This window comes from Manis pentadactyla, chromosome 10, assembly GCF_030020395.1.
Source record: "Manis pentadactyla isolate mManPen7 chromosome 10, mManPen7.hap1, whole genome shotgun sequence".
Taxonomy (NCBI): Eukaryota; Metazoa; Chordata; class Mammalia; order Pholidota; family Manidae; genus Manis; species Manis pentadactyla.
Window position 1 is genome coordinate 106,120,005 of NC_080028.1, and position 60,948 is coordinate 106,180,952.

At 50.2% G+C, this 60,948-nt stretch overlaps 1 protein-coding gene across 1 annotated transcript; it reads left to right on the forward strand.

Annotated features, from left to right (window-relative positions):
• Positions 1 to 33,760: 33,760 nt before the first annotated feature.
• On the forward strand, positions 33,761 to 58,426 carry LOC118922502 (mitotic spindle assembly checkpoint protein MAD1-like). The gene is made up of 4 exons (XM_057488012.1): positions 33,761 to 33,991; positions 35,730 to 35,937; positions 48,194 to 48,384; positions 56,170 to 58,426. Exons 1-4 carry the CDS (start codon positions 33,761 to 33,763, stop codon positions 56,257 to 56,259), a joined length of 720 nt encoding a protein of 239 aa, XP_057343995.1. The 3' UTR covers positions 56,260 to 58,426.
• Positions 58,427 to 60,948: the final 2,522 nt, after the last annotated feature.

Sequence of the window (60,948 nt, forward strand, 5' to 3'; positions counted from 1 at the left end):
GACATGATTAAGAGTGTAAGATAAGCCACAACTGTGGGAAAATATTTATGAATCACATATCTGAAAAAGGACTTAATTCATACTGTAAAAAGTGTAAGATAAATTCTAACCAAAATAAGCAGGCAACAAGAGGCAACAAAGGGCCAGGCAGTTTATTTGAGTGCAATTCCCAGGCAAGGTTCACCAGTCTGCAGGCTGGGGAAGTCGCGCATAACCAGATAGGCAGGGAGTTTTTATAAGCACAGGGAGGGGAGGGGGAAGTGAGCCACGCCAGGGGTATGTGGGGAATTTTTATTGGCTCAGGGTCAGGTGATGGATAGCCAGAGGTCTCCACCTTCCAGATGGAGGGGGTCTGCATCCAGGGTTTGTCGGCACATCATGGGACTGGAATCCAGGAAGAGCTGTTCATTCCTTCCTTATATGGTACAGAGCTATTTGGTGTTGTCTTTATTCTGATTGCACTGTCTTCGCTTTCCTCCCTCCGGTGCCTCCAGCCTTACATTCCAGCCTTTTGGTCATAATGGGCGACAACTTGATCTGGCTACTTCTGGCTGACAAGGGACATTATGGCGGGGGGGTTGTTGAGGCTGGTATTAGGCCAAAGGAGAGGTTTTAGTGGGAAGAGGTGCATAACGATGGAGCAAACATCTGATTAGTGGCCACCTGGGTCATCTCAGTTAGCTTCTGTTGGGGGAACTTGAAGACACAAGGGGCAATTAAGAGTAAACCACAAACCGTTATTAAGGGGCCCAGTAGAGGCATTAGCCAGATCATCATGGGGGACTGAAGCCACCCATATGGGCTGCCTTCAGGTACTTATGTTTTGTGGAGGTCTTTCTGTAGTTCTTGTAATTTTTAAATGCTTTGTTCTATGGTCCCAGATTCATTGATATAGTAACAACATTCTTCTTGTAGGAAAATACAGGTTCTGCCCTTTTCTGCAGTAAGCAGATCTAAAGCCTGTCTATTTTGAAGGGTGACTTGGGCAAGGGAGGTAAGCTGCTGCTGGAGGGAAATAAGAGAGGTTGAGGTTTCTCCCAGGGTCAGGCTCACTCTATCATCTAATTCTGCCAGTTGACTTGAGAGACCTTGAAAGCTGATTAGGCTATAGCCTAATGCTCCTGCTCCTGTGGCGGCTGCAGCTACTGTGGTGACCAGACTTACTCCTACTAGTATGGGTAGGAAGACAGCCCTCTTGATGTATACTGTGCCCTGTGGCTGGGCTTGGTAACTATCGTATAGCTTTCCCTGTACACCTTTCTCCCAGTGTTCATCCCATGGGTCACTAATGGTAATGTATAGCCTATCTTGTATTCTGGTGAACATGTTGATGGAGTCTCCTCTTGTTGTATCTCCTACTTCATGAACCCTGCATGTGTCTAATTCAGGATGACATCCCCCATACATGTTAGACTGGAAAGTACATGTATGAGAGGTTTGGTCATACGGAAAGCACAACACTGGGTTTGAGAAAGTGTTTAAGATGTCTGTGTGTACCAGTATTTGAACGGGTGCCTGACAACCCACACATGGGCAACTTTGGGGCCTACTTCTCGGGCTTCAGTTCTGTGAGGAAGAGCTAGTTGGAGCTTAAACTTCCATGCAGAGTAGCTCTGCCTGGAGACCACCGGGCTATTCTTCTGGCTGGTTGTACTTGACATGACTAACGCACAGCTTAAGAGGACCGACCTCATGAGACACCTAATCATCGTGTCCGGGCTCCCATTTGAGCCTGGAAAGGTGATACCAGGAAGAATGCTCATGTAGTTGACTGCTGAGGGCATAGTGAGGATTACCACATAAGGCCCTGTCCAGCAGGGTTGGAGGGATTTTGGCTGGAGTTCTCTTGGAAGTACCTCATTCCCTGGTTGAAGGATCACTGCATCTCCTGGGTTGTTGGATGATGTAGGTTGGGGTAGGAGCTGGTCTGCATGTTCCCTGAGAAGATGTCTCAACAGTGAAAAATAAGGAAGGCCAAAGAAGGAGAGGTAGCAGGCAGGCCTGTGCTCAGTAAGAAGGGCCTGCCATACATTAGCTCAAATGCGCTTAGTCCAGCCGGTCCCCAGGGGGCAGCACGCAGCCAAGCGAGAGCGATGGGGAGAAGATCGGGCCACGAGAGCTTTACCTCCAGAGACAGCTTAGTTAGTTGGTCCTTTAGGAGACCGTTAGCCCTTTCAACCTTCCCTGACGATTGGGGTTGATAGGGTATATGGAGGTTCCAGATGATATTGAGAGCCTCGGCTGTTAACTGAGTGACCTGGGAGATGAAGGCAGGTCCATTATCAGATTGGAGTGAAGTGGGGAGTCTGAAACAAGGAACAATGTGTCCCACCAGCACCTCTCAGTAGTGATGCAGTCTCTCAGTAGGTGGGGATGGCCTCGATCCACCTCACTACCCACAGCTTGGCCCTGGGCTCGGTGAGAGTGATTGGGGTGTTGGAGTCCAGATTCTTCAATCTTCGAGGATGCCCAGCAGGTCTGAAGGGTAGTCTTTTGAGGGCGTCTGCCCTCTGTGGGGCTCTGCCACCAGAGGAGGACCACCATCTAGTGGACAGTCTACTTTCCAATGACCTCGCTTACCACAGCTGGGGCACGGTTTGATCGGTCTGCATGGTCGGTTGGGGCACTTCTGTGCCCAGTGCCCTTGTTTGCTGCACCAAAAGCAAGGGCCCAGAGGTTCGAGTCGATCTTCAGAGACACCCTGACGATCCCCACAAGCTGGTAACAGAGCAGCTGTTATGGCGCGAGTCTGTTCCGCCATTCGGGCAGCTGACCTATTCTTGCTCTCATTCTCTCGGGCATAAAAAACCTTAAATGCCATATCTACCAGGTCTCCTAGAGGGCTCTGGGAACCATCCTCAGCCTTTTTAAGCTTGCACCTGATGTCGGGAGCTGATTGAGTTATAAAATGCATGGCAAGGAGAGAGGAACCCAATGCTGAGGCCGGGTCAATTTTAGTAAAAGCCCCTAGGGTTTTCTTGAGGTGCTTGAGGAATTCTGACAGGTTTTCATCAGGTCTCTGGGTAATTTCTCTAAGCTTATCATAAATGATGGCCTTTTGGGTGGTTGAGTTCATACCTGCTAACAAGTAGTGAACCATGCGATCCCGGCATGCCTCACCCTTGGAAGAACTATAATCCCACAGGAGTTCCTGTAGAGGAACAGCCTCCCAGCCCATAGGTTCCCATTCATCTGTGGTGTGGGCCTCATTGGCACAGTGCTGTGCCGCCGCCGTGACACGGTCATATTTTTCCGGGGTTAGAGTGGATTGGAGGACTACATGTACATCATGCCAGATGAGCTTGTAAGCCTGAGTTTAAACTGTTTAGCAAACATTATGGAGTTGGAGGAAAACGACCCCAATCGCTGTTTCACTTGGGACAAGTCTACCAGGGAAAAGGGAACATGAACCTGCACTACCCCTTCAGCCCCCGCCACCTTCCTCAGAGGATCCATCACATGAGCCTGAAATGACTGTGACTTAGAGAGGGTTATGGGAGGGCTAGACCATTTCGGTGCCAGCTGCAGTGAGTAGGATTGTGGCAGGTTTGAAGGAGGGGACAGAGGAGGTGACACTGGCAATGGGGGATACAACCTGGGAATCGATGCGGAACTTGAAGGCGGTGACCAGGATATGGGAGAGTTTTATCCATTTTTTCTGAAGTGGAGTTGGCACCTGTGGAGCAAGATGGCAGCGTGACCTGAAGAGAAGGGGAACAAGATGGTGGAGAGACCAGAAGAGAAGGGGAACAAGATGGTGGAGAGAGAGAGAGAGGAGGAGAGGTGAGGACATGAACATTGAAGAAGGGAGCTGGCCCCCACGGTGGGCCTGGAGGAGCAGGAATGGGGGTAGCCAAGATCCTCTGCCAAGTCCATCAGAGAAGAGCCTCCCAGTAATAGGAGGGGTAGAGATCAGTGGTCCTGGGCAGAGGCCTGGGCTAACAAACCTTGGGAAGGAGAACACTTAACACATAGATCTGGGTGGGTGCACAAAGTCCAAAAGGCCTTTACATATGGGATTTCACTCCACTTTCTGCTCCAGTGGCAATAATTAGTCAAGTTGGTGAGGAGGTCAAAATCGGAAGTTCCCTCAGAGGGCCAGCGAAATTGTCCAAGGTATACTGAGGCCAGGCCTGAGAGCAAAGGAAGACCAGCTTCCATTTGCGAACTTCCAGGGACAAATATAGAGTAGCCAAATTAGAAATGAGACACCTCAACGGGGTCTGAGCCTCTGCTTTTGAGGGCTGGTTCCCCATGTCTGCGTCACCTCCCCAACTAATCCTGCTGAGAGGAGCCCCCAGCGTCCCAAGTGCGCCAAGTCAGGGAAGACGTCCTGGGAGCCTGGGTGAGGGATGTCTCCCACACTGCAGGGCCAGGGGCAGGCCCGATGCCCCCAGAGGGTCAGCTGGATGCCCAAGGGATCGGATGCCCCAACCTGGACGTGTCTATGATTTCTAATGGACCAGGTGAAAAAGGGCTAGGAAGGGAAACAGACCAGGGGAAACTGAGGGACTCACTGGAAAATAGTCCATGCAGCATAGAGCAGGCTGAGGTCCCGAGTCGGGGAAAGAGGAGGCAGGGCCACCAGTGGCCGGTTGGGGCTGCACGCTCATGCTCCTTCCCGGGTTTTGGCACCAAATGTAAGATAAATTCTAACCAAAATAAGCAGGCGATGAGAGGCAACAAAGGGCTAGGCAGTTTATTTGAGTGCAATTCCAGGGTGAGGTTCACCAGTCTGCAGGGACGTAGGCTGGGGAAGTCACGCATAACCAGATAAGTGGGAACTTTTTATAAGCACAGGGAGGGGAGGGGGATGTGGGCCATGCCAGGGGTATGTGGGGAATTTTTATTGGCTCAGGGTCAGGTGATGGACAGCCAGAGTTCTCCTCTATCTGGATGGAGGGGGTCTGCATCCGGTGTTTGTCAGCACGTCATGGGACTGAAATCCAAGAGCTGTTTGTTCCTTCCTTAGATGGCACAGAGTTATTTGGTGCTGTCTTTGTTCCGTTTGCACTGTCTTCACTTTCCTCCCTCTGGTGCCTCCAGCCTTACAAAAAGAACACTAAAAACTCAAAAACCAAACACATAACCCAATTAAAAAAGAGGCATATGACTTAAACAGACACTTCACCAAGGAAGATATACAGATGGCAACTAAACGCACCAAAAGCTGTTCAACATCATTAGCTACTATGCACACAAAAGTTAAAATCACAAAGAGACACCACTACACACCTACTAGAATGTGTAAAAGAATAAAGATTGAGCATGCCAAGGAGACTGACCGATTTAAATACTCCCATATTGCTGGTGGGAACATAAAATCATATGACTGCTTTGGAAAACTGTTCCATGGTTTCTTTAAAAGTTAAATATACACTTTCCACATGACCCAGCCATTCTACTCCTATGTGTTTCCACAACTGAAACGAAAGTATATGTCATTACAGAGATTTTTGCATAAATGTTCATAGGTGCTTTATATGTTACGTGCCTTAAAATTGAAATGACAAAATATCTCCCAGTAGGGGAATAGTAAGCAAATGCCCCACAATGGAGTATTTCTCAGAAATGAAAGGAATGAAATATAGATACACATAATAACATGAATGAATCTCAAAAAATTATGCTATGTGAAATAAGCTAGGTGAAAAATGAGTACCCTCTGCCTAATCCCATTCATATAAAATGCTACAAGATGCAAACTAATCTCTAAGGACAGAGAACAGATGAGGAGTTGGTTGGGATACAGCAGTGTGGATGGGCAGGAAGGCGGGATTTAAAATGGGATACAAGGGAACTTTGGGGAATGATGAACATGTTTATTATTGTCATTGTGATTCTTTGGGGAGTATACATATGTCAAAACTTAACAGATTTTGCACTTTAAATATGCACAGCTTATTGTATGTCAATCATATCAGTAATGCTGTTAAAAATTAAAAAGCAAAAAATAATTTGAGACATTTGTCTATATGTAACCATGAACTATATGCCAGCAATCCACATTGACCCTTGGAAAGACACTATAATTTTAAAATACATATATAACCTAGTTGAAAGAATAAGATATAAATAGACATAAAATAAAATAAAAATTATGTGCACTAAAGTCTCATTAAATTGGTGGCAAGTGATTGACATAAAATAATCTTATGTCTCATAATATTATACCAATTTTTACAGGTGAAATCACATTTTTATCTACAAATCTCATTTCTACCAATTATTCTCACAAATATTTGTATACAATAGATAGAATTGGTTGATAACTAGTAAATAAAGAACATTGTCAGGCATTGGTTTAAAATTACCAAAATATTCATACAGCCAATGTTATTAATGCTGAATAATTGGTAAAAACAAATTAATACTATGTCATAAATAAGATTATGTTTACATATATAAAAGCATGTTCTTTTATTTTTTTTATTTTTTATTTTTTATTTTTTTAGATAATTATTTTTTATTGAAGGGTAGTTGACACACAGTATTACATTAGTTTCAGGTGTACAACACAGTGATTCAACATTTATATACATGATAATTCTAGGTACCAGCTATCACCATACCAAGTTGTTACAATATTTTGACTATATTCCTTATGCTATACATTACATCCCGGTTACTTATTTATTTTACAATTGGAAGTGTGTGTGTGTATATATATATATATATTTATATATGTATATATATATAAATATATATATATATATTTTTTGTGAGGGCATCTCTCATATTTATTGATCAAATGGTTGTTAACAACAATAAAATTCTGTATAGGGGGGTCAATGCTCAATGCACAATCATTAATCCACCCCAAGCCTAATTTTCATCAGTCTCCAATCTTCTGAAGCATAACGAACAAGTTCTTACATGAAGTACAAATTCTTACATAGTGAATAAGTTACAAGCATGTTCTTTTATTGAGGTGAAATACACATAACATAACATTTACCATTTTAACCATACTGAAGTGTAAATTCAGTGGCATTTAGCACATTAATTTGGCTGTGCAACCATAAAAGCAGATGTTTTTATACAATTATAAGACACAGCTGCAAATTTTTATGCTTTGGTGATTAATATTTATGATATAGCTAGTGTATTTGGGGAAATAAAAATATGAAGGATAAAGTCTATAATGTAAGCAGTAGCCTTAAGTAATTTATAAACTTTCCCTTTTGCTTATATGATTAAAATTGTCAAATGATAATAAATAATTCATATGATAAAGAATTACAATCTCCCAAATGTCTTACTAAATGGGAAAGTTAAAAAAATTTGAACTATGTAATTTAACTGACACAGTTGTCCTCCTGACTCATGTCAAATGAGGCTGTAACATCCTCCTATCTCCAAGGACACGATCCCCAAGGAAGCTGTGTTACTTGTGTTCCTGCCAACTTCATACTCAGAAAATTAATGAATGACTCCAGATTCTAGGTCACCATGTACCATTAGTTTTTTTCACTTAGTGGCATTTTCTGCAAATTAAAAGAAAAGTCACATTTGACTGATGATTTAAAATTCATCTCTTCCACCAGTGGGGAGAGTTTCTCAGCCTGTAGTGTAATTTATTTTCTTTTCAGTGATGGAGACAGAAAGAAAGTATTTGGAGGCTTATAACAGCACTAAGCCCATCATAGGCATGTCTGTCCAGTTTGTCGGACATAGTAAACAAATGGATCTCTAGGCCTACCCAGACATGTCAGTGAATGTGAAGACACAGTACTTTTATAAAACTATTATTTTTTACATTGCAGTGTCAAATTGCTTGGTTTAAACAACCAACAGAAGCTCTGATTTACTACCAGAACAATAAGTATAATAAAGTTTGTCTCATTGATTGTAAGGTCTAGGTTATATTTTCCTCACAAAAGAAAACAATTTCAGTTATAGTTTATTCGTTTTAATGTATTTTAGATATAATTATGGAATGTCATTTTTTAAATGAACCTCCTTTGTGCATATAAATGTCATTACCTGGGAGGTTTTTATGTATAAGATATGAAACAAATGCATATCTAACTTAATGTAAGAAATAATCAGTAATTTTGGATAGATATTCAGTCTCATTTAAAAATAAACTGTCTTTAGCCAGAGGAATTGATAATGGATTTCATTGTCAGCCTGAGGGTTTGTGCTTCCACCTGGGAACCATGGGGTCCTTGGACCAGGGCAGGGAATGCCAACACCTCCTGTTCCCCACTTTTGTTCCACACACAGAACTTGGAGAGGGTTTTACATCTCTGCCCCTTCCCTCCAAAACCTACAAGGCTGATGCTGCAGAGTAATCTGGAACTTTGAATCATAAAATAATAAACTGGATGTTAACTTTCAAGGAAAAAAAATGTCTCTGGATATATAGAAGTATATCAGCATGCCTTTGCATTCTTCTTCCCACCCCAAAAATGAATAACATAATGACTCAAGTGACATCTCTTTACAGATTCTTGTGTTCATCATGAACATTTTTTGAAAGATAGAATAAATAGAAATCAGTTAATTACACTTTAGTGTCAATCTATTATATTATAAAATAAGTTGTAATATTCATAGAGAGAGGCATAATTTGAGATTGAATAATGCTCAAATTCATTATCAAATGCTAGTGTGAAGTGTTGAGAAATATTTCATGGTGATGTACAATTACCTGAGAGGTTAGGAGAAAAGATGGAAAGAACATAAGTGAGAAGCAAAAAAGCATTTAATGTAATTGCACACATATATAAATGACCTTGGTGTATCTCAGTTTGATATTAATACTTGACAGTTCCTGAATGACTGACAAAATTTCTTAAGAGGATTCTAACTTTTGAGTAAGCTGTGATCCTCAGTTAGTGATTTTTCTCTATATTAGGAATAATGTGAACTAAATAGTCACAATCAATTCTGCCCTAACCTCAGTAGGAAGAGAACACATTAAGTTAAACAATAAGTGAATCCAGAACATGGCGGCGTGAGTAGGACAGTGGGAATTTCCTCCCAAAAACATATATACTTTTAAAAATACAACAAACACAACTAGCCCTAAAAGAGAGACCAGAAGACGCAGGACAGTGGCCAGACTGCAGCTACACCAGTGAGAACCCAGCGCCTGGTGAAAGGGGTAAGATACAAGCCCCGGCCCGGCGGGACCCGAGCGCCCCTCCCCCCAGCTCCCGGCGGGAGAACAATAGGCAGAGCGGGAGGGAGACGGAGCCCAGGACTGCCGAACACCCAGGCCCAGCCATCCGGGCCAGAGCACAGACACAGTACGTGCCCAGGGGGCCCTGGATACTGGGGGAACAGGGAGTAAGACCTCTGAGCGGGTGCCGAAGCTGATGCCCCTGTGACAAAGAAAAGCGGGGGCTTTTTGAAAGTCTTAAAGGGACAGGGACTTAACAGCTTGACGGAAACAACCCAGGTCACAGTACAGCAGCTGGAAATTACAGGGAAAACCGGGTGCACTAACCCCCTGGGCAACAGCTCTGAGACCCATCACGGAGGCAAACAGTCAAGCAGCCCCCCCATCCATTACCCCACCGGGCGCTGCGAAAGCAGAGAAGCAGCCTGAGCCAAACTCCGCCCACAGAAAGGGAAATTTCTCCCTCCCGGCCAGGCAAGACACAAAGACCCACTCTACACGCAATTACCCAACACAAGCCACTAGGGGTCACAGTTGTCCCAGTAAAGAAAGGCCAGTAGCAAGTGAAAATGTTGGCCCTCCCAGCTGACAGTCAGTAGCACCTGTCAACATGAAAAGGCAAAAAAATATGATCCAGACAAGTCTAACCCAGACAGCTTCAGCATCTGCTACATCTTCCCCTGAGAAGGAATCTGGGGAGATAGATTTAGCCAGTCTTCCTGAAAAAGAATTCAAAACAAAAGTCATAACCATGCTGGTGGACTTGCAGAGAAATATGCAAGAACTAAGGAAGGAGAATTCAGAAATAAAACAAGCTCTGGAAGGACTTCAAAACAGAATGGACGAGATGCAAGAGACCATTAATGGACTAGAAAACAGAGAACAGGAATGCAGAGAAGCTGATGCAGAGAGAGATAAAAGGATCTCCAGGAATGAAAGAATTTTAAGAGAGCTGAGCAACCAATTGAAAAGGAACAATATAAGAATCATAGGTATTCCAGAAGAAGTAGAGAGAGAAAAGGGGATAGAAAATGTCTTTGAAGAAATAATTGCTGAAAATTTCCCCAAACTAGGGGAAGAAATGGCCTCTCAGACCACAGAGGTACACAGAACTCCCATGACAAGGGATCCAAGGAGGGCAACACCAAGACACATAATAATTAAAATGGCAAAGATCAAAGACAAAGACAAAGTATTACAGGCAGCCAGAGAGAAAAAAAAAGGTTACCTACAAAGGAAAACCCATCAGGCTATCATCAGACTTCTCAACAGAAACCCTACAGGCCAGAAGAGAATGGCATGATATACTTAATGCAATGAAACAGAAGGGCCTCGAACCAAGACTACTGTATCCAGCACGAATATCATTTAAATATGAAGGAGGGATTAAACAATTCCCAGACAAGCAAAAGTTGAGGGAATTTGCCTCCCACAAACCACCTCTACAGGGCATCATACAGGGACTGCTCTAGATGGGAGCACTCCTAAAAAGAGCACACAACAAAACACCCAACATATGAAGAAGGGAGGAGGAGGAATAAGAAGGGAGAGAAATAAAGAATCATCAGACTGTGTTTATAATAGCTCAACAAGCGACTTAAGTTAGACAGTAAGATAGTAAAGAAGCTAACCCTAAACCTTTGGTAACTACAAACTTAAAGCCTGCAATGGCAATAAATTCATACCTTTCAATAATCACCCTAAATGTAAATGCACTGAATGCACCAATCAAAAGACACAGAGTAATAGAATGGATAAAAAAGCAAGATCCATCCATATGCTGCTTACAAGAGACTCACCTCAAACCCAAAGACGTGCACAGACTTAAAGTCAAGGGATGGAAAAAGATATTTCAAGCAAACAACAGAGAGAAGAAAGCAGGTGTTGCAATTCTGGTATCAGACAAAACAGATTTCAAAATAAAGAAAGTAACAAAAGACAAAGAAGGACATTACATAATGATAAAGGGCGCAGCCCATCAAGAGGATATAACCATTATAAATATATATGCACCCAATACAGGAGCACCAACATACCTGAAACAAATGTTAATAGAACTAAAGGAGGAAATAGAATGCAATGCATTCATTCTAGGAGACTTCAACACACCACTCACTCCAAAGGACAGATCCACCAGAAAGAAAATAAGTAAGGACACAGAGGCACTGAACAACACACTAGAACAGATGGACCTAATAGACATCTACAGAACTCTACATCCAAAAGCAACAGGATACACATTCTTCTCAAGTGCACATGGAACATTCTCCAGAATAGACCACATACTAGGACACAAAAGGAGCCTCAGTAAATTCCAAAAGATTGAAACCCTACCAACCAACTTTTCAGACCACAAAGGCATTAAACCAGAAATAAACTGTTCAAAGAAAGCAAAAAGGCTCACAAACACATGGAGGCTAAACAACACGCTACTAAATAATCAATGGATCAATGACCAAATCAAAATGGAGATCCAGCAATATATGGAAACAAATGACAACAACAACACTAAGCCCCAACTTCTGTGGGACACAGCAAAAGCAGTCTTAAGAGGAAAGTACATAGCAATCCAAGCATATTTAAAAAAGGAAGAGCAATCCCAAATGAACGGTCTAATGTCACAACTATCGAAATTGGAAAAAGAAGAACAAATGAGGCCTAAGGTCAGCAGAAGGAGGGACATAATAAAGATCAGAGAAGAAATAAATAAAATTGAGAAGAATAAAACAATAGCAAAAATCAATGAAACCAAGAGCTGGTTCTTCGAGAAAATAAACAAAATAGATAAGCCTCTAGCCAGACTTATTAAGAGGAAAAGAGAGTCAACACAAATCAACAGTATCAGAAATGAGAAAGGAAAAATCACGATGGACCCCGCAGAAATACAAAGAATTATTAGAGACTACTATGAAAACCTATATGCTAACAAGCTGAGAAACCTAGGAGAAATGGACAACTTCCTAGAAAAATACAACCTTCCAAGACTGACCCAAAAAGAAACGGAAAATTTAAACAGACCAATTACCAGCAACGAAATTGATGCGGTAATCAAGAAACTACCAAAGAACAAAACCCCCGGGCCAGATGGATTTACCTCGGAATTTTATCAGACATACAGGGAAGACATAATACCCATTCTCCTTAAAGTTTTCCAAGAAATAGAAGAGATGGGGATACTCCCAAACTCATTCTATGAAACTAACATCACCCTAATACCAAAACCAGGCAAAGACACCACCAAAAAAGAAAACTACAGACCAATATCCCTGATGAACGTAGACGCAAAAATACTCAACAAAATTTTTGCAAACCGAATTCAAAAATACATCAAAACCATCGTACACCATGACCAAGTGGGATTCATCCCAGGCATGCAAGAATGGCACAACATTCGAAAGTCCATCAATATCATCCACCACATCAACAAAAAGAAAGACAAAAACCACATGATCATCTCCATAGATGCTGAAAAAGCATTTGACAAAGTTCAACATCCATTCATGATAAAAACTCTCAGCAAAATGGGAATAGAGGGCAAGTACCTCAACATAATAAAGGCCATCTATGAAAAACCCACAGCCAACATTATATTGAATAGCGAGAAGCTGAAAGCATTTCCGCTGAGATCGGGAACTAGACAGGGATGCCCAATCTCCCCACTGTTATTTAACATAGTACTGGAGGTCCTAGCCACGGCAATCAGACAAAACAAAAAAATACAAGGAATCCAGATTGGCAAAGAAGAAGTCAAACTGTCACTATTTGCAGATGACATGATACTGTACATAAAAAACTCCAAAGACTCCACCCCAGAACTACTAGAACTGATATTGGAATACAGCAAAGGTGCAGGATACAAAATCAACACACAGAAATCTGTGGCTTTCCTATATACCAACAATGAACCAACAGAAAGAGAAATCAGGAAAACAACTCCATTCACAATTGCATCAAAAAAAATAAAATACCTAGGAATAAACTTAACCAAAGAAGTGAAAGACTTATATTCTGAAAACTACAAGTCACTCTTAAAAGAAATTAAAGGGGACACTAACAGATGGAAACACATCCCATGCTCATGGCTAGGAAGAATTAATATCGTCAAAATGGCCATCCTGCCCAAAGCAATATACAGATTTGATGCAATCCCTATGAAACTACCAGCAACATTCTTCAATGAACTGGAACAAATAATTCAAAAATTCATATAGAAGCACCAAAGACCCCGAATAGCCAAAGCAATCCTGAGAAAGAAGAATAAAGTAGGGGGGATCTCACTGCCCAATTTCAAGCTCTACTACAAAGCCATAGTAATCAAGACAATTTGGTACTGGCACAAGAACAGAGCCACAGACCAGTGGAACAGACTAGACAATCCAGACATTAACCCAGACATATATGGTCAATTAATATTTGACAAAGGTCCATGAATATACAATGGCGAAATGACAGTCTCTTCAACAGATGGTGCTGGCAAAACTGGACAGCTACATGTAGGAGAATGAAACTGGACCATTGTCTAACCCCATATACAAAAGTAAACTCAAAATGGATCAAAGACCTGAATGTAAGTCATGAAACCATTAAACTCTTGGAAGAAAACATAGGCACAAACCTCTTAGACATAAACATGAGTGACCTCTTCTTGAACATATCTCCCCGGGCAAGGAAAACAACAGCAAAAATGAACAAGTGGGACTATATTAAGCTGAAAAGCTTCTGTACAGCAAAAGACACCATCAATAGAACAAAAAGGAACCCTACAGTATGGGAGAATATCTTTGAAAATGACACATCTGATAAAGGCTTGACGTCCAGAATATATAAAGAGCTCACACGCCTCAACAAATAAAAAAACAAATAACCCAATTAAAAAATGGGCAAAGGAACTGAACAGACGGTTCTCCAAAAAAGAAATACAGATGGCCAACAGACACGTGAAAAGATGCTCCACATCGCTAATTATCAGAGAAATGCAAATTAAAACTACAATGAGGTATCACCTCACACCAGTAAGGATGGCTGCCATCCAAAAGACAAACAACAACAAATGTTGGCGAGGCTGTGGAGAAAGGGGAACCCTCCTACACTGCTGGTGGGAATGTAAACTAGTTCAACCATTGTGGAAAGCAGTATGGAGGTACATCAAAATGCTCAAAACAGACTTACCATTTGACCCAGGAATTGCACTCCTAGGAATTTACCCTAAGAATGCAGCAATCAAGTATGAGAAAGACCAATGTACCCCTATGTTTATCGCAGCACTATTTACAATAGCCAAGAATTGGAAGCAACCTAAATGTCCATCGATAGATGAATGGATAAAGAAGATGTGGTACATATACACAATGGAATACTACTCAGCCATAAGAAAAGGGCAAATCCAACCATTTGCAACAACATGGATGGAGCTGGAGGGTATTATGCTCAGTGAAACAAGCCAAGCAGAGAAAGAGAAATACCAAATGATTTCATTCATCTGTGGAATATAAGAACAAAGGAAAAACTGAAGGAACAAAACAGCAGAGGAATCACAGAACCCAAGAATGGACTAACAGGTACCAAAGGGAAAGGGACTGGGGAGGATGGTTGGGTGGGGAGGGATAAAGGGGGGCAGAAAAAGAGGGATATTAAGATTAGCATCCATAGCGGGGTGGGAGAAAGGGGAGGGCTGTACAACACAGAGAAGACAAGTAGTGATTCTACAACAGTTTGCTACGCTGATGGACAGTGACTGTAAAGGAGTATATAGGGGGGACCTGGTATAGGGGAGAGCCTAGTAAACAAGGTATTCATCATGTAAGTGTAGATTAATGATTAAAAAAAAAAAGCAGTTCCTATGTGGTGACCTCTAATGAGTTCTACACAATGACATAAATGGCATATAAAAGTGTAGGCAAAGGGTCTGTTTGTGTTTATACAGAGGATCAAAGCCCTATTTGGCTACCCCGAAAATGAACTAAGATACGATATGAAAAAGAACTTCCAACATCAGCACTCTCGGGAAGACTTATGACAGAAGATGATCAGCAAAAAACCCCAACAAAGATCCACGCACTGCTACAGCTGTAGATGCACTCATCCCACCAGTTCCTGGACTTGCCATGGGAATGATGAAGGAGATATCTAAGCTGGCCTGTGCATACAGTAAAACAAAAATTTGACTGGATCTATACTGTTGGAACTCAACCAAGAATTAGGAGAAGTGCAAATTGTAGCACTCCAAAATCTTACAACCACAGACTATTTATCGTTAAAAGAACATATGGGATATGAACAGTCCCCAGGAATGGGTGTTCTAGTTTATCTGAATTCTCTCAGACTGTTCAAGTTCAGTTGGACAATATCCACCATATCATAGATAAGTTTTCACAAATGCCTAAGGTGCCTAACTGGTTTTCTTGGTTTCACTGGAGATGGCTGGTAATTACAGGTATGCTTTGGTTAGGTAACTATACTCCTATTATGTTAATGTGTGTGCACAATTTAATTAGTAGTTTAAAACCTATCCATGCTGAAGTTACTCTACAAGAAGATATGTCAAAGAAATAATCAATCTTCCCAGGTTTTCTTCTGCCTGCTACTTCTACAGCTTTTCTTCTTCCTACCTAATCACAACCTTTAAATAGAACTCGTGCCACATGTCGAATTTACCGAGTATCATAATTCTTCCAAGTGGTAAAGACACCTCAAGACAAATGCTGGGCATAGAAGCCACAGGGCATAAATATGCAAAGAAGTAAAAAGCTAACCTTTTCAAACAATAAGGCTTCTCTCTCACTTACCAACTTAACATTTCCCTGTATGGCCATGGAAGATGACTGGTTAGCCAGAGACGGGTAAGATTCCTCAAGGGAGGAACAACCTAAGACAGGCACAGTCGCAGGGGGCCATCTGGTGAGAAAATGGGGAGCAGCAGAGGCGAGGCTTAGAACCTCCCCCCTCATGTTCTGAGAGAAATCTTCTGCAAACATGGATGTTTATTGCCCTCGTCTAGCTCGGATTAACACATAGTCTACAGGCACACACCTGATCATCTACATTTGCTCTCTTACAACACTAAACTCTGTTTTCTACCTTTATCTCATATCTACCTACCACTTCAGCATTTTATTAAAAATAATAATAATAGAGAAATGTGGTATCCACATATAAATCAAGTTTAAAAATCAAATGAATATCCATATTTGAACTGACTGTGTATAGTTCATAATGCATGAACAAAACCGAAAGCTTCTGTGATGACTGCCCTTGCACTGTTCACCATGTAACTTATTCACTATGTAAGAATTTGTACTCCATGTAAGAATTTGTTCGTTATGCATCAGAAGATTGGAGACTAACGAAAATTAGGCTTGGGGTGGATTAATGATTGTGCATTGAGTATTGACCCCCTATACAGAAATTTGTTGTGGTTAACAACTATTTGATCAATAAATATGAGAGATGCCCTCACAAAATATATATATATATAAACACACTTCCAATTGTAAAATAAATAAGTAACCGGGATGTAATGTATAGCATAAGGAATATAGTCAAAATATTGTAACAACTTGGTATGGTGATACCTGGTACCTAGAATTATCATGTATATAAATGTTGAATCACTGTGTTGTACACCTGAAACTAATGTAATGCAATACTGTTGTCAACTACCCTTCAATAAAAATAAAAATAAAAAAAACAACAATAAGTGAATCCACTCATAAAACAAGTAAACTAAGTACAAAGGGGAAATATGTTCTATTAACTGATATCAGGGCCTCAAAATTTGAAATACTGATTTTGTATATTAGAAACATTTGAGGAGGTGGAGCCAAGATGGCGGCGTGAGTAGAGCAGCAGAAATCTCCTCCCAAGACCACATATATCTATGAACATATAACAAAGACAACTCGTCCTAGAATAGAGACCAGAGGACAGAGGAAAACATCCAGACCACATCCACACCTGTGAGAACCCAGTGCCTCGTGAAGGGGGTAAGATACAAGCTCCGGCACCAGGGGACCCAAGCGCCCCTCCCCCCAGCTCCCGGCAGGAGGAGAGGAGTCGGAGCAGGAGGGAGACGGAGCCCAGGACTGCTGAATACCCAGCCCCAGCCATCCGGACCAGAGTGCAGACACAGTGCATGTCCGGGGCCCTGGATACTAGGGAAACAGGGCAGCAAGAATGGTGAGCGGGTGCCTGACGCCGGCACCGGAGAACAAACAAAAGCGAGCGGCCATTTTTTTTGTTTTTCTGTTTTGTTTAGGCGAGCACTTTTTGGAAGTCTTAAAGGGATAGAGACCCCAATACTAGGGAAACAGGGCAGCAAGACCAGTGAGCAGATGCCTGAGGCTGGCGCCGGAGAATAAAGAAAAAGGAGCAGCCATTTTTTATTTATTTATTTTTATTTTTATTTATTTATTTATTTTTTGTGGTTGTTGTTTTGTTTTGGTGGGTGCTTTTTGGAAGTCTTAAAGGGGCAGGGCGGGACACTTAGTCCAGAGGTAGGGAATCCAGGGATCACTGGGCACCCTAATCCCCTGGGCTGCAGGGAGCACGGAGGCCCCGTATGGAGATAAATAGCCTCCAGGCCGCTCCCCTTCCAACGTGACTCCACCACTTTGGAGCAGCAGCCTGAGGCAGGCCACACCTGGGCAGGAAGCAGAAGCCCTGTCTGCGCGCAACTGCGCAGCACAAGCCACTAGAGGTCGCTGTTATCCCAGGAGAGGAGGGCCACAAACCAACAAGAAGGGAAGTTCTTCCAGCCATCACTCATCCCAGCTCTGCAAACTATACCTATCACCATGAAAAGGCAAAACTACAGGCAGACAAAGATCACAGAGACACCACCAGAGAAGCAGACAGACCTAACCAGTCTTCCTGACAAAGAATTCAAAATAAAAATCATAAACATGCTGACAGAGATGCAGAGAAATATGCGAGAGATATGGGATGAAGTCCGGAGGGAGATCACAGATGCCAGAAAGGAGATTACAGAAATGAAACAAACTCTGGAAGGGTTTATAAGCAGAATGGATAAGATGCAAGAGGCCATTGATGGAATTGAAACCAGAGAACAGGAACGCATAGAAGCTGACATACAAAGAGATAAAAGGATCTCCAGGAATGAAACAATATTAAGAGAACGGTGTGACCAATCCAAAAGGGACAATATCTGTATTATAGGGGTCCCAGAAGAAGAAGAGAGAGGAAAAGGGATGGAAAGTATCTTGGAAGAAATAATTGCTGAAAACTTCCCCAAAATGGGGGAGGAAATAATCGAACAGACCATGGAAATACACAGAACCCCCAACAGAAAGGATCCAAGGAGGAAAACACCAAGACACATAATAATTAAAATGGCAAAGATCAAGGACAAGGAAAGAGTTTTAAAGGCAGCTAGAGAGAAAAAGGTCACCTGTAAAGGAAAACCCATCAGGCTAACATCAGACTTCTCGACAGAAACCCTACAGGCCAGAAGAGAATGGCATGATATATTTAATGCAATGAAACAGAAGAGCCTTGAACCAAGGATACTGTATCCAGCAGGACTATCATTTAAATATGATGGTGGGATTAAACAATTCCCAGACAAACAAAAGCTGAGGGAATTTGCTTCACAAAAACCACCTCTAGAGGACATCTTACAGGGACTGCTCTAGATGGGAGCACTCCTAGAAAGAGCACAGAACAAAACACCCAACATATGAAGAATGGAGGAGGAGGAATAAGAAGGGAGAGAAGAAAAGTATCTCCAGAGAGTGTATATAATAGCTCAATAAGTGAGCTAAGTTAGGCAGTAAGATACTAAAGAGGCTAACCTTGAACCTTTGGTAACCACGAATTTAAAGCCTGCAATGGCAATAAGTACATATCTTTCAATAGTCACCCTAAATGTAAATGGACTGAATGCACTAATCAAAAGACACAGAGTAATAGAATGGATAAAAAAGCAAGACCCATCTATATGCTGCTTACAAGAAACTCACCTCAAACCCAAAGACATGTACAGACTAAAAGTCAAGGGATGGAAAAACATATTTCAGGCAAACAACAGCGAGAAGAAAGCAGGGGTTGCAGTACTGATATCAGACAAAATAGACTTCAAAACAAAGAAAGTAACAAGAGATAAAGAAGGACACTACATAATGATAAAGGGCTCAGTCCAACAAGAGGATATAACCATTCTAAATATATATGCACCCAACACAGGAGCACCAGCATATGTGAAACAAATACTAACAGAACTAAAGGGGGAAATAGACTGCAATGCATTCATTCTAGACTTCAACACACCACTCACCCCAAAGGATAGATCCACCAGGCAGAAAATAAGTAAGGACACGGAAGCACTGAACAACACAGTAGAGCAGATGGACCTAATAGACATCTATAGAACTCTACATCCAAAAGCAACAGGATATGCATTCTTCTCAAGTGCACATTGAACATTCTCCAGAATAGACCACATACTAGCTCACAAAAAGAGCCTCAGCAAAATCCAAAACATTGAAATTCTACCAACCAACTTTTCAGACCACAAAGGTATAAAACTAGAAATAAATTCTACAAAGAAAACAAAAAGTCTTACAAACACATGGAGGCTTAACAACATGCTCCTAAATAATCAATGGATCAACGAACAAATTAAAATAGAGATCAAGGAATATATAGAAACAAATGACAACAATAACACAAAGCCCCAACTTCTGTGGGACGCAGTGAAAGCAGTCTTAAGAGGAAAGTATATAGCGATCCAGGCACACTTGAAGACACAAGAACAATCCCAAATGAACAGTCTAACATCACAATTATCGAAATTGGAAAAAGAAGAACAAATGAGGCCTAAAGTCAGCAGAAGGAGGGACATAATAAAGATCAGAGAAGAAATAAACAAAATTGAGAAGAATAAAACAATAGCATAAATCAATGAAACCAAGAGCTGGTTCTTCGAGAAATTAAACAAAATAGATAAGCTTCTAGCCAAACTTATTAAGAGAAAAAGAGAATCAACACAAATCAACAGAATCACAAATGAGAACGGAAAAATCACGACAGACTCCACAGACATACAAAGAATTATTAAAGACTACTATGAAAACCTATATGCCAACAAGCTGGAAAACCTAGAAGAAATGGACAACTTCCTAGAAAAATACAACCTTCCAAGACTGACCAAGGAAGAAACACAAAAGTTAAGCAAACCAATTACGAGCAAAGAAATTGAAACGGTAATCAAAAAACTACCCAAGAACAAAACACCCAGGCTGGACGGATTTACCTTGAAATTTTATCAGACACACAGAGAAGACATAATACCCATTCTCCTTAAAGTTTTCCAAAAAATAGAAGAGGAGGGAATACTCCCAAACTCATTCTATGAAGCCAATATCACTCTAATACCAAAACCAGGCAAAGACCCCGCCAAAAAAGAAAATTACAGACCAATATTCCTGATGAACATAGATGCAAAAATACTTAATAAAATATTAGCAAACTGAATACAAAAGTATATCAAAAGGATCATACACCATCACCAAGTGGGATTCATCTCAGGGATGCAAGGATGGTACAACATTCGAAAATCCATCAACATCATCCACCACATTAACAAAAAGAAAGACAAAAACCACATGATCATCTCCATAGATGCTGAAAAAGCATTTGACAAAATTCAACATCCATTCATGATAAAAACTCTCAGCAAAATGAGAATAGAGGGCAAGTACCTCAACATAATAAAGGCCATCTATGAAAAACCCACAGCCAACATTATATTGAACAGCAAGAAGCTGAAAGCATTTCCTCTGAGATCGGCGACTAGACAGGGATGCCCACTCTCTCCACTGTTATTTAACATAGTACTGGAGGTCCTAGCCACGGCAATCAGACAAAACAAAGAAATACAAGGAATCCAGATTGGTAAAGAAGAAGTTAAACTGTCACTATTTGCAGATGACATGATATTGTACATAAAAAACTCCAAAGACTCCACCCCAAAACTACTAGAACTGATATCGGAATACAGCAAAGTTGCAGGATACAAAATCAACACACAGAAATCTGTGGCTTTCCTATATACCAACAATGAACCAACAGAAAGAGAAATCAGGAAAACAACTCCATTCACAATTGCATCAAAAAAAATAAAATACCTAGGAATAAACTTAACCAAAGAAGTGAAAGACTTATATTCTGAAAACTACAAGTCACTCTTAAAAGAAATTAAAGGGGACACTAACAGATGGAAACACATCCCATGCTCATGGCTAGGAAGAATTAATATCGTCAAAATGGCCATCCTGCCCAAAGCAATATACAGATTTGATGCAATCCCTATCAAGTTACCAGCAACATTCTTCAACGAACTGGAACAAATGATTAAAAAATTCATACGGAAACACCAAAGACCCCGAATAGCCAAAGCAATCCTGAGAAAGAAGAATAAAGTAGGGGGGATCTCACTGCCCAATTTCAAGCTCTACTACAAAGCCATAGTAATCAAGACAATTTGGTACTGGCACAAGAACAGAGCCACAGACCAGTGGAACAGACTAGACAATCCAGACATTAACCCAGACATATATGGTCAATTAATATTTGACAAAGGTCCATGAATATACAATGGCGAAATGACAGTCTCTTCAACAGATGGTGCTGGCAAAACTGGACAGCTACATGTAGGAGAATGAAACTGGACCATTGTCTAACCCCATATACAAAAGTAAACTCAAAATGGATCAAAGACCTGAATGTAAGTCATGAAACCATTAAACTCTTGGAAGAAAACATAGGCACAAACCTCTTAGACATAAACATGAGTGACCTCTTCTTGAACATATCTCCCCGGGCAAGGAAAACAACAGCAAAAATGAACAAGTGGGACTATATCAAGATGAAAAGCTTCTGTACAGCAAAAGACACCATCAATAGAACAAAAAGGAACCCTACAGTATGGGAGAATATATTCATAAATGACAGATCCGATAAAGGCTTGACATCCAAAATATATAAAGAGCTCACATGCCTCAACAAACAAAAATCAAATAATCCAATTAAAAAATGGGCAGAGGAGCTGAACAGTTTTCCAAAGAAGAAATTCAGATGGCCAACAGACACATGAAAAGATGCTCCACATCGCTAGTTATCAGAGAAATGCAAATTAAAACCACAATGAGGTATCACCTCATACCAGTAAGGATGGCTACCGTTCAAAAGACGAACAACAACAAATGTTGGTGAAGTTGTGGAGAAAGGGGAACCCTCCTACACTGCTGGTGGGAATGTAAACTAGTTCAACCATTGTGGAAAGCAGTATGGAGGTTCATCAAAATGCTCAAAATAGACTTACCATTTGACCCAGGAGTTCCACTTCTAGTAATTTACCCTAAGAACGCAGCAATCAAGACCAATACACCCCTATGTTTATCGCAGCACTGTTTACAATAGCCAAGAATTGTAAACAACCTAAATGTCCATTGGTAGATGAATGGATAAAGAAGATGTGGTACATATACACAATGGAATATTATTCATTTATAAGAAGAGGGCAAATCCTACAATTTGCAGCAACATGGATGGAGCTGGAGGGTATTATGCTCAGTGAAATAAGCCAAGTGGAGAAAGACAAATACCAAATGATTTCACTCATCTGTGGAGTATAAGAACAAAGGAAAAACTGAAGGAACAAAACAGCAGAGGAATCACAGAACCCAAGAATGGACTAACAGTTACCAAAGGGAAAGAGACTGGGGAGAATGGGAGGGTAGGGAGGGATAAGGGTGGGGAAGAAGAAAGGGGGTATTATGATTAGCATGTATAATGTGGGGGGTGGGGGAAAGGGGAGGGCTGTGCAACACAGAGAAGACAAGTAGTGATTCTACAACATCTTACTATGCTGACAGACAGTGACTGTAATGAGGTTTGTGGGGCGGACTTGGGGTAGGGGAGAGCCTAAAAAAAAAAAAAAAGAATCAAGCACACGTGACCTAAAAGGAGACCAACAAAATCCTTTGGCACAGACTCAATATTTGCTTTAGAATCTGTGCAACGAACCCAAATCATGTTGGCAGAGTTTTTTGAAATGACCCAAAATGTCAAGAAAAGAAATGAAATCAAGGGTAAAATTTTGTGATTTTCTTTCTGAACAGGAATAATTCTTGAGAGCCAATAGACATTTTAACTGCCACAAAATGACACCTCCTCAGCAATCTACTTAGTTACATGGTAAAATTCTAGTACCAGATAAACATAAAATGTAAATATACATAATATTATAAATATAATGACTAGAAGTGTTTGAATACATTAAATTTTAGAACAGTTGAAATATTCCATAATCTATTAGAAAATCTGTATTGTCTATCACATACAGATTGGAGAGAAGTCAGAAGTCAGTGATGAGAAATGACACAGTAACAACATTCATTCTGCTGGGACTGACAGATGACCCTGAGCTTCAGGTTCTGATTTTTATCTATTTCTCCCTACACACTGAGTGTAACTGGAAACCTAGCCATCATCACAATCACTTTTTTGTGGATTCACACCTTAAAACACCCATGTAAATTTTTCTTTAAAAATTTATCTTAGAGATCTCATCCACATCTGCCATTATTCCCAGATATTTGTATAGTATTACAACAGATAACAAGGTAATTACCTATAATACTGTGTCATCCAAGAGTTTTTTTACCAACCTCTTCTAAAGTAATAGAATTTTTTCTGCTAGTGGACATGTCCTATGATAGCTATGTGACTGCCTGCAAACACCTGTATTATGTGACCGTCATGAGCAGCAGTCTGCAGGATTCTCACCATCTGTTCTTGGATGGCTGGTTTATGTATAATAATCCCACCCCTTAGCCTGGATTTAAATCTAAAATTTTGTGACTCCAACATGATTGAGCATTTTGGCTGTGATGCACTTCCCTTAGTGAAAATCTCATGTTCAGATACCTGGTTCATGGAACAGTTATCGTCTGTGCTGTGCTGGCCCTAAATATGACTCTTACTTGGGTAGTTCTCTCATGTGCTTGTATCAAGGCTACTTCAAGACTCCCTTCGGTTCAACAAAGAAAAAGGGACTTTCAGCCTGTTCTTCCCACACATTTGTGGTTTCTGTCAATATGGCAAATGCATTTCATCTACATGAATCCTGCAGCAAAGGAAGAAGTGATCACTAATAAAGTGGTTTCACTGCTCATTTTTTAAATTTCACCTATTTGAGCCCTTTATTTATACCTTGAGAAACAACTACGTTAAGAAAGCCTTCAAGGATCAGTCAAAAGAATTGCCTTGCTCTCAACTAAGTTAAATGAACATAGTATTTTTCACACATCTCAAACCCATGGAGAAATGGCCACAGAGACTTTTGAAGTTTATAATCTTACATTGTTTAAAATACTTGAGTTATATTAATTTGACCAACACCTCTTCAGTTTAAGTTCATTGAATTTATAATCTTGTCTGTTTTTAAATTATAAATCTTGCTTTTTAATTATAAATACTTGAGTTATATTAATTTGTTCAACACTTTTTTCTTTTTTTATTGAACTGTCATTGAACTACAATATTATATTTTCAAATGTGTAACAGTGGTTCAACAATTACCTATATTATTAAATCCTCTATAGTTACAATCTGTCAACATAGAAAGACATTACAGAATCACTGACTATATTCTCCATGCTGTACTACTGTCCCCATGACCAACTTGTACTGTGTTTGTGAATTATTGTGCCCCTTTATACACATCCCCCCCCACTAATTATCTCCCTCTTGGAAACCACTAGTCACTTCTCAGTGTCTATGGGTCTAACTCTGTTTTGCTCCATTTTTATACTCCACAAATAAGTGAAATCATATGGTATTTGTCTTTCTCCACCTGGCTTATTTCACTGTGCATAATACCCTCTAGATTCATCCATGTTATTGCAAATGGCAGGATTGCTTTTCTTTTTATGGCTGAATAATATTCCATTGTGTATATGTCCCACCTCTTCCTCATCCATTCATCTATTGATGGACATTTAGTTTTCTTCCATATCTTGGCTATTGCAAATACTGTGGCTATAAATATAGGGGTGCATATATCTTTTGAATCAGGGATTTTGTTTTCTTTGGGTAAATTCCTAGAAGTGGAATTACTTGATTGAACAATATTTCTACTTTTAGTGTTCTGAGGAACTTCCATGCAGCTATCCACAGCAGTTGCACCAATTTACATCCCCACCAAGTGAGTATAGCAGGGTTCCCATATCTCTGCATCCTCACCAACATTTGTTATTTCTTGTCTTTTGAATAGTGGCCATTCTTGCTGGTGTGAGGTGATATCCAATTGTGGTTTTTATTTGCATTTCCCTGATGATTAGTGATATGGAGCATCTTTATGTGGCTGTTGGCCACCCATATTTCTTCTTTGGAGAAGTATCTGTTCAGGTCCTCAATCCATTTTTCAGTTGGGTTATTTGCTCTTTGTATGTTGAGGCATATGAGTTCTTTATCTATTTTGGATGTTATACCCTTATCAGATAAGTTGATTATGAATATATTCTCCCATACTGTAGGTTGCCTTTGTGCTCTACTGATGGTGTCCTTTGCTGTACAGAAGCTTTTTAAATCTGATGTAGTCCCACTTGTTGACTTTTGACTTTGTTTCCCTTGCACAAGGAAGGAAAAAAAATTCCTTGTTGTGAAAAAAATTGCTCCTATTTATGTTCAAGAGATTTTTGAGTATGTTTTCTTCTAAGAGATTTGTGGTTTTATGTCTTACATTCAAGTCAATGATCCATTTCCTGTTTACATTTCTGTATGGAGTTAGACAATAATCCAGTTTCATTCTCTTACATGTAGCTGTTCAGTTTTTCCAACACCAGATGTTAAAGAGGCTGTCATTTCCACATTGTATATCCATGGCTCCTCTATCATATATTAATTGGCCATATGTGTGTGGGTTTATATCTGGGCTCTCTATTCTGTTCTATTGATCTGTGGATCTTTTCTGTACCAGTATAAAATTGTTTTGATTACTGTGGCTTTGTAGTAGAGCTTGAAGTTGGGGAGTGTAATCCAAGCAGCTTTGTTCTTCTTTCTCAGGATAGCTTTGACTATTTGGGGTCTTTATGGTTCTATATGAATTTTAGAACTGTTCTAGCTAATTGAAAAGTGCTGTTGGTATTTTGATAGGGATTGCATTGAATCTTTAAATTGCTTTGGGCAGGATGGCTATTTTGACAATATTAATTCTTCTTATCCATGAGCACAGGCTAGATTTCCTTTTATTGGTGTCTTCTTTAATTTCTCTCATGAGTGTCTTATAGTTTTCAGAGTATAGGTCTTTCACCTCCTTTGATAGGTTTATTCCTAGGTATTTTATCCATTTTGATGCAATTGTTGATTGAGTTGTTTCCTTGATTTCTCTTTCTGCCAGTATGTTGTTAGTATATAAGAATGCAACAGATATCTGTGTATTGATTTTGTACTCTGCAACTTTGCTGAATTCAGTTATTAGTTCTAATAGTTTTCTGGTGGATTCTTTAGGGTTTTCTATGTCATCTGCAGGTCATCTGAAAATAGTGACAGTTTAAATTATTATTTACCAATCTGGATGCCTTTTATTTCTTTCTGTTTTCTGATTACTGTGGCTAGGGCTTCCAGTACTATGTTGAGTAAAAGTGGTGAGAGTGGACATTTTTGTCTTGCTCCCAATCTTAGAGGAAAAGCTTTCAGCTTTTCCCTATTAAATATGAGGTTAGGTTTGTCATATGTGGTATTTATTATGTTGACGTATGTACCCTGTGTAACAATTTTGTTGAGAATTTTTATCATGAATGTATGTTGAATTTTGTCAAATGCTTTTCAGAAACTATTGAGATGATCGTGTGGTTTTTATCCTTTTTCTTGATGTGGTGTATGATTGATGAATATTGTACCATCTTTGCATCCCTGGAAAAAATCCCACTTGGTCATGATGAATGATCCTTTTGGTGTATTTTTGAATTTGGTTTTCTAATATTTTGTTCAGGATTTTTGCATCTATTTTCATCAGGGGTATTGGTCTGTAAGTTTCTTTTTTATGAATTTCTTTGGTTTTGGTATTAGAATGATCCTGGTCACATAGAATGAGTTTGGAAGTATTCTCTCCTCTTCTACTTTTTGGAATACTTAAGGAAGGATGGGTATTAGCTCTTCTTTAAATGTTTGGTAGAATGCAGCTATGAAACCATCTGGTACTTTGCTCTTATTTTTGGGGAGTTTTTTGATTACCAACTCAATTTCATTGCTGGTAATTGGTCTGTTCAGATTTTCTGTTTCTTCCTGATCAATTTTGGAAGGTTGTAGTTTTCTAGAAAGTGGTCCATTTCTTCTGGGTTGTTCTATTTATTGGCATATGATTTTTCATAGTATTCTTAATAATTCTTTGTATTTATGTGGTATCCATGATTATTCCTTATTTGTTTCTGATTTTGTTATGTCATAATTTGTTATGTGTGTATGCTCTTTTTTTCCTGATGAGTCTGGCTATGGGTTTATCTATTTGGTGTATTTTCTCAAAGAACAAGCTCCTGGTTTCATTGATTTTTTTCTGTTGTCTTATTCTTTATTTCATTTATTTCTGCTCTGATCTTTATTATGTCCCTCCTTCTACTGTAGATATCTGTTAAGTCCATGTGATCTAATACATTGTTCAGTGCTTCTGTTTCCTTATTTATTTTCTGTCTGGTTGATCTGTCTATTGATGTGAGTTGTTTGTTAAAAGTTTCCTAAAATGGATGTGTTACAATCTGTTTTTATCTTAAATTCTGTTAGTATTTGTTTTACATATGTAGGTGCTCCTATGTTAGGTGCTTAAATATTTATAATGGTTATGTCCTCTGGTTGGACTAACCCCTTTATCATTATGTAATGTCCTTTTTGTCTCTTGTGACTTTCTTTGTTTTGAAGTCAATTTTGTCTGATGTAAGTACTGCTAATCCTGCATTTTTTTCCCTATTATTTGCATGGACTATCTTTTTCTATCCCTTTGTCCTGATGGTGCATAGGGATGCCAGCCACGGGACAGTCTGCCATGCTCACCTTTGTGCCTGGTGCCCACACAGCACCACATGGCTTGTGAATAAACACATGCTGGCTCTCCGGTCCAGGCTAGTGGAGACAGTCACACCCAGGGTCATGTGAGACAGGCCCTCCTGGGGGCTCCCAGTGGGCCCCACCCCGCCCTCAGGCTCTGTCCTCCCTGCAGAGCACCCCTGGAGCTGCAAGATTCTTTGACCAGAAGGGCCCAGTTCCCCACAGGAGGTACTCAGGCCCCCCGCTCACCTGCTGGTTTGAGGAGCAGCCCCTCTGCCCAGCCCCCCACTGCTGCAGGGGGCTGGGCCCTTCAGGGCTGATACGTAGTGTGCACTCAGAGTGGCCATCCAAAGCTCTTTCTCAGAGGCAGCTGGCCTACACCTGTTTGTTTTGCAGGGTGCCTTGGACACAGGGAACACCTGAGTGCCCAGCTTCCCCATGAGGCATCTCTCTTGGGGACGAATGGAAATGGACAGGTGGGGGTGCTGCAGGCGCATGGCGCAAGGGCAAATGAGGCTTGCAGAGCACCTGTTCCCTCTTAGCCAAAGGCCTGTGGTTTGAGGACTGACCCCAGGGGCCTGCAGCTGGGACCCATGAACGCTGGCCTCCCTGCCTCCAGCCCTGGGCCTCTCTGCCCATCTGCCCTCTCAGTGGCCAGCCCTGGGCTGCTGCCTGGCCCTCCTGTCCTCAGGTTCTTGGTCTCTGAATGATGAGGTGGGCCAGCTGCCCATGGTGCCAGAGATTGGGGGGTATCTGCTCTGTGTGTCCCCTGCTCCCCACACTCTGCACCTGTGGCCAGCACACTGTCCCTTGGAGACCAGGCCTGCTTCATGCCCAAGGCTTTAGCTCAGGGAGTGAGTGTCCCAGTGGGCTCACTAGGCGCCCAGCAAGAACCACACCTAGCCTGAGAGGCTGCAGGATGTGAGGACAGTCCCTGGGGACCTGCCCAAGGTCACGAGCCCTTGAACAGCAGGGGCGCTGGTCCTGGGCCTGTGCGTTGGCAGACCTACAGGCTGGGGGTGTGGCAGGCAGCAGACGCAGGGCTGGGCAGGGCCCGTGGAGCTGTGGGCCCATGCCTAGTGGGTCTGGCTCCTGCCCTGTCCCTCAGACGCAGCAGGGGCCTCCAGAGCTCCCCCACTCTTCTCCTGAGCTGTGCTCCCTTCAGCTGGGAGATATTGATTTAGTTTTGAGGCCAGGTGAGTTATAAATATGCATGAGGATCAGCAGCTATTTAACTGTGCTTTTTAATTCTCACATCCCTGCCTCTTCACAGCAGGGCTCTCAGCATGCGTGGCAGGCGCCCTCCTTCCCTGGCCACGGGGTAGCCATTTCCTTTGCCTGGGGTGGGCACAGTCACTCTGGATAGCAGGTCCATCCGCAGGCCAGGCAGGGGGCTCTAGGGGGCCTGTCCTCTGTCCACGTCTACCAGTATTAAGCCCAGAGGTCTTTAAAGATCACATCCTCACCTTCTTATGCAGATGGGTCCAGCAAGGACAGGAGATTCAGGGCCACCAGAAGTTAGGGGTAAAACTTAAACACCAACAGGGTGAAGCAGGTAGCACCGCTGTCTTCTCAAAGGGACTTAGGGCACTGGCACAGTAGGCTGCAATCAGAGGGAAATGGCCATTTGTCTGAGCTGGCACAGCATTGGGCAGCAGACAGAAGTCCATACCATGGGGAGGAGGCGGGGAGCCCAGGGCTCTGGGAGGCAGGCAGGCAAGCAAGTATTTACACAGGCCCGTGGCCCTCCAGGGCCCAGCTCTGCCCTGGGTCTGCTAGTGGTTTCAGGTGAGCCACTTGCCGTCTTTGGATTTCAGGTTCTCGTGCCTCCACAGAAACATGTGCTCAATTCTCCTTGAGCACCTGGGTCCCCTGATACTCTGTGCCTGCCCCGCAGGACCCCAGCACCACTCAGAGCAGGTGCAGGGAGAGCCAGACAGAAGGCAGCCCCTCAGTGACCGTCTGCTGTCCACTCCCTGATTATGACCTCCACACCCCAGGCAAGCAAAATATTTCTGTTCAGTCAATAACTGCACCAGCACATCAGAGGAAGGCCAGAACTTTTCCTTTTGAGATTCTTGTCAGTGTCTCACAGTTTTCTCATCTATGAATCAAACAAGGTGACACATTTTTAGCAGAAGATTATAGCCATTTTCCCCCTTTCTTCCTCAAGCTGTCATCTAGCAGCAGATCGGCAAAGTCCCATCTCTCCCATCTGCTTGCCTTCAATGACAACAGCACCTTGGACATACTCCTCTGTGGTGGCATGAACCCCCCTGCACCCCACAGGCACCCCTCCCTGTGGCCAGGACACCAGGTGCCCAGGTACACTGCCTTTGGGGAGGCCGGCCCCAGAGAGTGGGACAGCGGCAGCTCCTGTCTCACATCATGACCAGCTGGGCGCTGATTTCCAAACCATGGAAGTGAATCCTGGCTCAGTAAACTTTACTGTCCATGTGCCGGCAAACGTGTGACTTTCATATGGTCCTGCCTTACCTTCAGGTAGGGGGGCAGGTGACAAACAGAAACACAGCCTGATGTGTGCTAAGGTGGCAGGTGCTACATGTAGAAACAGGTCAGGACGAGGGGCCCCAGGACACCCAGGAGCACCAGGGCCAATAGGTGTGTGTGCGTGCATGTACGTGTGCATGCATGCATATGTGTGCACGGTGTATTTCTGGTACACGTTACGTATGTGTGTCTGTGTATATCTGTACACATATGAGTCTCTGCATGTGTACAAGTGTGTGCATTTCTGCACATGCACCTGCGTATCTGCCCTCATCGCTGAGCATCAGTGGTAAAGGCAGGCATTGCTCCCTCTCATGTGGACGGTCCTTTGAGTCTGAGCTCATCTGCATCGCAGCTGCTGGGCAGGGAGCAGCTTTGGGGTCTGTAGCTGAGACCTGGGCCCAGCCACTCCCCAGCCGTGTGCCCCCACAAGCCACCTGTCTTCAGGAGCGTAAGGTTCCTCGTCCTGAAGAGGGCTGCTTGCTCTCTGCTGGGGTCTGGAAACCAGAGCAGGAGGCGCCTGGGAAGTGCTTTGTGGTGTGAAGGGTTGGCATGTTCTTAGAAGTTGCTGCTTGCTTTTTGAATTTCTGTTGGAGTGTCTATGTTGCCTTGTCAGACTTAGACTTTTGATTGCGAGATCTATGTAGAACCCCTTTCAAGGGGGAGGGCCTGGCTGGTGCGCCAGTGGCTGCACATGCAACTGTAGCCACCTCGTTGGCCTGGAGGAGTGGCTGGCTCTGCCGCGTGGTGCTGCCCACAGGAAGCTGCTGTGACCCTTAAGAACCCAGGTCCCTATGGCCTTTTTAGCAGGTGGTGTGATTCAAAGAAATCAGCTCAGTTCAGCAACTCTTTTTTAAGGACCTACTGTGTGCCAGACCTTTGCTGGGCTCTAGAAGTGGAGATGGTCAGCCTGGTTGGAGGCCAGCAGCGGCACAGTGACCCCCAGCGCCCAAGCTGTGTGAGGGGTGGCAGAGGACCCTCCCTGAGCTGACCGCACCCTCCCTCACAGGCCCAGCACGCCTTGGGGCCCCTCTGGACAGCAGGTCCCCATTATCTCCTCCAGAGAAGTGGGGCATCACAGGAAGGCTGCCAGCATTGCCATGGTGATCTTCACAGACCCTGTTGGGCGAAGGGGCTGGCAGACATGGGGTACCACCCCCAGTGAGCAACCCAGGAAGCCCCCGTGTTAGAGCCCCTGTGGAGTGACCGGAAGCTGTGCATGACTTTGAGTATTTGCTTTAGAACTGCTGTTACGTCTCGGGGGGCCGCATTCAAGACCTAGGTGAGGAGGGTCAGCCCTGGAATGGGAGCAGGCCACGCGGCCAGTGGCAGTGGGCAGTGGAATGACTCGGGGTGTGAGGGCTGCAGGCGGGGCAGGCCCAGGTGTGCTGAGGCCGATCACACAGCACAGCAGCCGCTGAGGGCTCGAGTGGCCCTGCCTTGGGAGCGTCCCCATGGAGAGGCTGGAGGACGGATGTGTGTCCTCTGTCTATGGCTGTCCTGTCCTCAGTGACCAAGAGGCACGCCTGCCCCCATCTGCTGGCCTGACTTGGTGGAAAAACCCGCCTGAACTAACTTCACAAGGAGGAGTGCAATCAGCGATTCTGTGATGGGGAGGGTGAGGCAGAACAGCCCCTGGCATGAGGGGACCCAAGGACTCATTCAGCACATGCTGACAACTTTTTAGTGAGTAGCAGTGTACGGCCAGGAAAGAGCAGGCATGAGGGGTGGGTTCCCTGTGCCGGCAGACAGGCCATGCACCAGAACAGCACGAGCGCCGTGCCTCTGCCCGGACCCCCAGCACGGTCCCACCCGCCTGTGTGAGACTTGCCGCTAGATCCGCACCGCGTGCACGCCCCGTGCCTGACCTTGTCGTCAGTGTTGTGTCTGTGACATTCATCCCTTCTGCTTGTGCTCCTGGCCTCCAGCCTCACGCGCCATCTTCCTGAGTCCACACACCCTGCTCGTTGGGCTCTGGATCGGCTTCCTGTTGGCCGCCTGGGACCGTGGTGTTTGGTGAGCGTGTCACGTGGCTCTGAGCTGCTGGCCGCGGGATGGCACTGGCGCTCCAGTTCAGTGGCCGTCGGGTTCATGTTCTCCCCAGTGTGGGGGCCCCTCGTGCCTGCATTTTCCATCTGCTCACTGCTGACCGGGCCTCGGAGGAGCGCAGGGCATCTCACTGGGGTTTGCGTTACACCCTCTGGTGCCTGACTGGAGCTCCTTTCTGTGGGTTACCACCTCTTCAGCTGTCTCCTTTTATGTGGCATGTGTTCACAGTTTTTGCCCATTTATAGAGTTGTCTGGCTTTTTCTGATTTTTCTGTGTTCTCTGTGTATTCCAGACGTAAGCCTTCTGGTGGATTTATGCATTCGGACACTTCCCACTCTGTTGGCTGCCTTTTCACTGTTGATGGACAGGAGGCCTTTGTTTCTGTAAGTTCTGTTTGATACTTTTTCTCACATTTGAATTGGGTAGGGAGTCATCGTCTACGCATGAAGATGTTCTCTTAGGTTTTCTTGGGAAACTCTGTGGTTTACCTTTTACATGTGGCTCTGCCGTCCCTCAGGAACCATGTGTGCTGTGCAGCCAAGGCCACCTGCGCCCGTAACAGGAAGGCTGCTTTCCCACAGGGCAGTCATTAGCGCACTGTCTGAATTGCTGAAGATCTGTACTATGCTGGGGTGTCCACTGGGGCTGCCCTCAGCCTCGTTCCTCTCCTGCATGTGCCAAGGCAGGTCTGCAGCCTGGGTCTGTGTGTGTGCTTTGGGCCGTCCAGCACACTCCTGTGAAACACCACGGTGATGCAAGCCCTCTTCCACATCTCTGAGTGGTTGGCCTTGTTCCCTGCCAGGCAGGTGGGCTCCTTGCTGGCCAGGAGGAGACGAGACGGCACAGACAGTTCAGGGCTTCGTCGGGCCAGCCAGCAACTTCAGAGGGGAGGCAGCTCTTTCCCAGCCACTGAATATAAAATTTCAGGAGAAACTACGATTGGCCTCGCTCAGGTCTCATGGCCACCCTCACACAGATTCCTGAGGCCGGGCGGGAGGGGATGTGTTGGCGATGAGTGGGCCTGTGTCCGCTCGGGTGGGCTGCAGCGCTGCTCCTCCAAGGGTGAGCTATGACCGACCAGGAGACGGGCCTCCCATGGGTGCTGCAGTGGAGCAGAGGTGTCCCGGGAGGGGGAGCCAGGCAGAGGCCCAGGCAGCAGGCACGCCTGTGTTCCTGCTGTGCTGGGGAAAGCAAGACACAGCCATGTGGCAGCTGCGTCCTTGCCGAAACCTGCGCGTGGCTGTGAGCAGCTTCCTTCCTCATCACCCCAGACTAGAAGCAACCAACGTGCCCTTCAGCAGTGGGTGGATCAGCAAGGTGCATCTGTGCCATGGGGTAGCGGTCAGTGCTGAGGAGGGATGAAAACCACAGAGGGATCTGAAATGCACGTTGCTGAGTGAAGGGGCCAGTTCACCCTGTGTGACTGCAGCTCTGTGCATCCAGGAAAGACAGTGGCAGAGACTGTAGATGAGTGACCGCTGGGCTTAGGCTGGGGGGACAGACTGGGCACGCCAGCATGAACGTGTGTGTGGCTTAGGGCTGGTCATGCCATTATGCGTGTGTGGGTTCATGCACATGCATGTGCTTCCTGGCTCTGCCAGCTGCAGGGGGCCTAGAGGCAGCCCCATGCCACCAGCTAGCATTGGGAGCACACTGCACCCTGATCTTGGGCTCTGACATCACTGTCCAGGGAAAGGAACCAGGGCTCCTTGCAGAAGTGCTGGCTCTAAAGCTGCAGCAAGAAATACAGGAAGAGCTGGGGCAGCTTGTAGTGCCAGGCAGTGAGCAGTGCTCAGAATCCAGCATGGCAGGGGCAAGTCCAGGGGCCACAGGGCCAAGTGCAAGAGCTCCCCATGGCCAAAGCAACAAGATAAAGGGCACCAGGGTAAAACCGGAGCTGAAAACAGATCCCACAGGCCCACAAAGTGTAAATAAATGACCTCCTGAGTGGGGAAGATGAATCCCCACACACGGAAATTTCAAATAGCAGACACAGTGCTCTTAGGGCATGACCCCACCCTCTCAGGAGTAGGCTGTGCATGGTGACTTCCTTCCAAGGAGGACGTCATGGATGAGGAGGGGGCACATCCCACAGGGGAGACCCCCAATCACAGCTCAGCCAGGGGGCAAGGTCGCCTTGAGGTGATGGGAGGACAGGGGGCTTCCCCTCACAAACCCCGAGCCCAGGTCATCCTGAGACATATCCAGGCCCACGCCACCTGGTGGAGGGACATCCTGCAAACACCTGAGCTGCGCTCACACCATCAAGGTCCTCGAAACAGAGGAAGCCCAAGAGCTATCACAGCCCAGGGCTCGAGGAGAGAGGCGGCCCAAGGTCTGGTGGGGCCTAGAACAGAAGGCAGGTGGGGACACTGATGAGATGGATTAGCAAAGTTTCACGTGGGTTCCCGGATGGTGGCCAGTGGCTGGTGTGGAGCCTTAACTGTGGGGAAGGGGGCTGCACGGTGTCCAGGAACTCTGAAGGCATCACATTTTTCCTGCAAGTTTTCGTTTATGTTAGTGTAGTGTACCCATATGTCCTGCCCTGAAAGGCCTTGAGACAGAAGGGTCCGCGGGAGGCCTGGCAAGGGCTGTGTCTCAGGCTGGCACCTGATCATTAGAATATTTGCCAGTAGGAGGTTTAGGAAGTGAGGCATTTTGAGAGATGTGTGTGGGCTTCTAAGAAGACAAGAGGGGTACTTGTACATGCAGAGAGCCACAGGGCCCCAGAGGCACGCTGGCAGGTATCTGTTTCCTCCTCCATCTCCTCAAGGTAAGTGAAGTGGTGCAGCTTCACCTTATTGATGAGGCCCCAGGGCCCAGGGAGGTGGCGCGAGCCACTCAGCCAGCAGGGAAGGCCAGCGCACTCCCTGGCCAGTCCGCCACGAGCGTCTCCTGGGCTCACCCTGTTTGGGCACCAAGGGTTCCTCTGCCGTCCTGGTCCCAGCGGCCATGCTGACCCCCTGCTGTGCTCCTGCAGGGCGACTATCACCAGAGCAGAACCAAGGTGCTGCACCTGAGCATGAACCCAGCCAGCACGGCAAGGCAGCGCCTCCGTGAGGACTGCGTGCAGCTGCAGGAGGAGTGCAGGGGGCTGTGCGGGCTCGTGCATGCCCTGGAGAGCGGCCACCCCACCCTGGCCGACCTGGAGGTCGCCGTGGGGCTGCCGTCATCTGAGGAGGTGGCAGGTAGACCCTCCCTGGCCTGGGTGGCCGCGGGGTGATGAGTGTCTGTGTGTGAGTCTGTCCATTCTGTACACCCTGTGTGGGCAGCAGGCCCCGTGAGGGCCAGGTGCTGGACTGGGGTCTGTGCAGAAGGCCTGCCCCAGGGACTCAGGAAGGAGCTCAGGCCGCAGTGGAGAAAAAGTGGCTGAGGTCCTTTCAGACCCATAAAAACAAGCTGATCTCGTCAGTTCATGTGTGCCCATCAGTCATGAGTAAGTCCCACCTCCCTTTTCGTGGGACTGAGTACATTTCACAGGCAGCAGGCCCTCTGTGGTGTGGCCAGCACAGCATGAGAGCTAGGCCCCAGGACACTGCCTTCCTGACGTGCCTCACCCCCAACTGTGGCTTTGTGTGTCAGGGCCCTGGCCTTGAGCGCAGTGGCTGCTGGAGTCTGCTCACTCCAGGCTGCAGAGAGCGTACGACTGCCAGTCTGGCCCTGGGAGCGTCCACTCCACACGTGGCCTGGGGTGCTGTCCGTCAATGCTGCTTTCTGGGGTCACCACCCACTGGGCAGCTGCAGGTCAGAGGGGCCCTGGCCATGCCCAGAACACAGTGCTGACACCCTAGCCCCCAGGTCTGGCGATACCCCCAGGCCCTGCCCCTGGCGAGGTCATCAGGGATGTCTGCAGGGGGGTCGCTGCTGTTTCTCCACGTCTGCCTCATGCATGCCCTGGTTGGTTTTCCTCAGACAAAGCCCTGTCCTCCATGTTAGTCATCTGGTCTCTGTGGTGGCAGTGTACATGCTGGTCTGTGCCGGAAGGGCCAGCCCGTCTTTCTCATCTGCCACAGGCCAGTCTCACACCCATTTTATCAATCTTTCAGAGCCCCAGCTTTTCATTGTTTTTTTTTCTCCAGGATTATTCTGTTTTGTTGTCATTTCAGCATCTAGAGGCACATAGAGGCAGCTGTGCTCCTTGGCTTGGAGACCTGCCTCATCCTCCGCTGACCTACCCCCTCCCCTGACTGGGACCCTGGCGATCATGTAGGGCCCACCTGCGTTATCTCAGCTGCCTGACATTTGCAAAGTCCTTTTGCCAAATGAGGAAATAGTTCTGAGTTCTGGCCTGTCTTGGTTGCCCCTCCATCCACTGGAATACTGATTTCCTCTCTGACCGACAGACAGTCAGGACTGGACGAGTAGGATCAGGCAGAGCCCGTGTTCATGGGCATAGCAGGACTCCCAGCCCTGGATGGAGGTGGGTGGGCCAGGGCACAGGGGCCAGCCTGAGGGGGAGGCAGGCACCAGGGGAGCCCTGAAAGCCCCGACAGTTACGGGAGGGACACCCTGACCTCTTCTCTCCTGCCCTGCTCTCACCCTGTACGTACCCTGCTCTCACCCTGCCATGCCCTGGCCCCTTCCTGCCCTGCCATGGTGTCTGCAGGGCTGGGGGGTGACGTGTTGTAGGTCACAGTAGGCTGCTGGATTGCGCAGCTCAGCGAAGGCTGGCAGGAGAAGGGCTTCCCGGGGCAGACTGGGGGCAGGACAGGGCCGCCACACCGGTGGCCTTGTCCTCTGAACCCCAATGATGGGGCCACGCCGTGCTCATCATTGCTCGTCCAGGGGAGTCACACTCTGCTCCACATGGCAGAATTCAGCCGAGCCGGGTTCCAGGCCTGGCTCTGCCACCTTGTCCTGTATGTCCTCAGACAAAGCCTTCGCCTGTCTGAGCCTCTGCCCCGTGTTGGCAGAGGCTGTCAGAGCCGGCACTGCTGGCCACGCTGCACCACTGTGAATGGTGAGATGGAGTCATATGTGCCGTAGTTAGCAGTGTGGCTCTGGCACATGGCCCAAGGACAGTGGTCCCCAAACCGCCGGGAACACCAGGGGCCTTGACGGGGAGTTCCTCCCCCCACAGAGAGGCCACCTGCAGGCCGCTGCCTCCCACCCGGCCCTGCATGTGTGCACCTGCTGCATCCCTTCTGACAGGCAGAGCCAAGCCACTTGCACACAGGTGTCTCCCGGCGGGTTTTCCCCAGGCCTGGCTCTGCCTCGAAGGCCTCATCCCTGTCCCTCGGAGTCCCTTAGGGCCTCCCCCCTGTCCCTGGAGGGCTGGCTTGCTGCCTGTCTGCCACCCCTCAGCCTGGCCTCCTTTCAAGCCTTTTCTCTTTGGGCTGCTCAGCCACGGAACCGATTCTGGGTTCCTCCTCCTTGATCTCCCACTACCTAAAGCAGTCATCACATGTCAGATCTGAGGCCTGGCTGCGGTAGCAGGCTTTCAGGGATTGCCACGCTCCAAAGGAGGCAGAGAGAGAAGATTTAAAATCTTGTCTTCCTGAAAGCAGACAGATTGACTCAAAAATGACTCAGTCAATAAAAGATGAGCTCTGAAAAGGCTTCCCTCTCCTGAGAGAGCCCGCCTTCTGGGGAATCGGTCTCCATGAGCCGCCGTCAGAAATCACCAACACATCGACACGCAGAGTGGACAGAGAGCCACAGGCTTGTGCAGACGCCCCTAGGGGTGGCCATGTAGCTGCCGGCATACCTGAGCAGGACTCCCACGCCATCCCGCCCAGCAGCCCCTGCGGGCCACCTGCCGGGGCACACATGCAGGAAGTTGCTCAAAGGAGTTCAGTGGTGTTGTTGGTCCATGTCCGGGGTTTATCATGTCACGTAACTACCAGGTGCTGCTCTGTCCTGGATGGTTCTACCTCTGGTGGGTGTATGTGAACATGTGCATGCTTGTGATGTATGTGAGCATTGCCTATGACTGTCTGCGTGCGTGCGTGTGTGCGAGTGCACACCCCAGGCACTTTGCTTCTGACTGTCCTTGGTTCCCTGCCTGTGGGGATGAATGTGGTGATACTTGGCAGGTGGATCTAAAGCTTGAGATGAGCCAGTGCACATGACTTGAGTTCCGGGTTCAGTGGGCGTGCATTTCCTGGGTCCCACTGCCCGGGCCCCATGAGCACTACAGCCAACGTCCCCACCCTCATGGGGAGGGTGCTTCATTTGGAAGAAATGGGTGATAAACAACCAAACAGATAAGTAAGTACAATAGGGTCAGGGCCCAGTGGCTTCTGTGAAGATACCGGGAGGGGCACCTGGGGGTGGCATGGTCAGGAAGGCCCCAACGTCCCACCAAGGCCAGCCCTCCTGAGCCAGGCAGCACCTGGCACTCAGGAGTGGCTCCTCCAGTCATGCGTCCCTGCCCATGGCCTCCGGGAGACCCAACCCACCCTGGTGGCCTGGCTGAATTCCAGCTTCTTCATCATCAGGCTGGGTGATGCTGAGCAGGGTGCCGACCTCCTCTGGGTCTGTCCCGCATTTGTCAGGTGGGTGTTCCCGCTAGGGCCACTCTGAAGACCAGACGAGGGGCAGGTGGAGACCTCCCACCAGGCTCCGCGGGTCCTCCGGGCCTGAAGAGCCAGTGGGTGGGCGCCTGGCGCCTGGGTAGCTTGGGGAAGGCCGTCCCCTGGGGCTTCAACTGCTCTCTGCCCTCGGTGCAGGGAGGGAGGTTTCCTGAGAATATGATGCCACATTAGTGCCTGCCTGTCACCCGGGACTTGTCCACCCTATAATCTGGTGGGCTGTAATTGCTGGTGTCTTTTCAGATCATTTATGTGCAAGGTGACAGGCTGCTTGCCGAAGTGAGCTGTTAATCACACAGAGATGCCCCATTTGAAAGCCAGCACTGTGCTTACCCAAGGCAGCATCTGCCAGGCAGCCTGGTGGTGGGTGCAGGCTGCTCATCTGCATGTAATTCCAGGGTGAGTGTCTCTCTCTCTCCCTCTCTCCCTCTCTCTCTCTCTCTCTGTCAGTAAAATGTGCAATTTCGGGCCCAGCAGGGGACTGTGGGCTCAGAATGGAGAGCCCTGGTTGCCGGGGAGCCCTGGCTCCAGGCGCCCCAAGCAAAGCCACCAGCTTGAGTGGCAGAGGGCTGTGTCTGGTGGGCGGGAGGCTCCTGTCCGCCTGTCACAGAATCCAGCAGCTGTGGACAGTGGCAGCCCGCACGCCCCTTGGGAAGGCCTCCTACCCTGCCTGTTGTGCAAGGAGGCCGGTGCCCTTACACACCTGTCTGGTGCGGCTCACAGACCTGTAGAACGACTGGGTGCCCCATGCACATGCCAACAACTACTCTCCTCTCCTGCTACTTGGATCTGCATTAAGCAGGCAGCCTCCAAGAGCAGCGGGCAGGATGCAGGTGCCAGGGCAGGCAGTGGCCCTGCTCTTCCACATGTGGTGTCCCACGGAAGGCCTGCCGAGGGCCTCGGTCCAGTCGAGAGCTCGTCTCCCTCCGCCACTGGCCCGTGGATGCAGACCTACAGTCCCAACTTTGCAGAGCTGGCTCCCACTGGTGCTAATGAAATCACATAACTATTTGATGCCTAATTATTAAATATTTAAAAATGTAAAACTGACATAGTTTAGAAGTTACGAGATACGAATAATTCAACCCCGGCCAGCCCAGCTTTGGGCCTGAGTAGAGCCAAGGGTCTCACTGCTTGCCGGGAGGCTTGGAGCCCTTCCTGTGGGGCACTGGGAGCCCAGCTGAGCCCCGCAGCTGGGCCTCGCACACGGAAGGGTGAGGATGAGGATGCTGGCAGCTCCACCCTCATGTGGGCTTCCTGTCTATGTGAGCGTGATTTTGTGGCCTCAGCAAAGCCCAGTACTCAGCCGTGCCAGGGATGTGCCCCTCACAGAGGTGGGCCGCTAACCCAGCAACCAAACTGTGGGACCATGTTTGTCCTCTCCTATCTCCAGACCCGATGGCCTGCCCCACAGTTGCTCCCGTGAGCTCCCCGAGGCCCGGGCTCCCACCTATGTGGCCGCTGCACCCACAGTATGTCTTCCTTCCAGACCTATTCACCAAGCATATGCTTCCCTGGGCTCCATTGCCAGCACCTCTGACCCAGGGGTCAGACCAGCTGAGGACCTTGACCCTAGCCCACAGCGCTTCCAGGGCCTACTCAGAAACAAAGCTCAGCAGAGTGCGAGCATTGGCCCTGCCACTTGCTCATCCCCACATCCAGTGGCCAGTTTGGCTCCAGGCTTGCCCTCCCCGACCTGTGGAAGATGCAGGACCTGTGGGCCGAGAGGTCCCAGGGGGTGGCTGTCAGTGGGCTGTCAGCTGCCACCACCCTGGGGGAGCACCCCTCAGCTGCGTGGCCTCCCCTGACCCCAGGGGCCTGCAGCGCCTCAGCCTTGGTGCTCAGATCCAGCTGTGTCACCGCTGCTCAGCACCAGCAGAGACAGCTCCCTTTGGGAGCAAAGAGCCACCGTGAGAGCCGGTGCACCCCCTTCTGAGCCTGACCCCATCGTGGAGCCAGGCCCTCGCCCACCTCATGGCCGTGCTGAGGAAACACCATGGAACCAGCTCGGCAAGTGGCAGAGAGGTGGGTGAGCCTGCCGCTGGGGAGAGGCGTGCCCAGCTCTCTGCCCCGAGGATCCCTCCTGAGTGTAAGGCACCTGAGCCGGGTGGGGCCAGGGGCCGAGGATGCCTACCGCCGGCAGGCCTAGGCAGCGCTGGGGCTGCGGTGGCACCCCTGCCCCTGCGACACCCTTGCCCCGATGCCCTGGACCCTCCCGTGGCTCGTGGCTGGCCCATCTCAGGCTTCCTGCACCGCCCCCGTTGGTGTCCCTGCCACAGACCCAGCTTGGGAACAGCTGCCCCCCCCCGTCAGCCTGGGCTCACAGGGCTTTTTCTGATGGTGAAATACCAGTCATTTTTGGTGGTTTTCAAAGCCTGAAAGTTTTAGTACCAGCTAAGTGTTTTTTATTCAGTTTTCAGAAAGAAAAATGACTCTGGCCTGAGTCCCCAAAGGGAATCTTTAACAACTACCCCAGAAGCTGACCTGGGCCCGCCCCCCTCGGCTGCCAGGGACCCCCTCCGGAGCCTGGGCAGGCCTCCCCTTAGCTCCCCTCCCCGACCTCTGTCCGCTGTAGGGGAGGGGCCGTTCCTGGGGTCCAGTCTCAGCACCAGCTGCTTTTGGGGGTGCCAGTGCCTCCTCTGCCTGGGCTCTGACCCCCATCATCTTGGGCTGAAGCCCCTTGGAGCTCTGTGGTCAGCACGTGCTTGTAGGGACAAGGATGTGCCCAGGAGCGTTTTCGGATGGCCTGCGCAGAGGCAGACGTTCTCCGGTTTGAGGTGCGGGCCAGCCTTCTGCCTTCTGGTGCCACGGGATTGTGGGCGCGCACTGCCTGCCTTCCTGCCCCCACTCCTCTCTGGCTGTGCCTCAGCTTCGGCCTGCCCTGTGCTGGGTGCTCGCACCCCGTGACGCCCCGTGTCTGCAGCTGTCAGGGTTTGCGGCTGTGTTTCCCATCGGTTGGGGCTGTTCCGTCCCACACCTGCTGCGCTCCTCCTCCCGCGTCCTGGTTCTCCATCCAGAGTGCCTGGTTGCTCTTCGACCCTCTGGTTGAGTGGCCACACCTTTTGCGGAGCTTCGAGAGGCAGCAGGCCCTCCGTCGGCTCTGGGATCACTTTCTTTCCCTGGCTGTGTCCCCCCACCCCGTGCCCTGCCCCCCTGCGGACCTGCTTCTGCCTGCACCCTCAGCCACCCACCCAGCACTCACTTCACCTGCCTTCCCAGGGTGGCTCTGCACCTCCTGAAGCTGGGTCCCATTTCCTGATCTGGTCTTTGACTCTGTCTGCATCCAGGGCACATCTTTCAGGAGCTGAGAAGGAGAAGGGGCTCGTCTCCAGGCCCTGCATGTGTGGGAACGGCCCTTGTCTGCTCTCACACTGATGGGTGCTGACCAAGGGCAGCCTTCCAGGTGGGAGTGTGGTGGGGCCCTCCGCCGGGCAGTCCTGTGACCTGCTGTGGGTGGTGTCCCTGAGAATCAGATGCCTGCCTGGATACCCAGAGCTTTGGGGATCCCAGGAATTTTTCCCTAAAGATTTTAGCTTTTTCTCTATCTGTGGTGCTGGAGAGACCTGTCCTTTACTTCTGGGTGTCTGTCCTGTGTGACTCCACAGTAACTTCCCCCTTCCCATGTTCTGTCATCTCTTTATGTAAAATCCATTAGTTGATATTGGGCAAAATCTCTTGTTTTACTATATCCATCCCTGATTCATTTGAACGGGGCACTTCCTGGGAGGCACCGTGCCGTCTGCCAGCTCTGCCAGGATGTCTGTGACGGGTTCAGCACTGGGAGCCCCCTGCCAGGCTGCGCAGGCCGTCTCCTTGCCTGCCGCTTAGGAGTTGTCGCTGCTGATCCTTTTATGCCGTCTTCTCCAAGTTGCTTTTTCTCAACATGCTCTTAACTCTGTCCACAGGAGGAGTGCCCTAGTGCCCGGTGGGCCTCCCCTGTGTCTCCGCATAGGAGCCAGCAAGGCCCCCACGTGGCCACCCTCTGGGTGGGGAGGTTGGCCGGCAATTCCCGGGCCTCAGTGCTGGGGCCGGACCTCTGGGACTGCTCTGTTGTGCGTGAGAACCACGGCCCCATGCTCTTCCAGCAAGGGCTGCCGCCTGGGATCTGGGAAGAGCGGGACTGCCCGCGGACACCATTGGAGACGCCCCACCCGTGCCCCTGCCACCGCTGTGCTGCTGCAGCCTCAGCACCAGCTCTGCCGAGTCAGCTTCCTCTGCCCGGCTGCCGTCCATCTTCTGAAATTTTGCCCGCCCATCGTCTGCTGCTGCCTCTCCTCCGTCTCACCGTGTTCCAGGAGGCAGCAGGATGAACACGTTCCACTTGCCATCTGCAGGGAGACCCCCCGCATGGGTGTTTACGTTGTTTAAACTGCCTTTACAGCTCTGCTCGTGGGTGTGGTTTAGGGTCATGGAGAAATGACAGTCGCAGTTTCTGTGCTTGGTTGTTGACATGCACTGGAGACACGATGTGACAGGGGCCTTGTCCTCACCTCCACTGAGTGTACGCTCTCGTGAGGGAAGTAAGCATTGACCAAAGAATTCTTTTAAATACCCTGTTGTGTGATGATAAACGCTGGGCAGGAAGTGCAGTGCCTGCTGGGAATACAGGGCAGCGACCGCCTCTGTTCCAGGGAAGCGACTTTGAGGTCAGCATGGGTGAGTGAGCTCAGGGCAGAGGCTCCTCCAGGTGTGTTCAAAGGCCCTGAGACCGGCAGGACAGCAGTGCCTCCTGAGCATAAAGTAAAGCTGTGCAAGTGAACTGGAGAGGTGGTGGGCCAGGTCACTCAGCAGAGGCCTGGCGGCCACAGGAGGAGACTTTCTTCTGACCACATCTTCCCTTAGGAGCTGAGAGTTCTGTGCAGACAACCTGGGCCCTCACACAGGACAGAAGAGGAGCAGGAACCCCAGGAACAGAAGGCCCAGGGTGAGGCTACTCAGAGCTCAGTGACCCCGGGGGGATCTTGGGGTCCTGCGACCCATATCCTGGTCCCAGCTCTGCCCTCTGTGGGGCCCACCCTCCAACACTAGCTGCCTCCGCTGTGAAGGGGCTGGCTTCCCCCAGGATGGCTGGGTCCCCAGTGGGTGGTGGGCAGCTCTGCTGCTAGAGCCCTTCTGGACTCAGCCTGCCCCAGGGAACAGGCAGAAGCTGTAGCACCCCAAGTGCATAGCGGTGCTGGAGCTGCATCTGTCCCACAGAATGCAGGGTCAGGCCCTGTTAGGGTCTCCGGCAGGGCAGCACCCCGTGCCCAGAGGCCATGTGGCCCTGGCTCATGTGTAGGCACAGAGCAGGCACAGGAAAGGAGGCTCACAGGCCCCTGGGGCCTCTCCCCAAGAGCTGTTCACATCTTTAAGAGTGTTTCTACTGCTGTCTTCTTTGCTTGTGCTTCTCAGCACCCTCAGGAAGGGCATCCAGAGGGAAGTGCTGGGTGCTGGTGGCTCCCAGAGGCCTGAACCATCCCAGGGCATGGGTCAGCCGTGGCAGAGCCTGCACGCTCACAGGCACAGCCGGGCTCTGCCGGCCGGTGCAGCTGCGTGGACTTCCCCTGCCTCTGTGTGCCTGCCTCTTGCTTGCTCTCCCCACCTCATTCTCCAGATTTCAGGCTGTGAACTGGATCTCCAGAGAGATGTGCCCATACACGCTCCTTCATCCTGACATCTCTTCTCCCGCCAGCCTTTATATAATAGCATGTGGTTTATTTTTGTTCTGTGTCCTTCACACAGAGCTCACACAGCTGATTTCTGTGATTCCAGGAGGAGCCAGGTGTTGGAGATGGGTGGTGGATGGGGGCTGGAGATCAGAGCATCATGTGGCCCTGGGGACGTGGCTGGAGGCAGCCAGTGGGTCTGGGCTGGCCCATTTGCTGGGCTGGAGCAGATAGCGCTGCTCAGAGGCCCCAGCCTCCTCCCACCCCCCCACACCTGGGTCCTGGCCATCTCCCCGCATCCCTCCCTGTCCCCTGTCCCTGCACAGAGCCCTTGCAAAGGGCTGGAGAGGGAGGACGGCCCAGGGTTTCCGGGGCAATGTGGCATGGGTGAGAGGAGGGTGTTGGCGTGGTAGGGGAAGACAGTTGTGGGCAGCTTCCCCGGCCGGCGTGGTGGGGGCCAGAGTCAAAGCGCAAGAAAGACAAGAGAGGACCAATTGCAGGTCCCAGCCAGGGACATTGGCTCAGCAGTGTTTGCCAGTGTGTGGACCTGGCCCAGGGCTGAGGCCCTCGCTGTGCACAGGCAGGGTGAAGCCTGGGGTGGCTGGCCCAGGGGCTCTGCAGAGCACTCAACAGACCTGGCAGGGCTCCCAGCCTGCTCTGCTGGGCTCTCTGCCTGCAGATGGTCATCCCCAGCAGGTCAGGCCTGAGAGCGGCTGCCAGGCCCTGGTGGTGCAGCTGTTACTGCCTGCAGGTGGGTTCAGAGCAGGGTCACCACAGACCCCGGGGGTCTCTGGCCCTTGGCCTCTGGGGCTCCGGAGGAGCATCTAGTGAGCGCCACATGCACCTGCCACCAGCCCCACCAGAGGAAGCCTCAGCTCGCTCAGGGAAGAGGCTACATGAGCAGTGGCATTTCCAAGGCAGAAGGCCCATCTTTTACTTATTTAATCCAAACCGTTGTGTGAATTATTCATTCATGTTTATATAAGTGACTGAACCATGAGGCTGGGCAGGAGGTCAGAACACTGCTGTGCGCCGAGTCCGAGCAGCACCCACCCACGGTCTCCCCGCTGAGCCGTGCTGGCCAGGCTCCAGCTGAGAGACATGCCTGGTGACCCACCAGGTGAGGCCTGGCAGGTAACGCCTCTCACCTCACTCACTGACCTGAACCCCCAGGTGCTTGCAGACCCCATGAACTGGGTAACAGGTAGCATTGTGCTGTCACCTCTACGCAGAGGGGCTGTTTCCTTCTCTGAGGTCAGGCTGCATTCATTACCAAAATGTGGTCCTTCCCCCTGGACTTCCGAGGTCTGTCAAAGGCAGCGCTATCCCTGGCGGGGATGAGATACCACTGCAGAAGCTCAGTCCGTGCGTCATTCCTTCTAGGGTAGGCTTTGCACCTGCTGACGGATGCAGGGAGGAGCACTGGGGTCAGAGCTGCCAATTACCCTTTGGTTTCATAGTCTGATTACTCAATTAATCAAGGGCTCCGCATTGTGGCCTCAGTGGAGAGGCTCTCAGTTCCAGAGTGACAATGTCCTCCAGGCCCTCGGAGCTGGGTGATGGCAGGGGCAGGCGCCTGGCCAGATGGACGTGTCTGGGTACATAGGCACTGAGTTTGGTCCCTCCGTGTGCTGTGGAAAGCTGGGAAGGAGTTGTGGCCTGGCATCAGGATTCCTTGTTCAGAACCGGATCATAGCCAGTCACAGGCTGCCTGCAGAGCTGCAGACAGTATAGACAAAATCCAGAATGTGTGCTCAGCGTTCCAGAGCTTGTGAGAGGCAGTGAGGTGGTGGGGAGTTTGGTGTGGCGTGGATGGCCTTCCCTCTGCCATGTATCTGCAGCCAGCGGTCAATCTCGCGTGTCCCTTTGTGAAATGGGAAGAGAACCTGTGCCCACCTCACAGCCATGTAGTGGCTGCAAGGCACTTTGGCCCCCTCGTGTTGCTGGCAAGCTCCTGCCATCAGTAAGCATGGGCCCAGCCCCAGGGTCTAGCTTGAGCCTTGCAGCAGCCTCTGAAGGCAGCTGCATGCCTCCTGGGAGGGTTGGGGAAGGTTTCTGTCCACATGCAGGCTCCCTGTCCCTCTCACCTCCTGGCTGCATCTGCTCATGTCAACCTGGCCGACTTGGTGCTGCTTGTCCTCAGCTCCAGCAGGGAGCTAGTGGGCCCCAGGCCTGCACACGGCGTCCACACTGGCACAGGACACACCATGAGGAGGGGGACCACCGTCCTTGTCACCATGGTGGTGGTTGTGGGTGGGGGTTCCTGGGACTCACAAACCCTGGCTGGCTGGGGTACCCCCCTCCCAGGGTAACCCCAGGCCCTGGAGGCAGCAGACGGCTGCATGTCCTCAAGCAGAGCCAGCCTTACTGATGCACAGGAAATGGAGCCTAATTATGTGGAAGGCATCTTAGGTGAGGGGCTCGCAGTAATAGCTGTGTACCCTACTGATGTGGCTTTGCGCCCCTGGCTTCTCCCTGCCTGGCCATAACCCTTGGCAGGCAGGCCTGTGGTGTGTGGGCCCAGGTGGCTTCCCATATCCTGCTGCCCAGGGGGCCTGTCTACACCCAGGGGCCTTGCCACCGGGTGGAAGGCAGGGGAGCCCCCAGGGCAGTGTGACTAGGAATCTCCAACAGTTTCTGCTCCCGAGCACCCTCCCTTGCCACTTGTTGATGCTGGTCCATGGATGTGGACATCTGGCCTCCAGCAGGGACTCGGCTACAGACAGGGGAGCGCTGGTCAGCCCTCAGGTGAGGGGTGCAGGCCCAGGACCACAGTCCAGGATCTGGGTTCCCAGTCAGTGCCCCCTGGCCTTCTTCCCTGATGTCTGCCAGTGAGGGGTCAGGTCCAGCCCCCCATCATTTCAAACCATCACCTGCTGACCTGGGGCAGCCGTGGTTGTGCTACCATTCAAGAGCCCACCCTTTTGAAAGGAGCCGGACCTCCGAGCTGGGAAGGTATCTGGCCTTCAGAGTCACCGGTTTCTTTAGTTAGGGTTTTTAACAGAGTAACTTCCTCATTATTACCGTGAAGGTCAGGCTGTTGTTAGCCGGTTCTTTTCATGCTGGTATCTAAGCACACACTTCAAGACTAGATGGCGTGTGGCCTGCCCACCCTGGGGCAGATGTGGCTCGAGGTTGGACCCTGTCTCTTCCTTGTCTCTCAGTCTGTGACCTCTGACCCTGGCATCTGGGTTGATGACCCCAGCACTGTCCCTTCGCCTCCGGCCTGGCCAGTGACTCACCTCCTTCCCCCCTTCCTCCCTCAGAGCTGAAGAAGCAGGTGGAAAGTGCTGAGCTAAAAAACCAGAGGCTCAAGGAGGTGTTCCAGACCAAGATCCAGGAGTTCCGCAAAGTGTGCTACGCGCTCACGGGCTACCAGATAGATGTCACCACGGAGAGCCAGTACCGGCTGACATCCATGTACGCCGAGCACAAGGCTGACTGCCTCATTTTCAAGGTAGGGCCCTGGTGGCAGCCTGCAGCGCATGGAGGGGGCCAGGTCATGAGCCCCCTGGGTGATCCGTTTCAGCCAGACAGCCTCAGGAAGGCAGGATAGCTCAGGTAGGGGCTCTGCTGGCCCATGGCCACCAGCTTTACTGCAGCCCTGGGCCTCCCATAAGCCATACCAGCCAAGCCCCGAGCCGGCCTCGCTAGGCGTCTGCCGTCCCACTGCCACGTGGGCCCAGCCCTCTGGCAGGGGAAGTGGTGGCCTTTGGTGTCCACGGTACTCAAGGGAGGGCCGCATAAATGAGGAGAGGCCAGTGCTGGGCCAGGCGGTGCCAGCAGGCCCAGAAGCCCCAGCCAGGGGCCTTGACGTGTGCAGACAGGACATGCTCCCCAGCGCGTACTTTTCGGGCTTGCTTGAGAGGCAGGGGCTGGAGCTGCAGGCAGACGGGAGGGCAGGGGCTTCTCTGCTGTGCTGGCCCCAAACTGTCTCTGGGAAGTGTTGTAGTGTGTAGTGCTGGGCAGGGCGGGGCCCGAGTCGGGGGTAGCCCTGGGCCTGTGGAATCATGTGCGAGCTAACGTCTGGGGAGGCCCTGGCGGTGGAGCACCCACAGTGTGCCCAGCTGGTAGGGCCCTATGGCAGGTGGGGCCAGCACCTGACTGGAGGGGCCAGGAGGCTGGCAGCATGAACCAGAGGCCCAGGAGACCTGCCGGCCTGACCTCTCCTTTCGCTGTGGCGCCAGTCTGGTGCTCGACCGTTCAGGAGGGGCGCTGAGGACCAGCGGGGAGGCCTTCATGCAGCAAGGCCACTGTGCAGAACAGGCCGACTGCTGCCTCTGCCCGTTGTATGAACAAGGAACCAACCTTTTTCCTTTTTGTAAAGAAGTTAAGGCCAGTGTGACCTGTACGTCTCATGCAGAGCTCGGTGGGCAGAGGCGTTCTGTGTGCAGTCGTGAATTTCCCCACGGGCCCCCATGCCCACCTGCTGCTTTCCAGCTGAGGGGCTGGCCAGGCCCGGGTTTGTGGGCCCTGGGTCCTGTCATGGAGGGAGGTGGTCCCCTGGGTTCCCCCTTAAAGGAAGTCACTCTTGGAAGGCTTGTGGCTGGCTCTGTGCTGCCAGGGCCTCCCCCTTTCAGCTTCCCTCCTTCCCAGCGGCCTCTGGCTCAGCCCCACATTTGCTCCCTGGCACAGCACAGAGTCTCTTCTAGGTTTCTGGCTTCTCAAGTCACAGTCTCCAGTTTTCACTCCTTGGAGCCCTTAGGACTTCAAATATAATACCCAAACGCTCGGAGCAGCGTTCTGTCAGTGAACCGTCAGAAATGTGCGTCCCTTTCGCATAATTCTACACATGCTTGAGTAAATTGGGATTACTGACAGGTGCCCAGCAAGCTGCAGTGACCCCATGGGGTTTAAGGTTCAGTGAATGGGGATGTGCAATTCTCGTGATCAGCTGCTATTTAGTGTATTGCTCACCAACGTTTATAGATTATGAGACCCAGTTTCCATGAGGTTCTTGAGTATTGGTCAGCTGACATGGCTGATCTTACAAAAGCCTGGAAGACGTTCCAAAGTATTAGTGTGTAAGGGTTGTTGAAAGTCCCAAAGAACATGATTTGCTTATAATCCCACTTACAAGAAACCCACTGCTTCTGACCTGCAGATGCCCCCCTTCAGTGTTTCCTGCACACAGGCACGGGCGTGTTGGTTATGTTTACACAGCCATGGTCAGTGTTCATCCTGCTCTGCTGTGGCTCGTCTTTCCCAAGCACTGCTCCCCATCCCCTTGAGAACAGACGACCTGGGCCACCTCCAGCTCCTCAAGGGCTGTCCCTGCCTGGCCCTCCAGCATGAACAGTTTGGTGGAAACACCAGCTCCCCTTCACCTTTGAGCCCGTGTGGCCCTGCAAGCTCTGGGGGCCAGGAGGGCAGGGAGGGGGCCCAGGAATGGGAGCAAGTGATGCAGAGGCCACAAGCCACACAGCCCAGGGGAGCCTCTCCTCTTTTTCTGGACAGCCACCCAGAGAGGCTGGCAGTGAGGGGTGGGGGGAACCATCAGACCCCCAGGCTCTCCCCGACCTGGCTCTGCTCAGGCCCTCGCAGGCCCCAGGAGTGCATGAGCACACTAGGCTCACACCAGGCCTGGGCTGCATGTCGGTGCAGTAACACTGGCGCCGTCCCACCTGGGGGCCCTCTCGGGGGCCCTGTACATCCTGCTTCACACCCCTGCCGGCCCTCTGACCCTCAGCTCCCTCCCTCCTGGGTTCCCCTGCAGCTGCCTGTCCCGGGGTCCTTGCCACCTGCCATCAGCTGCAGGCCCGGCCCCCAGCTATGAGGAGTGGGTGTGCCGGCTGGCCCCTGGGGGGACAACAGTGGAAGGCTGATTGATGAGCCGTCCGTGGATGTCCATGTGGTTTCCCCCCGCCTGCCCTGCTGGGCCACCAGCTCTGCCCAGGTGACCCCAGCACACCATGCGGCTCAGGAGGCATGAGGTGTGCGCAGCCTGCCGCCTCTGGATGCGTGACTCCGAACGGTGACCAGCTGTGAGGCTGCTCATTCCCTAGGCTCCACGGGGCTGTCGGGAGGCTCAGGTGAAGCAACAGAAGGACTTTGCCTGTTGTAAAGAGCTGTGTTCTCAGGAGTTGGCGGGCATTGTGGACATGGAGGTGGTGACGCTGGGGACGGGCTGGACTTGGTGCATGAGCGTTGGTACCGCCGCTGTCTCTGCCACCGGACGCTGCTGCGCCACAGTCTCTTTGTCTGCAGGTCAGGGGTCGGCAGTGAAAGAGCTCCCATACATGCACCCGCCACAGTGCCTGACGCAGCAGCGCCAACAGCGGCACAGGGGTACCCCCCAGGGTTCAGGGCGCGTCAGAACTCTTTCTCTGAGCAGTGAACCCTTGACAGACACAAGCTGCTCATCTGGGCCCACGTTTGCCCACAGGACGCCTGTCTCTGGTCCCCCTGGTCAGATTGTCCCACCCCAGCAACAAGGCCTGGGTCAGGTTGCAGGTGCCCCCCAGATGTGGGAGCCCTGCCCTCCAGATGGCTAGTTCCACAGGTGGCTTTTGCTCACTGGATGAGCTGTTCCTTGGAGGCGGGAACCACCCTGTCTGGCCCCAGGGGGCCCTGCCTACCCCCCACCTGTGGGAGACCCCAAATGCAATGCAGTGAGTCCCTCCTAAGTCAGACCCCACCACCCCAGGCCCCGGCATGCATTGCAGTCACCCCTCTTTGTCAGGTCTGAATTCCCGAGGCTGACCAGAGGCTGCACAGTAGCCAGGATCTTGCCTGGCCACAGGCACCCTGCTCAGCCCCTGGCCAGGGCCTGGCCCGAAAGGCGAGTGGACAGAGCCTTGGGGGAGAGGTGTTGCCAAGTCCTGGGAAGAGCAGGGTGGGGACAGCAAGGGTGCACATAGATGCCCGTCCTGCATCCTCCTGTGATCGTGTGGGCACCAGACGCTGCTGCGCCACGGTCTCTTTGTCTGCAGGTCAGGGGTCAGCAGTGAAAGAGCTCCCATACGTGCACCCACCACAGTGCCTGATGCAGCGGCGCCAACAGCGGCACAGGGGTCCACCCCAGGGTTCAGGGCACGTCAGAACTCTTTCTCTGAGCAGTGAACCCTCGACAGACACCCTCCTGCCTGAGTGCGGGCAGCACCTCACAGCCTCTGGACCTTTCCTTCTCTTCCCCAGGCTTAGCGCCAACCACCCACCAACCAGGGCCCCTGCCAGCTGTGGGAGCAGCGGGGACTGCAGTGGGGAAGCAGGAGCTGTTTCCGTATCCCTTGGAGAATCAGGAGCAGTTTCCATGTAACTGGGCCGGCAGCACCGGCTTCCCTAGACGTTAGAGAACATCTAGGACCAGGCACAAGGCGGGCTGATCCCTGACACCTAGGCCTAGTCCCCTCCCCCAGTGCCTGGAAGCCCCCTGATACCTGGCACAGTGCCCAGACAGCCCTCCCCCAAGTGCCTGACCTTTTCCAGCCACAGTGGCTGTTGGACAAGACCACTGAGTCATGGTGTCCTTATTCTCCAAGGTGTGTGGCTGGATGGCAGGAGAAGGAAGGGGAGGGAGACTGGCTCTACCCCTACAGGTTGGGGGGCCATCCAAGGAAACAGGCCGAGTGGCCTTTTGTGGCTTCCCCCCAACCCCCAGGGCTGGGAGTGCTAGAAGGCAGGACCGACTGCCAGCAGAGCCCCCTGCCATCCTCCTGCTCATTGGCCCTGAGAGTGCTGGGCTCTGCCCAGGAGGGGTCAAAGTGCCTGTGGCCACCACCTAATCAAGGCCTAGCAGATGAAGAATGCTACTAAAGATTTGTGGGTGCACCGCAGACAGGGAGCTCTGAAGAGGAAAGGAGATGGTGGCCGGTTGGCCACAGGGACTGGGTGGCCACTGCCTTAGTCCCACCTTGCCTCCAGACTGTCGCCACCTTCAGGGACCTAGGCAGAGGGAGCGTCTCCCCCAGCGCTTTACAGAGGGCCCAGGAGGGGTGTGGGGCACCCTGGAGTCATCTCACCTTTGGGCAGGCCACTCTCTGAGGGCTCAGTCTCCCCCCTGTGATGAGCTTGTCCCGATGCTCTTTGGGTCCCCTTTACTCTGGCCTTCTGGGGACAGAAGGGTTTCCCTGGCAAGCCAAGCCCTCGTGGGGCCCCGAGGGAGGATCTCGGCTCGAGCTGAGCTGCTGGGCCTGAGCGGGCTCGGAGACCAGCCCCAAGGCGCAGGATCTGGGGACCCACCAGTCCCCCAGCCGTGTCACGGCCTGACCACCAGCGCACAGATGGGCTTAGTGGTGGCTGAATCAGGATGGGAAGGGTCACAGTGAAGGGCAGCCGCCTGGCCACTTCAGTTTAGGTAATTTTATTTCCCAGAGATGATTTTTCGGGCAGGAAGGGGGCTGAAGACAGAGTTAGAAATAGCGGCGTGCTGTTCCGGCTGAGCGGCTCTGCAGATGTGCTCCGGGTAATAGAGGGTTTGGGCTCAGCCCACAGCCCTGCTCCAGGAGATGGGCCTGGGGGGGAGGGCGCCTGCCCTGGGGGTGCCACTCTGAGGAGAAATAGGAACTCAGCTCCAGCTTATCGCAGCAAGGGCCTGGCCTGCTGCCCAGCTACTCCCGAGAGGAGAAATAGGCCCAAAGCCTTCATAGTTGTCTTGGAAAGGTTTGTCCTGCTGCACACATGCAGCAGGGGATGCCCACTGGGCCGTGCAGGTGGGCAGAGCTTCCAGGCACTCCGTGTGGGCAGGGCCATATTCGTAGCCCTGTTCCTCTTCCCTGTCATGCTGTGTCACCATAGGTCATGAGGAATTTCCTCCCCTCCTTCCTGAAGACCAGGGAAGGGATGCTCCCACACCCAGGAGAAAACTGGCTACAGGAACAGGCAGTTGAATCCTGGAGTCAGAGCCACATGCACAGACGCCTTCGAACACAGCAGGCAAGGCGACAGGACACAGATCCTAGAATTAGACAAACCACGCATGTGTCCAGCATGGCCTCCGTGATCCTTGCTATTGAGCCTGAGTTTCCACCCCTGTAAACTGAGGAGGTGGTAGCATCCACTCTCGGGGGCAGCAGCACTGTAGGACAGTCCTCTATGGATGAGGGGAGCTGTGTGTACGTGTAACCTGTGACCCTGTGAACGCACACGCTGTGGCAGGGCCTGCACCTGGCCCCCCCACCCCCCCACCCCCAGGCCTCAGGAAGTGCTGGAGCTCCTCAGTCCTGAGCCCTGAGCCCTGGGGAGGTTCTCACTGCAGTGAGGGCCATGGGCTCTGGCATCAAGCCCGTGACAGGCAGCATGGACTCCCTTGCCCACAGGAGAGTCTGACCCATGTGAGGCCAGCCTGCCCCTGGGGCTCTGCTCATTGTGGGTTGGGTGGGTTGGGGGCACATTGGCCCTGGACTGCCGTCCCCATGGGCTGCTCCTGCTGGGGGGTCCTGCTCCTTTCCTGCGTCTTGCACAGCCAACTGAGCTCACAGCCCAGCCCCAAGGCAGCTTCCTCTGCCCGGCCTCATGGGACCACTTCTCCTCAGGGCGTGCTTCCCAGCTGGGCCCTGATGGGAGTCCTTCCTGAGCCAGGCCACCCCAAGCACCTGGGCAGGGAGCCCATCTTGTTGGGGCCCGTCCTGGGGCCCACAGCGGGCAGGAGGGGGAGACGAGTCAGGTGGCGGGGTGAGCAGGAGCCTGCCGTGGGCTGTTGTGGCGGTGCAGCTGCTCCTCAGGGCTCATTCCTCCCCAGTCCTGGCCCACGGCCCAGCCTGCATCCCCATAGTGTCTTGGGCAGGCCCAGAGCATCTGGGGAGCATCTGCTGCCTGAGACACTTTTGGGGCCTTGCTGCAAGGATGGCCCCTGTCAAGTTGTAGAAAGGTGCTGGACCTTGGGCCAGAGCCGCCAAGGCATGACTGTCACCTGCCCCCACTGAGCCGTGGGACCTTCACATGGCTTCCCAGCATGCTTGGGGATGGCCTCCTGGGTCATGATGGGACCTGGCATCCTAGACAGAATGGCTCTTGGGGCTTGGCCTTGAGAAGCTCACACATGCTCCAGGGACTCCCCGCAGTGGTGGGACGCTGTGCTATGGAGCCTGCAGGGGCCCTGTTTTTCCCAAGAGGAACAGTCTGAGGATATTTCAAAGGCTGCAAAGGCCTCGTGCATGCACAGAGCAGGTCAGAGAAGTGTCTGGGAGGGCCCTGGTATGCCATCCTGCTGTCCAGCCTGCCTGCGGGTGGCCCAGCACCTGCTCCACCCTGGCAGCCCCTTCCGTGGTCACTGGAGCCTCCTAAGCAGACGCATGGGCAGGCTATGGGAGGTAGACGTATGGTGTCACCTCCTGGAACCTTTGCTTGCCTGGGAGGTCTATGGCTGCAAGCCCACTCAGTCCCTGGGAGGCGCTGGCCTGAGACAGGAGGGGCCATGGCCAGCCTCCCCATGTCACCACGGACTACGGCCCTGCTCCCTCTCTGGCCTCTTCCTGCAGATCCCTTCCTGCTGGGACCCTGCCCAAGCTCTCAGGACAGAGGTTCAGGCTGAGGACCCCCAAGTACATCTGGCTTTCCCACAGCCCCGCTGCTGCCCTCCTGTCGTGGAAGGGAACCAGCCCCTGCCCCTCATAGCCATTCTCTCTGAGCCTCTTATGGCCGTGTTCCTGCTCCCCTCGTGCCATGTGGCCCTTGCTAGTGCACCTGGTGGCCAACTGAGCATGTTGACACCAGCCAAGCTCTGCAAAGGATGGTTCACTCCCTGAAGAAGTGTCTGCTTTGCTGTCCTTCCAGCTTTCTGGGTCTTTCCTCTTAAAGCAACCTTGTACTTTAGCAGAGCAGACCTGCCAGCTTACCCTCCCTGTGCGTTCATTGCCACAGAGCACAGACTCCTTCAGCGTCCTTGGCCATGGCCCTGCCATCTTGTAGGCTCTGCACTGGCCCCAGAGACCCAGAACAAGCCCCTGCCCTCAGGGCTTCTGTCTAATGGGCATGGCAGGCCACCAGATTCGGGGGCTCACCAGGACAGGGCATGTGAAGGCTGAGAGGACAGCCCTATGCAGAGTAGCTTCCTGGAAGAGTTGCCATGGGGCAGCAGAGGCAGGAGGGGCCAGAGACCAAGGCCTGGGAGGGCCTTCCCGGGGTGTCCTCTGCCCCCCAGCATGCCTCGTGCAGAGGAGCCGCCCTGACCAGGGATGCCCCAGGGTGGGGCTGGAGCAAGAGAAAGGGCTCAGACAATGCCAAGAGGAAAAGAAAGCCTCAGGCTGTGGGAGAGAGGTCCGTGCAGCCTGGCCCAGGAGTCCACGGTGGCCCTGTCTTGCAGGCGCAGGGCTGGAGCCAGAGCACGAAGCCAGGAGTGGGTGCCCCGGGGTTGCCATGGCAATGGTTCTTCACTGAAGGAGGGAGGAATTAGGGGCTCTGGAGGCCCAGCCCTGCTGGACGGCTTCCAAGAGCAGCAGCCTTCTCCTCCATCTCCGCAGTGCAGCATCCCTTGTCAGCTGTTGACCTGGAACCCACTTGTCTGACACCTGCAGCCCTACATGTCCTCTGGGGCACTGACAGTGACCATGGCTCTTCGTCTGAGTGCATGGCCGTGGTCGAGCATCCAGACCCACAACAAGCTGCCTTCCTCTTTCTGTGCGGCACAAAGCTGAGGCAGGAGCTACTCGGGGCAGCCTGCGAGCAGCGAGCCTGAGAGGAGGCTGCACAGCCCGTTTGGTGGGCCTGGGTGGGTGCCCAATGCCAGGAAGGGTCAGGGTCACTCAGCAAGCCAGGCAGGGCCCAGCTGGAGCCACCGTCTCTCCAGCCCCAGCCTGTCTCTGCTCTGCTCTGTTGTTTGCCGCTCATGGGGGCTGCATGGTCCCAGGTCCAAGGCCTGGCCGAGGGAAGCAAGTGAGCTGGAACTGGAGGTCTGAGGGCTTCCACAGAGGAGCCGGGGGGACCTGAGCATGTCCTCCTTCACCTCCTCCCTTGACAGGTAGTCAGGACCACACAGGTACCTTTCAGAAGAAGTCGGCCGGGAGCGCATTCCAATCTCCTGCAGTAACAGTGAGATCTAGGTAGATGCTTTAATTTGAATTTACCTTTTTTGGGTCTCCTGAATTTCAAATAGAGCTGCTTTGAATGCATGCTGACTTCAAAACCTTTCATTTTTCCAATGGAGGAAGCCAGGCTGAGCAGGCATTGGAATTAGAATGACTCAGGATGTCCAAGCAGCCACATAAAATGAGTCGTGGCCCAGGTTCCTCTCTGCCCAGACACACCAGCCTCTGGGGACAAGGGTGAGAGAGGCCAGGGCTGTGTTATCTGGAGGACACCCCAGAGCCACTGCTTGGTGGTATATATTGCTGGGCCTGACTGTTTGGGGATCTGGAGGTAGGATTGGAGAGCAGAGGGATCCCAGGACACAGCCTTCAGCTCAGCATAAGGCTTACCGACCTCAGGTGAAAATTCACAAAGCCAACTGGCATGTAGTGAGTGCTGCATTCCCCGTCACCGGAAGCCTTTGGGAAGAGGCCCATGACTTCTGGCAAAAACAAGGAGTGAAACCAGGGATGAACTAGGCAGCAGCTTCTTCTCAAGAATATGAGCCATCTCCTCCCAGCAGTCAGTGGGCTCCTGACAGTGTGAACAATACAGTGCAGTGGAAAGAGCTGATTCCAATTCCAGCAGCTGGTGCAAAGGCCCTGTGGTGAGGGAGTCCTCCAAACTGAAATGGTGGGTAGGGATAAACCCCAGGGATTGTGGAGGAGCATGGTCTAAGGGAAGGCTGGTGAGGGGGCAGGGCCTGGGGCACTCAGGGCCTTGAAGCATGGGGCAGAGAGCTGCGTCTTTTTCCTAAGAGCAGCAGGAGCTCATTAAGGAGTTTCTGAGAAAGGAAGTTAGGGCCTCAAGCTGGCATCTGGAGATTCTGGGTAGAGGTGGGCTTAGCGGGGAGGGGTGGTGAGTGGGGCCTGCTGTTCCCTGGCCACCACCTTGGCCTGGCCCTGCAGCTGCAGACCCTCTTCCAGACCTTCGTAGTTGGGGGCTGAGGGGGCTGGTGCACATTGGGGGCATGTCTCCCCAGCACCAGGTATAGGCAGGCAGAGGCTCCAGTGCAGGAGATCCAAGGACTGTGAGCAAGCCTGGGGCTCAGTCACCTTCCTTGCTGCCAGCCACTTACCTGTTGACCAAACACAGAGTTACTAGTATCTGTAGCTTCCTAATAATAAAAGAAAATACATCAGAGTATAATGAAGCGTATAGAATAAAACTGAAATCACTCATGACCCCGTCTCCTCTTGACGTCACCTCCCTGTTAGCACTGATGGTTTCTGGCCAGTGTCCCCATGGGTTTCCACGTTCACACTTATTTTCTGGTCAAATAGAGGCCGTAATGTGTAGTTTGTTTCTGCTTCTTTGACACTAGATCATGAGCACTCTCTGCCAATGTTTCCATAATGTGCAATTTTGTGGTGGGGCCATAATCTATTTAATATATTTCCTCTTGGTCACACATTCAACTAGTTCCTCTATTTGTTATTTACTTATTTCCTATTATAAAACAGTATTGTGGTGATAATGCATTCGTACAAATCACTCTTTGCACCTCCGAATATATCCTCAGACTATGTTCCTAGTAGACTGATTATTATTAGTTTAATCTAATTCCAGGTACGACCATTTTCCAGCTCCTATTTGAGTTGTTCTGAATCTGCACAAAGCAGTAGGACTTCAGGGAGCTGAGTGTGGCTCCCAGTGGAAGTCCTGGTGCCACAGGCCTGGGGTAGCACAGAGTACCCTCATGGTGTTGCACCCACAGGAATGCAGGGGCAGCTCCCGCCACCCACCTGGAGGTGAGCAGACTGGGGCCCGGGTCCCACAGTCAGCAGTGCTATTTCTGCTTCCTGGGGAGACCCTGCCCCCCACATTGATGTGGCTTCCCTCTTCCTCCGCACAGCCCCCAGGAACACCACCTTTTCCCTTCAGCACTGTCTGCATTTCCCTTACCCTCAACTTGGGAGCCCAGGGTCAGGCCAGGGCCGAGTCCCCTGGCAGAGAAGAGGCCTGATGGCAGAAGGGGCAGAGCAGGAGGCTGAGCCCGAGGGGGATGGCACATGACTGCCAAGCACAAGGCCCTTGAAGCTCTGCAAAAGCCCAGGCCAGGGCTGTGCTCAGTCTGTGCACAGCAAGATTTGGAGGCTACCAGGGTAGCAAGCTGACCTTGTCCTTCATGTACACAAAGTCTGTTTTCTTCCAGCTGATTTGTAGATTTTCTTTGTGTTTATCCTGTTGTGTTCATGGTGCTTCTTGGATTTGTGGGTGTGACTTATCAAATGTGGAAAATTTGTATCGTTCCCTTAAATATTGTTTCTCTATTCCTCCCGCCTTTTCTGGGACTCCAGTCACACATATGTAAAATCACTTGGTTTTATCCTGTTGGCTACTGATGCTCACATTGTGTGAATGTGAGAATCTCTTTTCTGTGCTTCAGTTTGGATAGTTTCTGTTGCTGTGTCATTAAGTTCACTGACCTTTTCTTCTAGCATGTCTAATCTGCTGTTAGTCTCATCCATGTCTGAAAGGTCCACTTGGTTCTTTTTTTGTATCTTAATTTCCCCTTCATTTTAGTTGTGTATTGCTGTGTAACAAATTACCACAAAACTTAACATCTTAAAACAATGAACATCTGTTACCTCAGTTTTTGTAAGTCAGGAAACTGGGTGAAGTTTAGCTGGATAGGTTCTGCCTCAGGGTCTCTCCTGAAGATGCAGTTGGGCTGCTGGCCTGGACTGTAGGCCTCTGCAGGCTTGGTGAGGTCCGGGGCATCTGTTCCCAAACTCACTCCATGACTGTTGTCTTTACCACAGGGGCCTCTCGTAGGGCTGCCTGAGTGTTGTCTCTGCATGGTGGCTGGGTCCCCCTAGACTGAGTGTCGAGAGAGATGGAGGAGCCAGTGCAAGGTGGAGGCTTCATCTTGGAAGTAACTACTGTTTCTTCTGCCATCTGCTGCTCACACAAACCAGCCCTCGCATGGTGCAGGAGAAGACCACATAGGGTGTGGATCTGTCTTGGAAGGTAGCTACAGGCTGTTTTGGAAAGTGACTGTCATGCGCCTCATTGTGTTCATGTTGTCTTTTAAATCCTTGATTGTGATTTTGTTGTTTTAAAGTCTGAGTCTGCTAATTCCCTCATTTCTGGACCTACTTCTAGTGGCTGATTTATCCCTTGGTTTTGTGTTGCATTTTCCCTTTTTGAGTGCTTAGTCATCTGTGGTTGTGTGCTGGACATCATGGATATGGTGCTGTTGAGTCTCAAGACACTTCCCAGCCTCTGGCAGACAGCTGAGTTATCGTGGGTTGGCTGCGTCCTTTCAGGGCTTGTTTCTAGGCTTGGTCAGAGCTGATCTGGATTGTCTTAGGGCTGGACTCCACTGCCAGGCTGACCCTCTGGGGCCTCTGGTAAATGCCCTGGGTGCTCTCCAGAAACTCCTCATGGCCCATGGGAGCTTTAGGGTTGTTTGCTGGCCACGCCCCTGTGCCCATGGAGCTGCATACACCCTGTGTGCCCTTTGCTGTTCAAGGGCCGGCCTCCAGAGTGTGGGGCTTGTCTGCCCCCAGAGTCCAGCCCTCTGTCCTCAACTCATGGCAAGACTGCCATACTGTGGGAGATGCACCCGCACGTCATCCTGCAGTGTCGGCGGGATGTTCATGGGCCTACCTTACCTGTCTTCTTCCTCAGGGACCACTGCAGCCACTTGTCCAGTGTCTGTGAACAGTTCATGTGTATATTTTATCCATTCTTCTGAGTTTCTACAAGGTGAAGGTAGGTCCTGTCCCTGTTTCCCAGAACAAGTCCCTGAAGAGCACTGCACATGCACAGGGTGGGCTGCATCAGAGACTCCGGGGCTTCAGGGGGCTCCCGCGATCCCTGGAGTTGAGTGGGAAGCGTGGCCTTCCTTGTGTGCAGACCCCTGGCAGAGGTCCTGGTCTCATGTCCTCAGCAGTGCTGGTGCACCATGGCACACCAGAGGACCCAGGACGGCCTTTGGGGTGGATGCTCTGCCCTCACATGTTACTCCATTAACTCATGGGTCCTGGGCTTCTGTGTGTGGCCTCCGTGT

Coding starts and splice junctions, on each gene's coding strand:
- LOC118922502 (XM_057488012.1), top strand. CDS start 33,761: ATGAGTGGGCCTGTGTCCGCTCGGGTGGGCTGCAGCGCTGCTCCTCCA. Junction 33,992..35,729: donor GCCGAAACCTGCGCGTGGCT/GTGAGCAGCTTC, acceptor GTGCTCCTGCAG/GGCGACTATCACCAGAGCAG. Junction 48,385..56,169: donor CTGACTGCCTCATTTTCAAG/GTAGGGCCCTGG, acceptor CCTGTCTTGCAG/GCGCAGGGCTGGAGCCAGAG.